Below are 52,789 nucleotides of genomic sequence, written 5' to 3' on the forward strand. Positions count from 1 at the left end.
TGTAGCCTTTTTTGGGGTGTATCACATTTTTAAGATTTTGCCTGATTCTTACAAAGACAGCTACTTAAAGAGTGTTATACTGAAAAGTAACTAAGGTAAATGGTAGTGTGAAAAAATTTTTATTATTTTTTTTTTTTCCTAAAAAGATTTTTTTTTCTAAAATTACGAAAAGACAGTCTTCTGAATTTTACCTTGATTACCAAAAATGAAGATGACTTCAGGTAAACATTTTTAAACAACAAAATATAAAACCAACTTTTCCATACATATTGTTGCGAAATTAGGTAAAAATACATTCAGTGCTTTTTACTAGTCTGAAATGCTGAGCTGAATCTTTGTTGTGCTAGCTAACAGAAGCAACAGCCCAGACAGCATGCCATCTCACTCGGACACATTATTCAGACTGAGTCAACCAGTTGTCAACAGTGACTACCGGTTTTAAATCTTTTGGTGTGACATGGTTGTAGATCAAACCGACAATAGTAAAAGTTATCACATAACGATAATGGCAAAGTCATGTGATTTCTTGGACTTGTGATCAAGGTACTAATTTAAATAATCTCTTATCATTATGACCCCCATTACCCCCTATTCTATTTTTGTTAGGACTGTGTGATGAAGGCATGTAAAATAAATGGCATTACTTTTTGTCATTATTTATTTATTGATATGCATTAAACTTCTTTAAAAGATAATATCTAATTTCAATGCCAATACAGTACAGAGGGTCATTTTGGTATGGTGCTAATTTTGGCATATTTCAGCAGTCTGCCTAAAAATGGCAAAATAAATTCCACATTATGTTTTTACCATGGCTCAAGAACTTCAAGTGCAACTATTAGAAACACAAAATTTTTTCATACATCTTTTTGCCTCAAAATCGCCAAATTTCACTTTCGCCAAAATAACCCACCATACAATAACAGATTTTTTTTCAATGATGCAGTGCTGACAAAAAACAACAAAGGTCATACATGGTAAATTTACAAATATGTATAAATATAAAAGTATATATGAATAAAATATTTACCTTTAAAAGTCTACTGAAATAAAAATTAAACAAGTCATATTACACAGGAAAAAGTTGTTCCATTTTAAGGATATAGAATAAGAAAATAAAAATACAAATTATTAAAATGCAAGGCACATTAACAAAACGAGCACTGAGGTTGAAGATAAATAGACAACATACAAATACAGAAAAAAAATGCGTTCTATAAAAATAAAATAAGCTCAAACATGTAATACCCTGATTTAAAGGGGCAAGTCCAGGAAAATATAAATGCAACGGTGCACCCAAAACGTCACGACTCTTTAGTTGGAATCCTTCCAAGAAAAGTAGAGTTAGAAAACACTATCAGGCGTTGGTCTGGGAGTAGGCCAAAGTATCAACACAATAGCTCAGCCACTAGTGACATACTTTGACCCAATTCTGCAGCCAGGTATTCCAAAGTCTAGAGGGGAGGGGCTCTACCACAAACAACAGTTGGTTTCCTAACAACTACAGCTAATAATAGATTTCAAGTGGTTTATAAACTCCATTGTATGTACATTTTCTTGCATGCCACAATTTAGAAGAAAAAATATGGTCATTAAAATTGCAAAAATTTGACTCAAATAGAATGACACAATGCCTTGCTTATTTAAAATCACTTAAATTGGAAGAAAGGAAATTGTATCAATCAGAACTAGAAAAAGAGCACCATATGACATGTTTTATAGTCAAGTTCATTTTGTTATTGCACTGGTTCCTATCTTTAATTTTTCAGTTTATCTACTTCTTGGATGGCTAGATATTTTGCAGTATCTCATCATTGGGCCATGTGATATGAACTAGTGATATGAAAAAATTTGACATTGTGATTGGTTATATTGTGTTTATAATGCAAGTAAGTCGAAAGCAACCTTGTGATGTTTTCTACATTGTTCTCCCGTAACAAATGGTAACATCATAGACATATGATTGCTAAAATTTTCACCATGGCAGACAAAAAATGTGTAATATCAAGCCACCAAATTTTCTAGAGGAATCATTGAGAACAAGGTTTAACAACTTATGAAACTAGATAATTTGCAAAATATCAACTCTCGTTATTTAATTTCAACATCATAACAAATTCGCCAAGGCTCATTTATTATGATGTTGAGATCAAATAACTTGAGTTGATTTTTTTTTATATTTAACTTCCACTCATTATGAAACCTGATACATGTAATATCAAATATAGAGCCATTCTTCCAAGATACATAAAACAATCCATATAAAATATGGTACTTTTAAAAAGTGAAACTGTTGTCAATTATAAGTTGCCTGCTTGACTCCTTTTATTGCAAAAAAAATCAACACTGGTATCATTTCCAAATATAAATATTAACATAACACTCAACAATAACACATAATAACGCATAATCAATAATGAAAATAAAACTTTGTTTTTGCCTACAAAAATGTAAGTCTCCTCCTGTTCAAAAGAGTCTGACTTCCACAAAATTCAATGGATCATAAATTCCTGGTAATATGCAAGTACATCATTAACACATCCTAACTACCTATAAAGTTTCATGAAATCTGGTGCAGTAGTTTCTTAGGAGTTACTCTTACAAAAGTGTGACAGACAGACAGACATGGCAAAAACAATACATCTCCCACCAAAGGGGATACAATAAAATACAATAAATCATTAAGAATGAAATATATAAATCTATAATCTAATATAAAGAGGTACAACATGAGTATACACCAAACTGCCAATAGTAAAATGACAAAATACACAAAACCAACAAATCTAATATGACACGCTTCAAAACTCTTTAGACCACTGCAATGATAAAAAAGTGATAAAGACATGGCCAACATTTTGTGCAACACATAGGCTGCGTCTAATAAAAAATATAAAGAAACTGTATTTATATCATTGAAATACCATAGGCTGGCCATTTATGTCGCTACTTCACCAATTTAAAACAATGTGACATAAATGGCCAACCTGTGGTAAAACAATGATGAAATGAAGTTTCTGTGATTTATTTCTTAAATAACTCAATAATATTAGATAACAATACTTTACAGAAACAGTGAAGGTACTTGTGTTTATATGTACCAATTTTTGAGGTTTAGGGAAAAACTTCAGTTAATACATTCTTGAATTCATGGATCTGTTTTTTTTTTGGTTTCCCAAATCTATAAAAACCCCACCAACAAACCAACAATAATACTTTCTCAGTAAACAAAAATTAACACATGTAAGGCAAGATTAATGGTGTAAAGGCAAGAACTTCTCATTTTTGAGATGAGAATATTTCTATTTATATAAACAATGGTTTGTGGTGTCACAAAAACAAAAAAACAAAAACAAAAACAAAAAAAAACTGTCATAATGGCAATCAAGTTGTACTGCGTAGGTTTATTTACTACAAAACTGATTTGTAAGGAAAAAAAAAGAAATACATGCCCATTTTAGTACATGTATAATGATACACTGAATCCTGCCTAAATCCAATCCTTTTTGACAATAGAATTTGTTTGGAATCAACACTGGTGATCAGTTTACCCAAGTTCAAAACACTGGTACATTTCAGTTGACATTAAAGGACTTAAAAATGGCTTGGTCAAGACAGGTTTTAATTTATTCAGGGTTTGGTTTAGACAGGTTTCACTGTATTGGTGAATTTTTTAGAAGATCTCTTCAGCAAAGTCTTATTAAACTCAGAATTTTCAAAATACAATTTAAACAGCATGGCTGTAGATGACCTTTCACCTTTACTTTTATTTCTATGCTGACATCTATCATAACGGAAATAAAAGATTAATCAAATAAAAAAAATCACATTTACCGGGACAGTTGACATGAAAAAAAATTGTCAACATAAACCAAGTTGCACCAGCAGTAAGTATAATTTTCTTTCTTGCATTTTCTCTTACTTTATATCATTTTTTACTTCAGCTTCTTCCATGATACTTGAAAAAGAATTTACAATTTATAATGTCAACACTTTTTCACATTAACTGTGATACAGAAGCGTAACATCCAACCTTCGATTGATACGGCAGTGGTGAGGAACTTGTTTTAATCACTTACTGAGTAATGTACCCCATTTTTAAATTTTTTTTTACAAGAATTTCAGGAAATGCATGACTTACCAACAAAAATTATTACTGCTGCTCCAGTGTGACATTGGTCATCTTTAAAATAATGTAAATTTTTAAAGTCTTGGAAAAAAATCACTTACTTCTCAATTAATGTGCGATACTTTTGGTCTCAACTAAAAACCAGTAATATTTAACAACAAATTTACTATTTTCTCATTGTTCTTATTTATATTTTCTTTCCAAGAAATAAATTTAGCGCACCATAAATATTATAGAATTCCAGTATATACTGGAATTGTATAATATTCACAGTACACTAAATTTAACTATTTTACAGTGGAAAGAAAGCCACACAAAATTTTTAACACAATATAACACTTAACTATATTTTGAAACCCACGAAACTGATACCGGTGAAAAAAATCACTTGATATTAAAATTAATACGATTACAGAATAGCCAAGATGCTAAAGAACAAAACCATTTTCAATGACATTATTGTGTCAAATTTACAGAAGTATCACCATTTAAAAGAATAACACCACTTTTGAACATTTCAAAAGAACATCAAACAAAGCCCAGTCATGTTTGCTGTGATACTTTCTTTCTTGACTTAAAAACTAAGAAAATTCTATATGCTTGTGCATATAATTGGTGGCTTTGAGATTGATCATGATAATGTTATAAAGAAGTTGTAAACCAATTGTTCTTAAGTTTGACTTGTGCTTGTGTTTTTTATACATTTTAAGATGCATTTAGCAATGTTTCAGTGCTAAATTTAATGTATTATTAAAACTATGAATGAAAAGATTTCATTAAGGAATGTCCTAGATATTGACTTTTGCTGAACCTTAAGACACAGGAACAATCAACACTTCAAATCTTGTCTTCCATTGTCCATTGACTTACTCCATAAAATAGATTACATTTTCCCCATTACTGAACTGTAGCTTGGAGGTGGGTCATAATTACCCTCCTGGTGTGAAGTATTGTATGGGGAACTTGCTCCTCCTGTACTTGGGTTCTGTATTTCAGGTACTTGATCTGAAAAGAAAGCAATAATTATTGATGCATGCACATTGAAAAGATTTATATATAGTCAAGCAACCATATAGGGAAACATCTATGAGACAATGACTCAATTACTAAATTAGAGAAATAAAAATAAGGATACTATCTAGCATTCAGCCCAGTTGACTTGGGCTGACCCTGTAATTTTTAAAAAAGATGATTTCAAGCTACTTTTTGGTATTTTTTCTCCCAATTATTACAAATTTCATCAAAACAAATTTTTCAACAAATAGGGGATTATACCCCTGAAACATCTCACTTTATTCCATCAATAGTTAGAACTAAATTTACTGGTAAATGACAAGCACTTCTTATCAGATGTTTAAAAAAAAAACACTCATAATACAATTGAGTAATTATAAAATTTCACCAGGAATACACCCTAGCTCTGTCATTATAAAATTTCACCAGGAATACACCCTAACTCTGTCATTATAAAATTTCGCCAGGAATACACCCTAGCTCTGTCATTATAAAATTTCGCCAGGAATACACCCTAACTCTGTCATTATAAAATTTCACCAGGAATACACCCTAACTCTGTCATTATAAAATTTCACCAGGAATACACCCTAGCTCTGTCATTATAAAATTTCACCAGGAATACACCCTAGCTCTGTCATTATAAAATTTCTCCAGGAATACACCCTAACTCTGTCATTATAAAATTTCGCCAGGAATACACCCTAACTCTGTTAAATTAGAAACAACAGTGATACTTGTATAAATTTTCATGTGGGCCCAAATTTGTTTTGAGGGGCAGTTTTTCCTTACTATGAATCCAAGGAAATGTAAATGAAAAACAATTCTTTAACTGTGGGTCAGAATATTTTTTTCCTCCAGAAGCTTGCCAAATTTTATTTTGGACAAAAAACCAAAAGTCCCCCTCCCCCCTCACCAAAAAGAACAATGATAAGTGACGAAGTTAGATACTGGATGAGACACCCAGAAGAAAGAAGCTTATACAGAAAAAACTATACAAATTTAAAGGACTCTAAAAAGAAAAAAAATAACTGAAAATGAACACAGGATTGAGACATTAATAATTTACAGGGCATATCCTATCATGTAGAAGCTTAAGTAATTCAAATAAAGGTACATGTAATTTTTTTGTTGAAAGAAAATTTTGGAACATTTTATAGGTATTGTGCAGTGTCCTAGAATTTTTTAAAACTTTTGATTTCTACAGGAAAGCTCAAAATGAAAATATGAAAATTAAACAATGTCTCCTTTCCAAACTTAATTAAACTTTTAGGAAATTCCACTAGCAAAATGGGAAGTGGAGCATCATAAATAAATTTTTCCCACCAAAATTTCACTTGCCCTGGGTGACGGTACTTGATAATGCTCTGCATAAAAAAAGATGAAAAACGGAACAAAACATGGACAAAACAATTTCTTAACAAGCATTCAATAAGACCAATACACAGCAATGACATAAATGTCCTCCCCCAAATATAAAAAAAAAACACAGCAGTATAGGAGTGACCATATATCCAAGCTTGACATTAAGTGTTGGATTTAGAAAGGGGAGTAACAAGAACAGAATTAAAGAAAATTTGGGGGGGGGGGGAGAGGGGAGTTGAAATTGTGAAAAATGAGGAATTTTTGCAAAACAACTGATTTTTTCCCAATTTAAGGATGTAAACTATATCTGCTCCAATGAATCAACACCTCATAGAGTATCCTCTAATAAGTTCATCTAATGATAGGCATATCACAGGGCATATGAAAATTTAATTATTTTATTGTAAGCAAAACAGTTATTTTTATGTTGTAAATTTTGTCATTCTAGGATTGAAATTGCTCAGGAACATGACAACATACTTCTCTCTGACTGTAGTACCAAGGAATGTGCAGAAATACACCGTAACGAGGATCTTATGAATATTGACTGTGAAACTCATAAGACAAAGAAATGTGTTTATTACTGCATTGACTGTAGGAAGCCCATTTGTGTAGACTGCATTAGAAAAACACATTATCAACATGGACTTGAAGATTTAGAAGAAATTTATAATAAGAAGCTCAGAATAGTGAAATAAAAAAGTAGTGCTGGCATTTCCTTATTAAAAAACAAGAAGAAAGAACTGCAAACTTACCTGAAGGAATGTAAAGACAATTTTGAAAATACAAAAGAAAATATTACAATATGTGAGAATGAATTGCATCATACTGTGACAGAATATGCACAGCAACTCAAAAAAACAGCTGAATACCATGTTAAAACCAACAATGGATAAAATACATGATGAATTCCAATACCTTCAGAAACATCAGACAGAAATGCAAGAAAGATCAATTAAAGCCCTTCAGAGTCATAGAGCAAAGGATATTTTTGAAGTTAGTAATCAATTGAATTCAGTCATCTCCAATAAGCAAATACCTAAAAATAGTGTCAAATTTATTGCAGTAACGTGATTTTGTTCCAGATAATGACAACCAAATTCTTTGAGAAAATCTATCATGTACCAAATATTGCAACAAATAAATTATATGAGACTGACCAGATCATACCACACAAGCTACTAACTCTGACGAATGATGATGAGAAACTCCTTGGAGGAGAAAGAGATGGAGTATGGAAAATACAGAAAATAAAATTCGACGAAGAAAAAATTATGACAATGCAAGAATGTGATGTCAAAGTACCAGTTTATAATATGGCCATGTCTAAAGACGAGTTTCAACGAATAATAGTGAACTAAAAGTGTATGCTAAAGATGGTAAAATTAGACGATATCTGTCGTTATCACCTCTTAAGATACTAGGAAAACACATTAACAATTACAATGAAATATTGGTAGGTCTAACAGGAAGTGAAACTTTCAGAGAACGTTGCACAAAAAGTAAACGAAAAGTAATCCTCCTGAAACAATATGAAAATGATATAGTGCTAAGAAATCTATGTTTTCAAAACTGTGGTGGAACTCGACTGAAACTCCTAATATTAAGCATACATATGAACATGACACAAACAAAAAACGATTATTTACCTTTCCACAGCGCATCACCACCTTTCAATACAAAATTTGTGTTATTGACTTAACAATGTGAAAGGATTTTTGTAAAAAAGGCAGAATATTAACACTTACAAAAGAAGGTAAAATTGAATGCATTTATGAAGGAAAAGTACAAAAACCATTTTACCCAAAGGATTTAGGAGTTACTTTGCAACAAATGATAGTTATTTTAGATAACATAAACTAAAATTTGCATATTCTCAATAATAATGGACAGGAAATAATGTGTCATCCACTTGGCTGTGGAGTACTACACTTTTTCTGTACGAACATAGAACAATTATTGATTGGATGTGAACAGAGACAGCCAAAATGGAACAAAGGGGTATGTTGAAGTAGGGTCTATAGAATACAAGCTATATTCATTAAATTCTAAATTTGTTGAGGAAAATAAAAAACATTCTGTGATCCATATGAAAAGTACCTAGAATTCAATAAACATGTGTTGATGGACTTTCTTTTTGTTATGTTCTTTTTTTGTTTTGTTTTTTTTTTTTTTGGTCTGTTTTTGTTTCTTTAGGGGGATTATTCCAGGCTATTATTTGCTTGTTTGTCCCCAAATTTTGCAGATACATTGAAATGGAAACCATCTCTAAGGACCTCACTGTAGCCTCATTAAAGTCAATTATAAACATTATAAACATTTTGGAGGATCAAAAAGATACAGAAAACTTAAGATCTAGTTTCATGCCAAATACCAAATGCGAAACAAAAAAAGACAACAAAGTTACAGGCACAAATCTGTACTGCAAAATTGTTAATTTGACTTTGATGTCAAAAATCAAGGTCAAATGTCATCAATCATGGTATGTGACACATCATCTAGAGCTGATCTACTTTCATGCCAAATATCAAAAGACAACAAAGTTACTGCTCCAACATGAATCTGTATTGCAAAATCATTAATTTGACCTTAAGGTCAAAGTTCATCTACCATGATACGCAACACATTGTCTTGAGCTGATCTAGCCTATGCCAAATATCAAAAGACAACAAAATTACAGCCCAGACACAATTTGTTATTAACAGACCGATAACTATAGGGCATCCTCCATATATCAAAAGCCTACACCAAAAGACAACAAAGTTACAGCCCAGACATAATTTGTTACAGTTTGACTGATTACTACATGGTGTCTGCCACTAATCATCAAACAAAGGGAGGGGTGTTCCAACCCCTTAACCCCCTGGACCTGATACTGATAAGAACTTGCTAATAAGTGACAAGTATGCTCGAGTTGAGGGCTAGATAGTGTTCTCTTGTTATGAATCATGTTTCATCACCTGAATTTTACAATGTAAAAACAAAAGGACTTATAGATTGTCCTTTTAAATATGAAGTCCCCCTTATTTACTTTACTGACTTTACATTTCACAAGCAGCACATGTCTTACAAGTACTTCTGGAGCAACTAAAAGAACTCCTGATTATGAGGGAGCAATCATTTCATTTCAGGGATGGGGCTAGGATCAAATTCTGTTCCCTTGATTTTCTTTTTCAGTATAATTCTGACTTGAACTTTTATTTTTTCTCTACGAGCCAGTCTGATTTTTTTATAAGATTCTTTTTTTTTCAACTGACTTGTATCCTGCCTATTCATTCCACCTGGATTTTTTTTAACCAAACCGCATCTTTCATCTTTTTGATTTTAAATTTGATCCTAGCCCCTCCCCCACCCAATAAAAATAAAATAGTTGCTCCCTTGATGGGGTTTATGCTATTCAATCATTCTGGGTGTACTTTTTTATAGTTCTTTTGTGTTTTTGGTATTCAAGTTGTCCTCTCCAAGGATTTCGCCTGGTATGCATTTTAAGTACATTTAGTATTACTACTTCTTCTTTCCTCGTGTCTTTCAGATGTACGAGGACCTTATATATCAGACCTAAAGAAGCAATAATAGACACTGCACACTGTGGAAGTACTTTTATTCGTGGATACCAATTTCGTTGACTAGGAAAAAATTATCAGTTTATAGATTCTTTAATTTGTGGATTTGACAACTCTACTATACAAATGAATGGGAAATTTCCTTTTCATTGGGAACCAAATTTCCACAAAAACCACCTGATGTATTTAACCATATGATGCCTGTTGCCATGGAAATTGACTTTCCCGCCAAATATTGAAAATTATCCGCTTTGGATGAATTTGGTTTTAAGAGTAAAAATGTGATGGCAAGTGAAAAGTTCTGTTTTGTTTGTTTGTTTGTTTGTTGGGGTTTAATGTCCGAGCAGCAATATTTCAGCTATATTCAGACGATGAACATGAAATTGATGATAAAATGAACATGAAATGATGAAAGGAAAGAGAGATGGGACACAAGGACAATGGGGCCAAAATATTTTGATTTCCACTGGAAACAGGGAGAGGTGGGTAGGGTCAGTCAATTTAGCCCTGTGGCGAAGCCCTATGGTTCCTACTCCGAGAGAATACCACAGTATGGTTCTTTAACGTGCGAGGAACGTGGCATCTTCCCCAACACAGTGCACCACTATGGTTTGCGGTCAGGTTTTCCGTATTATAGCCTGACAACCCCAGCATGTAACACACCAGAGGTACCCCATTCCACCACCTGTGGCACACATCCCAGTTGCTCTGTGGGCGGAGCGCCCTAGCCCCCGGCTAGGGTTCTGAGCACTATTTAGTCACCTTTTACGACAAGCTTAGCGCTGCTGCAGGCCTATTCTTTTAACACCCGGACCTTGACGTGACTCTATGTTTTGAGAATATTAAAAAGCTGCTGCTGCCATGACAACTGATCTTCCTGCCAAATTTTCAAAATCCTCTTATTTGGATGAAATTTTCTGTGGGGTAAAAATGATATTTATAGTGCAAATTTTATGTCTTAAGAAGATTCAAATGTTGCTGTCGCCATGGCAACTGATTTTCCCCCCAAAATTTCAAAATGCTTCAATTGAATGATATGCAGAATCCAAATATTTAGTTGTTGAGTCTCTTTGGAGTCACAGATGAGGCCAGTTTTTGGAGCCCTTTTCGATCATTCAGATCATAACCATTTCTTGTTAAAAGAAATATTACACCATAATTCTACAGACACGATTTTACAAAGCCAACAAAAAACTTGATTGGTTACAGTCCTTTAAATTTATTTTGATTATTGGTGGGTGTTCACTGTTACTGCCATGATTTGAGAAAGTAATGCCCACTTGCATGATGTCAGTGATAGTAGTGATCGATAGTCCATTTTCATATTTACAGTGCGCAAGCCATTTTAGCAAATTTTTTAAAGGGAAGTAACCCATCAACACCCAATAACCAGAAAGGGAAAACGGTAAACATTTTTCTTGGAAATTTAAACTATTTCACTTCGGTAAGTACCTGAATGGTTTGAAATAAGTTGTTTAAAATTATCCAAGTACTTACCGTGGCTCTAATAAATTGAATATTTGAATTTGAAGTCTACTGCTGTCCATTGCTCCAATTAGACAATAAACCAGTCTTTTGGATGACATATTTGTAAAGAGTTACTCCCCTTCGCTTAAAATCTTAAAAAATGCAGCTAAAGTCAGGAATATGAAAAAGGAACATTGAAAGTCACAATTCCAGCTCCTATAAATTCAGTTCTACTTCTTTCAATTTAAAGTGGAATGGAATGAACTGATTAAAGATAAAGCCTGTTTCTTTGAATCACTTTGAGAGGGTGTAATGGGCCATTGGCCCAAAAAATGCAATAATGACCAAAAAATATGGGGGAGGCATGAGTCAATGGCCCATTTTCCTGTGTGAAAATAATGTATCATTCATACAGTTGTCCCATTGTAATATTTGAAATCACCTATTTCATGTCACAAGAATGGGTCACTGGCCTAATATGAGAGAATTCAAGTTATCTCTGGGGTATTTTGGGCTACAAAAAAAAGATATTCATGAAAAAGAAAGTAAATATACAGTAAAAAAATTAATGAAATGGAAAAATCTAGATTTGTGAAAAAGTTGACTTCATTTTTAAAAGAGAAGAAAATAATGTCTGAGACTAGTACTAAACCTAATCAAAATAAACTTTACCTGAAGCATGATAAGTTGGCTGGCATAAAGACCATAAATCTACAGGGTAATGGCTTAAAAGGTTTGGGTATAAAATAAAATTACTACATGTACCTGATAATTGTTGCCCAACAGGATACTGCCCATACGACTGATATTGTTGCTCAAGAGGTGGAGCAGATGGAGCAGGTTGCCCACTCATAGGATATCCTTGTCCAGGTGGTTGAGCAGCTGGATATTGTTGACCAACTGGTGGACCTGCCAGAGACTGTTGCCCATAAGGTAGATATGATGAAAATTGTTGCCCAGGTGGTTGATTCTGTTGAGTAGGTACTGGAGAGTACCGGCCTTGTTGATTGGTGTTGTTAGGTGCTAATTGTTCACTGCCATCCTGTCTCCCAGCTGCTGATCCTAAATATCTTAAATCATTACATGCTTCTTTCTGAGCCATCTTCCTCTTATAACGCACAGCACAGCATATGATCATAAAAAGCAAAACACACACTACAATGCCTGCTATAATCCCACCTAAAAATCAAATGGAAACAACATAATTAAAACATGAATAAAATGATAAATGATGCAGCATGATATGACCAAAGAAGTTGTACATTTAACAGTTCAGGCAAGTATAGACACAACATTTAAGCTTCTAACAGACCAGAATTTGGAATTTAATTAAACTTTTGACAAATTTTAAAATTTGCAATTAGACATTTTCTTTATGACCCAATTCATGAGTCAATAATTTATAAATACGGTTGACAATCAAACATGTCAAAGACTAATTAGTCTAGAGTTTAATTTCTGTTGAAGTTTTTTGACTCAATGGACCAACAAGATAGCATGCAGCAGAAAACTTATATTCTAATCATTATCAAAACTAGACAAAGGGATGCCCCTGCACTCCATTTTAAAACAGCTACTGCATAGTGTTTGGTTGTCAAAATTCATTCATGAGAAGATTGTAGTGTCTTAGAGACACATTTGATGCCCCCGCATGTATTTTCTGACATATATAAAAGTCAATTTAAATTTACAAGCTTAAATTCTTTAGAATGGCAACAATTTTATTATCAGAGAAAGAAGTTGAAAATGTCCTGATTTGATAGCATTGGTCTACAGGAACAAACACTAAATCTAATGTAGATCCACTGTTGTGTGTAGGATCTTCCACTTAATGTTTATATTCTTCATGATTATTCAAAATTATTTACTTATCTGTGGGAGGAGTTATCCAGAATAGACATGCACCTATTTCCTCAAAATGGTGACAAAATGACTAAGTCTAACTATCCATGAAAATGTTGAATATTGATATAAATCAAAACCCTGATAATATACACATCTCCAATCTATATATAATCATTCTGCAAAGTATCAACTTCCTAACCTAAATACTGTAGGAGGAGTTATCCTGAATAGACATGCACCCCATTCACTCAAAATGGTGACAAAATGTTTAACTATCCATAAAAATGTCAAATATTGATAAAAATTAAAACCCTGATAATATGCACATCTTCAATCCATATATAATCTTTTTGCAAAGTACCAACTTCGTACCGTAAATACTGTAGGAAAAGTTAAGCGTAATAACTATAAACCCGGAACCAATTAAGGGAGATATCTCTGTAAATGACACTCAAATATAATAGAATCTATTGGATTTTCAATGTTGATTATCTCCTAAGAGCAGGCAGATTTGAACGAATAATTACACATTTCATAGTATAGACCCATAAAACAATTTCATTATAAAAATAAAAATATGTAGCCTTTTTTGGGGCGTATCACATTTTTCAGATTTTGCATGATTCTAATTAAGACAGCTACTTAATATGTTGCATTCATCAGTAATAATCTGACTTAATGCATATCTACATACATGTATGATGACTTAACTTCCTATACTGTTTCAACAAAAGCCACTGAATGGTTTTGGAGAAGTCACGGTGCTTACATAATGTAAAAGCAGACAAAGTAATAAGCAGTACTGCCCTTGTGATACATGTATATATACAAGAATTATTCTGGATTTTGAACAATGATAGTGTGAAAATGTTAGCTTCTATTTCTAATTTGATCCATCGCATGAATATAGCTGAAATATTGTTGCTCGGGTGTTAAACCCCAACAATAAATTAATCAATCTAATTTGATCCAGGAGAGTAAAATCTAATGTCTCTGACACTAATGGTGACAGCAATAAAATTTATCAACCTGATGAGCTAGACGAACTTGAATCATTCCCTATATAAACTGGAGAAACTTCAATTCGGAGAGATGAGGAAGTTGTTCGAATGTCTTTGTATTGAGGTTCTATGTGCATAAAAATCAGGCCATCATCATCACAGTACTGTATTGGAAGACTGTCACCACAAGAATACCTCTGAAATGTAAGCCAACAAAAAAGTTACTAAAAACAAAAACAAAAATCATTAAAAAACATGAGAGTTTATAAATTTTTGAACAATCGTAACAATGTATTTAAAATATATGTATTTCACTTGAATTCATTTTTTTAACTGCAGTTGCTTTTCAGTAGTGCATACAACTTTCTGACAAAATTGATCTTTTCATAGTTATATTTTCAGAAACTGAACATGTAACAAATAAACCCCTAACACTATACAAACTGGGGCATCAAAATAATAGATGATGATGTTCACATATGTTGTGTACGTCAATCATCTCTGTAACCTGTTTTCACATTTTGGCTCCGAATTTGATACCTCTGAAATGTTCTTCCGTTTTCATGATTTTGATGGTTTGTTATGTTTTTGCAGATAATAATAAATGTCCCTCCATTTGATGCTTGTTACTTTTTGTGGCTATTTATAAATGACCTTCTGCCTCCATGCGTTTTTATTCTTCTTGCCAATGTTGATAATGTCTGTCAATTTCGATCCTTCATTATAATAATGTCCATCTTTATCAATGCATTGTTATCTTATTCAGTGATATTTATAAATATCATTTTTTTTGGCTGATACTTATGTGTGTTAGGCTATCTTCAAAAGTATAACGCTAAATATTTTTAATGTAATTAATTTTTCATTTTTAACACATTAACATTGAAACAACATGTTGCACGCTAGGTTGTGCAACACATATCCCAGCTCAGCCATTTCTGTCAAATTAAGACCTACTCTAAATGGAAAGCAGAGACATGGTGCAAATCTGCATGCAAAAGCAGTATACCAAATATCTAAGCATTCTCTCCAACAGAAACAGAGAAATCAGTTACAGGAAAAATGTAACAGAAGGACCAACAGATGGACTGACAAGCTGATTGAAATATAGCCCGCACTTTAATCAGTGGGGGTATGATTAATACTAATTCTAATATGACGTCTTCATATCGTCAAACAGTATATGTCGGTACAACCCCGCCTTTAGCACCTGTGCACTGTCTCTTTTCTTTCCATGTCGCTTTGAGACAAAATACTCATTTAAAAATGTTTATGCGATGATTTAACGGCTGAGAGGTTATCTAATACTATACTGATACTGATATTTATTCAATAGATAGTTTACTTGGATAAGTGATTTATTTCTTAATAATCGAACTTCCATATGGGGGAGGTTAAACGGAACAGCCGTTATTTTGGCTACGCTTAGGGAATTTTTTTGTCAAAAAAATTACTGTATTTGTCATATTAGAAAAGAAATAAATCCTTTCGGGGGTAGATTTGTACTCATTTTAACATGGGTGTGGCACTTATACTCTTATTTAACACCTCGCCGTCACTCAGTGTTAAATAATCGAATATAAAAGCTGTACCAATCTTAAAATGAGTACAAATCTACCCCCTCCATGAATTATTTCTTAATCTTTCTTGATTAAATTCTTTTTTCTTTTTCAACACACTTGTACAAACAAACATACCTTCACATTCATAGAAACTCCCCAATAGAACTTCAAATCATTAAAACAGTCAAACTGGAACCTTTTAACATTTGCACATAATTTGTAGTCCTCTTTCATTACTTTGAATCTGAGGGTACAGTATTTTGGATAGGTATCTCCATTCCACTCAACTATGAATTTATCTGCTTCTGTATAAAGATAGTGTCTGTATACATCACAGTCTTTTTTATTGAATCCAACTGTTGAACAGAAAGTAAAAAATTGTTTTATAAATTGCTTTTTGCCTTTTTGACAAAGGTGTAGGGGCATTAAGCTATGAATATTGCCAGTAAGTATCAACTTCGTTGTAATAACATAAAAGTTGTTCATAACATAGTAAAATATATAAACATAAGGAAAAATAATATTTGGTGACATTAGTTCATTGCAACAATGTCATAATGGTGCCACAATTTTATGTCGTTTGGCAAGAACTGCTTAGAATTGTAAAACTTGTTGGGTGTTTTTTGACATATTTACATCCAGAATACTATGTCCACACCAAAATACAACTTTATATCTTTACATATGATAAACTATTTAATAATGAATGTATTCACTGAACGGGAAGATATATCTTCAGTGTGGACACCATTTCCTTACCAAATAATGATCAGAAAGTGACAAAATAGTACAAAATTTGACAGAATATCTGAATTCTGGTAAACTTCAAGCAATTTTTCTGTCCTTTCAATGGAAAAATTATCAGAAATCTTTATGTTTTCTCATTTGTGTTAGATACAAGTCTCCAAATCCACAATTAATTCATTCAAAATTGTATAATTAATTTTCAGCTGAATTTTAGGCCAATAAGACCCTTTATCGCCCCTTCTTCTATTTGTGCAAAAGTAAAAAAAAAATCCCTCATCTTTATCAAATTATTGTTTTTTTGGAAACTACTGGTGGACAAAAGGAGACATAAATACAAACAGACAAACACATATTTTTACATTAAAACAGACAGTATCAAATAATAAAGTGATGTTTGTCTAAACTGGACCTCTTTCAGACACTAAGTACTTATCCATTTAAGAATAGGGCAAAATGTATATGAGGTGTGGCACATGAAGGGAAAAAAACGCAGAGATTATATTGCATTAAAAAATTAATTATACCTGATAACCACCAGAAATAATCATCAAAGTATTTGTAAAATTTGCCTTTTTAAGATATTGATAGGTCAAAAACAGTGAAATGCACTACGGAAAAATGGCGGGAAAATTTTCCCACACTTAAATAGCTTTTTGGTTGTTTTCTAGATGTCCTGAATATATTTTCAGCAAAAATGACTATATTGAGGAAAATGATGTGCCACCCATTGCCTGATTCTTACTTAAAATTGGTTGATTGTGAATGATTTTATGCGATGATATCCAATTGTCAAACAACACACATGCTATGTATAACGCTCTATAATTTCAAAAGGCCTATCTGCAGCAGTTAGTAAGAGAGGAAACAAAATTCTGCTGCTGTGTGGAGCTTAAGGATTTCCATTTCACATCATCCCATGAGAATGACAGACCATTTTCTTCTATAGCAGAGGCAGGTTTTCATGTCGAGTTTAGAATTTCTTTTTTCACCCCATGCAAAAAAAATATTCTTTTTTTAGCAGAAGACAGAGTTATAAAATTTTTATTTGAAAATCCACATTGTACAGTAATCAAATATATTTATTCAATTACATGTACAATCATACATCAAATGATTGTGAAGTGAATTTCAATTGAATAAAAATGTGGCTTCATTCTGGTGGATTTAATTTGTACTTAGATTTATAAAAAGATGGTCTGCCATCGTCTGCCATGAGCTTCCTTTCAAGGTGAATAGATACAAGTTCATTTTCCATCCTGGCTTTGAATTGCGATGAAGACTACAATTAGAACTATTCAGTTTTTCTTGTTACACATTTTTTCAAAGTGGCAGAAATAGCCAAGCAGTTCTGATTCCAAAGGCTATAGCTTATTATGAAAATCAATTATGGGTTAATTGAAAATTTAAAGCATGTGCTACTGATATGGTGGACATCTTTAAGAGAAAGACTGTTTCTGTTATATTAGAACTGAAATATCAGTACATGTATCACAATAATCAATCTTAAATAATAGATTTAGGATAGATCAATTGGCAAATGCAATATACATGTACCTGCATGTCATTTGTTTACCCCTTCATATCATAGGGGATAAAATAATCACCATAAAGTGCTTATCTACATGTATAAAAAGCAAGTGATAACTTGAGATGGTGAATTTGAGTCACCACAAAGATTTCTATGAATGTTTGATAAATTTATTGAAAGTAATGCTACATTCCTTGATTGGGCCCCTCTGACCATATTTAAATGGTTACTGGATGCCTTTCAGCTTTATGCAAGTCGATTTTTGCCTTACACAATCTTCCCTCCCCCCCCCCCCCCCCCACACACACACATTTCCTCCACCAACCATTATCACTGAATCAATTTTTTTTTGTACACTACAAAGCATTTAGCACTTACTGAAAAAAACCTGCATTTTCAAGTTTCATAGTACTTTGTATGTACTTGTAGTATAAAAAAACTTGTCTCTACAATACTCATGAATACTGGTAACGTGATACTGTCTATTTTCTGAAGTCCTCTTATATCAATGGATTTTGAACAAGTTTTAACATCTGTCAAATAGTTCTTTATTGCAATAGATCAGGCCTAGGTTTCATAAAAAATCTCAAATTGGTATAATCCTCAAATCCCTGATTTTTACCTCAATTCTTTAATTTCATGTGATTTTGAGTTGAGTAAGGATTTGAGGTTAACCCAACACAGTTATGGTTAAGATAGATTTCACTCAATCACAATATATTACTTACTTGTAGGAATTGTTGCCAGAACCTCATTGTGCCATGTCAAAAACATTACAATAACTAATGGAAGGGCTATGTATTCCATGCTCACAGTGCCTACAAATTCAAAATCACAATATTACTGTTTAATCTGTATATTCAAACTGTGAAATTAATGACCAAATCACTGCTTTTACCCTTTGGAATTTCAGTGGATAATGTGCAATCTTGAAGATTTTCACCAACTGTTGATTTATGCTTTACTTTCTACATGTTCAAAATCTCTGGACAACCCTTGTTAAATCACAAACACTTATTATTTAGGCTAATCAAGGTTTGATGTTGAATAAAGCCTACTTTCACATACACTTCCATTCGGGAAAATTTCTTTATTTATATTAAGGTAAACTGGGGTCAACAGGCGTAAGATCGTAGACTTTGCAATGGGAGCCAATGGAACAAATTTTTTAATCGACCACTAAAACACATACTAAGAATTCATAAATAATACATAAATGATAGTTCATTTCAGATATTTTTTCTGTTTAGAGACATACAATGTATTTCCACATCGCTACATGTTAAACTGTTCTTATTTGCTTTCAAACCAATATCCTTTCTTTGTCCAATATAAAACCATATACGTTTCCACCAGATTTCACATAAATGGCAAACGTGAAAGTCATCTATTATTTTAAAAGTTTGACCCATTCACATCAAAATTACCCTTTCTCTTAAAGGTAAATGACTACATTTCCAATGTGTAGAAGCCTTGCATTCAGGACATTCAGTCTTTCTTATTGTTTGGCCAAAAAAAGTGTGTTTCCAGTCACCTGAACCAACCACCCTAGCTTTTACTGCTGATTCTAGACTTTTTTGCCAAATTGAAATAAAATAAATTAAAAATCAACCATTAATACTTTTCTATTTACTTCCACTTTTTCAAACACTCAGAGCTTTCTATACCATTATTTGGTGCAGTCATTATAGTAGCAGGAGTAAATACATGTAATAAGGTTTTGAGAATTTGAATTATAATCAGGTTAAGGGGGTATTAATATGAGGGAGGCATTGGCCTTAGGTGTGAGTGAAACATGAAGTACTAATTTCCTTTTATAAGAAGTAGACCATGTCATTCATCATTTTTGTAGAGTTTGATTAGGATATTTTCATCAGTTAGAGCCGGCAATGAACATTCCAGATATTTGTAAAATTATTGGTAAAATAGTTCCAGGTTTGGCATAGAAAGCAGGGTTTTGAAAAAGTCTGAGTAATTCCAATCAAATATCATGGACATCTTTGAGATGCCTACGCTGCATTTTTTTTAAACTATTTCTAAAGCTTCATTAAGTCATTATGTACTGTTTTGCTTGATGAAAGTTTCTCAAGTGTCAGTATGATGTTTTAAAGACGCATTGGGGATCAGAAACAAATGTGTTTGATGAGCATCCTTAAAACAGAACTTCTTACGAACTTGAACTGAATTTCAAATTTTGTGCACCAGTAATAATGTGCTCAAAATAGTTGTTGTGTCCATAACAAAATTTTAAGTCTATGTTGAAGCGTGTCAAAACATGGAGTTTATATAACTTATAGATATGCACAATAATATTGTGTGCACATCAAGGGTCCAGAAATTTTATTTCACCACAATACTCTGTCTTTTACAAAATATCTGAAGGAGTAAACAAGTTCGATTTTGACCACACTGGAATGTTCTAACATGTAAACAAAACATAGTATCTCTTAGACTTTTTCATCACATTGGCAAACAGCCGAAAACTTCTGCGTGATGAAAAAAAAATCATTGATTATATATAAAAAATCATGAATACATTCTGTATTTTGATTTAAATGGGTTGTTGACTTCTGTGGTAAAAAAGTTCAATTGATAAATTAATAATTACAAACTAAGACTGATTGGTAGTTTCAGCACCCTGTGCATTCGTGTACCATAGGCAGGAAAATGATGGATTTGTCAATCTTTTTCTTAATTAAGTCAAATAATTAATGTATGAAAAATCTCCAAGTCACTTCAATAAATTTGTATACACAATGATGCTGCATATGTACTGTCAATTTAATTATGCAATCTACTAATCAGTTAAAGGTAAATCACAGTCACAGGTGGCTGCACATTGGTTAATATTGAAGAACACCTATAAATTTAATGATCCCTCTAGGGATTCAGCGCTTGAGATATTTTGTGTTTTGACCACCATACGGTAAGTTAATTTCCAATTAACAATTAGGAGACAGGATGTTTATTAATTATACACCAATAAAACCACGCAGACTATAATTTATAAAATATAAGGGTTGACAATTTTGTTTTACCTATATTGGAAAATTGTGAGAATCGTCAGTCATTTGCAAAATTTGTCGGTTTTGCCTGACCCTTTGTAATGTGTTATCATAACAATTTGCACTCAGCGAAGCTTTTTATTTTCAAAACTTACCACACTATTTCTACACCGCCTACATTAACAGGTAAATGCGTTTCTTTTTCATTAATTCAGGGGTCAATTATATATTGGGGGTTTATATGTGCAAGGGAATGAAACAGGCAGTTTTCAGGATTCTACCTGTCTCAGTATTTAGCGACAAGAGATGTCAAGTAACAGATGAAAGCGATAAAAATAAATAAGACCCATCGAAAGTCATTCTGGGGTCACCGAACCGAATCCTTAATTTTGAAATTTTATCATCTTTTCTCCTATATCATATGTATATGGGTAACTACAGAAATCAAAATTTTCTACTGGACCGAATGAATTTTCAGTAGCTACATGTAGGTCAGCTTTCGATGGGTCTGGAATGTGTTCAAATAAATTTTCAAAATAAAAAAATTCCATATGATATCAGATATTTAAAAACTGTAATAAGATGCGAATGTGTGTCAGAATACTGAACATTTACGTGTCAGACAGATTGGCAATGCGCCTGAATCCCTGGGGGGAAATAGTAATGGTTCTAGTGGAAATCAAAAGAATGTAATCCACGGACAAAGACCAGACATGGAAAACAGACATACACAACAAAGAATATGAAATAACCAAAATAATACGTACAAAGCAACTAAAGTAAATGGGCAATTCGGACTCCACTAAAAACTGGGAGGATGGACTAGGTGCACCGATAGGGTAAAATGTAGTTATAATCCCTTTAAGGATTAGGGTAGCTAGTGCAGGTTAAAGACCACCAATTCAACCAATGAGCATTTGGAACGTACGCAAAAATAGTCCTACGCAGAAATTACCCCTATTCCTCATAGTGCTGTGAAAAAAGTTCTCATCTCATTTAAAAAATTTAAACAGTTTCTGAAAGGAAAAACATTTCTGTACATTTTATAGGTGCATTTTGCTTCTTGTGATGTGAAGCCTAATCTCCATAATGATTTCTAAATATACCCCTATCTTGTGAAAACACTGGGATTTCCAATGCTATTTATAGACACTTCACTTCCGGTGACCAGTACTGCACTGCAAGTCTGCTAACCCCACATGCCATTCTGAGGATTGTGAGCTGACATATGTAGAATCATGCTGATATATAGTCCTCTGCAGGTTAAAGTTAAGGAAAAGTCCAGAGAAGCCATTGAATATTGTGAAATTAGCATAGAAGCCTATGGGAAGTGGAATTAGTGGTTTTTAGCCTGCATGGCGGATCCGGGGGGGTGGTCAAGTCATTTTCCCAAAATACTGTGGGTTTAATCCTGGTTTGCCCACATTTAATTATACCAATTACCAATTAGTTAAATAAACAAAAAAGACAAAGGGTTTACTGACCATAAAATTTTATAGTCTGTTCTAAATAGAAAGGTGTTATATATGTTTGTTTCTTTGTATATGTATATAGAGGATTTTTTGTTTAACTGTATAGTTTATTATTAATGTATAAATATATATATATATATAAAAGATGAATAACATATCTTTATATACTTTAATATTTAATTCATTTGAAGTCAATTACAATTAATTTTAACAATTGATTTTGACTGCAACAACATTGAAAGTAATCTTTACTAATATATTGCATATCAGACATATAATAGCACATATAATGCATATTTATATTATGGAAACAAAATTAAAGATACATATGTTAAAAACAAAATATATGAAGCACTACAATATATATAGATCATAATAAAACAAGAACATATTCAAAAATATTTCATCAAAATCATACTTTAGGATTTTTAAGGTATTTCATCAAAATTGTATAAATTTTACAAATTAAAATCGAGCATATTTCTAAAGAGTCTGCAAAAGATTTATTATTAAAATGTTTATATTTCACTTCATTCAATAGTAAATTATAGGATTTTTTACAAGATTTTACAGGTAAAATACAGGTAAATATATAACTACAATTCAGAAACAGTGGGCAAACCAGGATGACACCATACTGTGATAATTATTTAATTATTTAATCAAACTTGATTGGATTGCAATATCCCGAGGTGTCAAAATCAATATAGTTTACCTGGTATTTAACTCTCAAAAATAAAATATGACATGATTTTTATGACAGTTACTTTAAGGTCATCAAGGTTCCAAAAGCAAGTAAGAACAGGATGTCGTGTTAGTATTTAAAATAGCCGAAAAAGTCACAATTTTAGAATTTAACAGATGTCAAGGACGCTTATCCATTCATAGCCACACTTTAAAAAAATATTAAATTATTTTAACAATCAATGCAGATTCCTGCTATATATATGGTGTTGGTACTATTTGCTTGCAAACAACAACTCAGTGATGAGCAGAAATACCGGGGATTTCTATAGTAGACTTTAAAAATGCTTGCCTCTAAAGAACTATTTCATTCCGAACGCGACCAGCTTGCAAAGAATCTCTCGAAAAATGACAAAGACCCCCCCCCCCCCCACCAAAAAAAGAAAGAAAGAAAGAAAGAAAAAGAAAACAAACAAACCGAAAACAAAACAAAACACAATTTTTTAAAGAAAGAATTTAAGGCACTCAATTGTTTTGGTGTTATGGAAACTATTTAAAATTATACTAGTTATTCCTTACGCAAACACGAACAATGCAAAAATCAAAGGAAAAGTAGTTAAAACCTGCCGTTTGTTGTTAAATGTGTAGTTTTATATTGAAATCATGATACTATATTATAGATGACTCATACAACACTCCGTTAGTGGGAACTCAAATTTTGCAATGACTCGGGGGTGAAAAAAAATCAAGCCAATTGACGTTCATTTGGGACCATCCAAATTTTTTTTCTAGATCCGCCACTGATATGCGTTCTCTGCTTTTCTAGAAACACCCGCCAAGCTGCTCATTAAAATTCAAGTCCAGGGTAGACGAAAGATGAATTAAAGGAAAACTACGACGCTTTCAACATATATGTTCTCACATGAGCAGATGGATGATGACGACCATACAACTTCTGTAGTGATGACTTGTAGTTTGGTCAATAGTTTTCCTTTACCATCGGTCTCTAAGTGTAGGTCAATATATGAGGCGGACTTAACATGAGTGTCTGTATTATCCTTTATCTTAAGTTCTTTTGGGATAGATGCGGTGCATAAAATTCCCGAAACTAGAATTGTTTAACGATAATACGTCATCTATATAGCGGAATCTGAGATCAAAGGATCTGGCTAAACGATGTTCCATTTTGGGGTTAGATCAGCTATAAAATCAGCCTCATAAGAGTGAAGTGAGTAGAGGAGTACAATTTGTTCCCATTGGAATGCCGACCGTTTGTCGAATAAAAAAACGCCCCACCACACTGCACAAATATGTTGTCGACACAAAATTCCAGCATTTTGACAACATCTTCTCCTGTATGTTTGGAAGATGATTTGGATTCGCTTTTTCCAAAATATGAAGAATCTCTACCAAGTACTACATATCTGTATCTAGCTGTACCGTATTTTCCGGAGTAACAGCGATGTATAATGTTTTGGAGACGGGATTTTAACCAAGTATTGGGAATAGAAGTATAAAGAGTTGAAATATTATTGGTTTCAATACTATTGTATTCTGAAAATAATCTTAAATTGAGGGTTTTCAGAAGATATTTCGAATTTTTCAGGGTTGAAGTTATAAGTTTTGAAAACGGTTTGATAGTACATTTTGCAGATCCAGCTATGTAGCGTTGATTGTTTGGATTCCTGTGTAGTTAAGGAATCCAGTACATAGATGGTAGATCACAATCATCGTCTTTGGCAGAGAGACTGAAAGAGGATAGTATAGATTTATGATTTTCCACTATCTCTTCTTTGGAGAGTGTGGTAGCAGTATAAGTCTTATTGCTGCTATTATTTTCTACGTCTACTTCTGATAATAATCGTTGGATATAATGTGTTTTGAAGACAAAACAATGTTGTTTTGAGCTTTGTCTGCTGATACAATAACACATCTGTCATGTATAGTAGAAAATGTTGTTGCTACATCAGGGTCTTTGAAAACTGATGTAGCTTTGACACTCATTGACTTTCTTAGAACTTTCATACGTTTCGGAATTGAAGACCTCACAGCCTTTACCCACTCTGACAGTGAATAAATGTCTTCAAGTTCTTATTTTATCCCTTTTTCTTACATAGTCCTTCACGGCACCCTTAAGAATTTTAAACTTATAATTCCAATTTATGGAGCGTGGTTCACGGAGGTTACCGAATAGCCGGGCCCTAAATCAGCAATACATGATCTTATATACTACTATCACGGGTGTAACACTCAACATACATAAGAAAATGTTCTTGACTAATGAAATTGCAGTATTTTAGTTGTGTTCGTGGAGCCTCTTACGCTCAAGTTGTGTACGCGGAGACACTGGCAATAAAAAAATAACTGAATATAAGGAAAGCAAGACATAAAAAAAAATGCGGTTAATTGTAATATTTGTGGACACTCACAAAAAAGTGAGTTATGATTATCACTACATGCTAAGATTGGATAGTTCCTAATAAAGATGAAATCCACAAAGCACCTAAGAAAAAGAATTTGATTTGAAAATATTTTGGTTGAATGATTATTGGTGTTTTACTCCCAAGCGACAATATTTTAGCTATTTCCGGGCGATGAACATGAAGTGGATGAAATAATGAACATGAAATGATGATGAAATGAACAATGTAATGGGACAAGGATAATGTGGTCCACAAATTTTTAGTTGACACTGGAAGGTTCCGAAACCTATATCAAATACTACAGCAGAGTTCTTTAACGTTGCACCACGGTGATTTCGATCAGATTTTCCGTATTATGGTCTGACGACCCAAGCAAGTAGCATGCCAGGAGTACGCCATTCCACCACATTGGACACATAACCCAGTTGCTCCTTGGGCAGAGCGCCCTAGCCCCCGGCGATAGTTTAGAGCACTATTTAGTCGCCTTTTATGACAAGCTTAGAGGTGCTTCGGGCATATTCTTTAAAACAACCGGACCCGTACGGGGCAAGATATTTTGGCTTTTTTCCTGTAAATATTTGGCGGATCTTTTTTTTTTTACTTTTATTTATACATATGTAATCATTTGTTATTGTGTTTGTCTGCTTGTTGTTGTTGTTGTTGTTGTTGGTGTTGGTGGTGATTATTATTGGTCTGTTTTGTTTTGTATATATATTTTATTGTTTGGTTTGTTCTGCTATACCGGTATTATTTTTTTTCACTTTTGGTACTCGATACCCGCGAAATATGAATGAGTGATGTCAGGGGTTTGAGTGAGCGAAGGTGGACTCAAAACACTGACTTGTTAGGATGTCGAAATAACGCCCCTAAATAAAATCTGTAATACCGGTTGTTGGCACCAGATTTTTTATTAAATAATTAAAGGATACAAACAAATATAAAAAAAAAAAAAAAAACAATAAATACATACAATAAACTCCCAAAATTACTTATAGGTAAAAAAAAATAAACACTTTTCAACGATTACAATAAAACCTCTTTAATTATGAAACAAAACAAAAAATAAAAAGTAACAACACAGAATAATATGATGGGTTAGCAGTTCAGATATCTTCTTCGGGATCGTCTGGCTTCTCGGAGATAAATTCTGTTTCTTTTGATCCTCCATTGGAAATTTCAGTACTTCTTGATGCCTCTCCACACTCACCTGCATATTCCTTTATCAGTTCTTTCATTCTTTCTTCATCTTTCTTTAGTTTTTCCTCGGTTTTTCTGATACGTTTTAGTATTTTCAGATTTCTCCTTGCAAGCACAGCTCTCCTTCTGTCTTCATATGTTCTGCCCATTCTTCCTGTATAAAAGGATTGAAAGAAGAGTCTAAAAAAATCCCTACTAAGTACATCCTCATTATGCATTTATTATTATTTCAAAGAAGTGGCATGTTGATTTTCAATCGAGTATTCCCTTTCAACCTGTCTGTTCGTCTGTCATGTTTACCAATGCATAGATGCTTTACTATTGGTTAATGAATTATACGTAATCATTATACATGTAAGTGTATGGTTAGTTTATAAAATATCAAGAATTGTATTACCTCTTTCCAACATAACCTCATCTCTCCTTATCTCGGCCATCATCATGTGTTCCTCTCGTGTGTAGATAGATTCTGTTGATTAAAAATTATATAGTGCGTCATACAAATTAATATATTTTTTTTTGGTAATTAGACAAGGGATGCTTAATAAACCTTGAAAAATACATATTCTGGGATCAACTTAAGTTGGAACCATGGTAATGCTAAAAAATTCTTTTGATATTATGACGTCACAGTAAGCATAAATCTAAGATTTCTTTTTCAAGTTATGTGGCTCCGGAATCGTAAAGTGTGTCGACTAAATTGACAGTTAATTAGTAATGAAAAAAGATTAATTCCCAGTTCAAAACGCTTTCAAATCTTTTTTTTGTGATCGAAGAACCAAGATTTTAGATGCAAATAGAAATTCTTGTTTCTTTATAAAAATAATAAGTACATACTATTCCTGGCTTGTCTTGATGGTCCAGCAATTGCTGGAAGTATTCTGGGAGGCCTAATGGGTCTGTCATCGTTATCAACCACATTAAACGTCGACCCACCAGGCTTGGTCTTTATCAGCCCCAGGGATTGAAGATTATTTATAATTCTTTCCTCGTCTGTTTCATGACTTTCTCTCTCATCGGCTCCATCCGGTGCTACTTTGTTCCTTGACTTAAAACATCCACAACAGTTTAACCCTTTAGTTAGGCGTCCGCCCATCTTTTCAGAAGATCTTGGACGGCTGACGTTACTATAGGCAACTGAACATTCCTCTGTGACGTTTGTCTGTCATTCTCAGTGTCATCTTTAGAGTCATTGAGAAATGTACTCGAAAAGCCGTCTTTATTGCCCTTTTAGACTCACGACAGATTCAGAAGTCAAAAACCGTCGTTAGACCTTTAGACTCATGAATGAAAGATTCAGAAATCAAATATTGAATGTGAAGCGGTAATATAAACCTAAATCTTTGGCTATCTAGCACAAGGAAAACATAAGGTGTGAAGGCTTAAAAAACTCTGTATATTGTAGGTATAGTATCACTTATTAGCTGCGTACCACCTGGAAACTGGGAAAGGGGATAGAATCGGGCAAATTAGCCTCCTGTGGAGGCGTGCAAATGTTCAGACTCCAATATCAAATACTACAGCAGAGTTCTTTAACGTGCTAGAAACGTGGCATCATTCCCAACAGGTTGCACCACTGTGGTTGGCGGTCAGGTTTTCCGTATTATGGCCTAATGACCTAAGCATGGAGCATGCTAGGAATACCCCATTCTACCACATAGGGCACATAGGGCACACAACCCATTTGCTCCTTGGACAGAGCACCCTCGCTACCGGCCATGGTTCTGGGCACTATAAAGTCGCCTTTTACGACAAGCTCAGCGCTGCTTCGGGCATACTCTTTTTGGCTTTTGTTTCATGTATATATTTGGCAGACTTTTTTTGTTTTTTTATTTATATTTGTTAGTTTTTTTGTCTGCTTGTTGTTGTTGGTGGTGTAGATGATTTTGTTTTGTTTTGCTTTGGTTTTATTTATTTATTTTTTTGTTTTGTTTTTTGTTTGTTTTTTGTTTGGTTTGTTCTGTTAAATTATATTCATTTTTTGGTACTCAAAATAACGCCCCATAAATAAAATCTATAATACCGGTAGTTGGTACTAGATTTTTTGTTAAATAATTAAATGATGCAAAAAAAAAAAAAACTATAAAAAAAACTCCTAAGACTACTTACAGGTAAAACAAATAAACACTTTTCAACAATTACAATGAAACCTCTTTAATTATGAAACAAAAAAATATTAAATAGTAACAACACAGAATAATATGATGGGTTAGCAGTTCAAATATCTTCTTCGGGATCGTCTGGCTTCTCGGAGATAAATTCTGTTTCTTTTGATCCTCCATTGGAAATTTCAGTACTTCTTGATGTCTCTCCACACTCCCCTGCACATTCCTTTATCAGTTCTTTCATTCTCTCTTCATCTTTCTTTAGTTTTTCTTCGGTTTTTCTGATACGTTTTAGTATTTTCTGATCTCTCCTTGCAAGCACAGCTCTCCTTCTGTCGTTATATGTTCTGCCCATTCTTCCTGTATAAAAAAATTGAAAGAATAATTAAGAGTCTAAAAAATCCCAACTAAGTACATCCTCATTATGCATTGGTTGTTATTTGACAGTAGTGGCGTGCTCATTTTCAATCTAGTATAATAATTCTCTTTTAAATTGTCTGTTCGTCAGTCATGTTTACAAATGAATAAACTTTGTACTATTGGTTAATGAATTTATACGTAATCATTATACATGTAAGTGTGTGGTTCGTTAATAAAATATCAAGAATTGTATTACCTCTTTCCAGCAGAACCTCATCTCTTCTTATCTCAGCCATCATCATGTGTTCCTCTCGTGTGTAGATAGATTCTGTAAATTAGAAATTATATAGTGCATCATCCAAATTAATAATTATTCTTTTTGGTAATAAGACAATGGGTGCTTAATAAACCTTAAAATAATCATATTCTGGTAATCAACTTAACTTGGAACCATGGTAATGCCAGAATCTTTGGATATTATGACGGCACAATGAGTGAAGATGTTAATTCTCAGACTACTTTTACATCTCAGGTTTTGTGACACCGGAATCGCAAAGTGTGTAGTCTAAATTGACAGCTAACTATTAATTAGGAGTGAAACTGATTAATTCCCAGTTCAAATGGCTTTCAAATCTTTTTTTTTGTGATCGAAGAACCAAGATTTTAGATGCAAATAGAAATTCTTGTTTCTTTATAAAAATAATAAAGTACATACTATTCCTGGCTTGTCTTGATGGTCCAGCAATTGCTGGAAGTATTCTGGGAGGCCTAATGGGTCTGTCAACGTTATCAACCACATTAAATGTCGACCCACCAGGTTTGGTCTTTATCAGCCCCAGGGATTGAAGATTATTTATAATTCTTTCTTCGTCTGTTTCATGACTTTCTCTCTCATCGGCTCCCTCCGGTGCTACTTTGTTCCTTGACTTAAAACATCCACAACAGTTTAACCCTTTAGTTAGGCGTCCGCCCATCTTTTCAGAAGATCTTGGACGACTGACGTTACTATAGGCAACTGAACATTCCTCTGTGACGTTTGTCTGTCATTCTAAGTGGCATCTTCAGAGTCATTGAGAAATGTACTCGAAAAGCCGTCTTTATTACCCTTTTCGACTCATGAAAGATTCAGAAGTCAAAAACCGTCGTTAGACCTTTAGACTCATGAATGAAAGATTCAGAAAATAAGTATTGTGTGTGAAGCGGTAATATAAACCTTAATATTTGGCTATCTCACCATCAGGAAAACACAAGGGGTGAGGGCTAAAAAAAACTCTTCAGAATGTAGGTAGTATTATTGGTTAGCTGAGTACCTGACATAGAACATGTCTTATGACGCAACAAAAAGAAGAGTTTCTTCATAATAACATGAAATGTAAAAAAATATGACATTTTTGAAACATATGTACAAAAAATAACACTGATTTAGCGACCTTCGGGTCGGGATGAAACCCATTGCACTACTAATGCTATCAGCTGTTCTTGTAATGCCAAGTGGTCTAAAACAAAAACTAGGTTCGGGATACTTTTTGTCAACACTGTGCAGATTAAAAAACATAATCGAGATAATTATCAAAACCATTATATTTTACGCGAGTGTTCTGGCTTTAGGGCGGTCGTAATCTGACAAAAGAAATCCGCTGAATCGGAATGAAATTCCCGTACAATTGTGACAGCACACAATGTACATAAAGTTCTAAGTACAAGTTGCAGTTTCTATATTGTTTACAAACTTACAAAACATGCAGAATTTCAACAAGGGGCACACTTTGTGCCCATTTGACTACCTAACTGTTTTGTATATCTTGTACGTGTGTGTGTGTTTTAGTTCCTTGTTATCTCCCTTAATTTTGAATTATATCATTTTTATCCCCTAAGAACAATGGTTACATGAAAAGCCTCATGTTAATTTCTATTTACTATAACATTTAAACAAAATATCAAAAATATGTAGAATCACGTTTTGCCCGATTCTTACAAAAACTAACACTTAAAAACTACTGAAATATGTTCTTGTCAGAATCATTCATATTTCTAATTCACTGAGATGTAAACATTTCAAACAATTATAAATAAAGAAAAATCATATTAATAATTTTTTAAACCATATAATGACAAAAATAGATAAAGAAATAAAATAAATAGCTACACATGTTTTGTGAACACAAATGATTTTTATGAAGCCGAAGCGCCACTCATTACAAAATTCATTTAAAATACAAGCATGAATGTATATACCGTTTTTAAATCTCAGAAACCTACTGTTTTGGTACTTATAAAAATGTTTTGCAACTATGTTAGTCAAATGATATGTTCATAAGCAAGGCCATCCCATAGAAAATCGCATGCCCAAAAAAGCTTGTCATCAAAACGAAATAGCTGTGATTTAATTAAAAATATCGGAGATAAAAATAAAAAGACCTTGAAAAATAATACATTCTTTTTTGACAAGTCAACTTTTGAACGCTTAACCTTTGATCATGGACTATTAATTAATCATGCAAAAGTTCATTGACCCTACATCACGAATTTTTTGCAGTTTAGACTTATCCATTTAATCATAAAAATAATCCTAATTTTTTAGGATTTTTTCCTAATATCTTAAAACGGCAGGTTTTCAATTAAAATATTGATTTCGGTTGTTGCTATATAAATAAAATTTGCGCTTGAGCGAAAACAAATCTTATTTGACATCAACCCCCCCCCCCGGTGCATAACTTGCAATGGAGAATATATGTTTGCACCGTGAGGAGCCACAATATCTACGTGTAGCTCTAATGCTCCGCCTACTGTGTTTCCACAAAAGGTTGCAATGGCAGCTTTGAGCAGCCGTAGCCTCCTGCTAAATCACTTTACTCTTGAGCCATATAAATGGATAGCTTGTAGAGGACCCCGGCCTCTCACCCCTCCCGGTGATCTCCCAATCTTGGTCAGAAGCTTAAATAAAAATTAGGCTGGACTTCATGTTGTTTTGTCAAATGGAACCCCAAGTGGACCGTTTGTCTAGTTGAACTAGTTGTAAAAAAAACATTGGGACGACGGACGAAGGACGCAGATCGAATGATAGATCGCTTGAATATTTGATCCAGTACAAATTAGCATAGAATCTTATAAAGCATGCTTTGCAGAAGATGCGCGCCTCCCATTCTAGTGACTTTCAAGTGCGTTGCATGAAACTTTCCTTCCTATCGTGTTTGTACAATTTTAACAAATATTGCCTCTTTAATGAGGAATTATCTGCGCTTGCTCCATGTATTGTTACTTTTTTGTTTTTTGTTGTTTTTTTCTGGGAGAATGATATATACACGTATAGTGTTAACATCCGTTGTCAAAATAGTCTCCTTAGCTCTAATTATAAATGGCAAAAATCTACAAGTGAATAAAAACCGCGAGACTACACATGCAAATGAATTCTCGCATAATATATTTCAAAATATATTCTGAAAAAGCATGATCGATGACAGCATATAATTTACTACTGAAAATTAAATCTCATTATTTTAACCTGTTATCACATTTATATTTGAATCTAAAAAATCGTTCTGAACTTCTAAATATAAAAGCTACAAAAATGATAGGCTGATATAAAACTCCTTGTATATAGTAAGTGTTTTCAGCCGTGGGTTTCCGTGCGTGTTTATTTTGGTTATTTCATATTATTTTCCTTGTTTAGTCTTTAAGTCTTTCTCTTGGGATTATGTTCTTGTTGATTACCGTTCTAATCCTGATTTCCTTGATTTCGCTTTTAAAAGACTTGGCTGACAAAATTTAGTAGGATATGGACAACAGTGAAATTATTCAAAAAGGCTACGAGTTTGGGTGTTAATGTAACATCACCCCTTGATTAAAGCAGAATTGTGCTCGGTTTCTGAATTCCATTGTACAGCAGCTGTTTTTTCCAGGTGTATGTATTTAATTAATTTTTTCCAAGAAACTCTCAACAGCCAAAACTTGGATATCTTCATTTGATATACATGTATTTTTTAATTTGGTATGAAGTTTTAGCATAATAGGTGGTAACACACCTGTTGATTTGTGCAGCATCTTTCCTCTTGCTAACATCAACATCCTGTCGCCAATGACTGGTTATTTTTATTGAACTTTAGGATAGCATCTGTGCTCTATGCGTATATTTTTATTTGTATATGTATATGTTGTTTATTAGTCCATGTTTTTTTTCTTACTATGTTTTATTTTGCTTTTAAACATAGTAAATATGTAATAGAGAGTAGTTACACAGTTCTTTGCTCAAATATATTAAATGAGTTTACTTTTTAAATTAAGTAAATTCGGAAATTGAAATGATTTCAATGTACATGTATTAAGGAACTGGTTTGTTTTCTCAATAAATCCAATTCTAATATTGGGTAAGCAGGCAAATATCCAGAGATTTTGAAACAGGGCTTAGAAAAAAAAGAGGGCAAAACCTATTATTTGTTCATTTGTACCCATAATTTTCACAAAATTAACACAATTTATAACAATAATGGATAGGGTTTGAAACCCCTAGAACCAGCACTTCCCTAGATTTATAATATTCTTGAACAAATTTTAAAGGCTGTATATTTTATGTTTAAACATTTAGGTACCAGTCCATCCAAAAATCAGACACAGCCTATGGTAGAGGTGATTCATGGTGTAGAAAAAACCCATCAAACAAAAAACAATGATTGTCTAGTTAACATATGCTACATTTTCACATAACAATAGTCCTTTGTGTATTCAGATCTGCACTTTTGAGAAAATCATACATTCATCTCCCACTATAATCAACCAAATCAAACCAAATCAAGAAAGATAACTCCCGCAATGAGCAAATTTCACACACTATATATTTTTTTTTATTCAAAAGTGCTATAACCAAATGTGAATCTAAGACTGATTAAGTGTTCCATAACTGTTTCTTAACAAGATATAGAAGTGAACTTGGTGGTTTTTTTACATGCATGAAACACCTCCTGTCTGATTTTTACAAAGACTGCTACTTAAAAATAGTCAGAAAGCCATAACACTGAATGTGAGGGAAAATTTGGGGCTTGGAATGCCCCCATTCATTTGATCCCTTGATCAGCCACTGATGTGATTGGCAATTCTCACTAAACCAGCTTTGAGTGAACACTGTAATAGTACAGTTAATGTAAAAAAGGCAATTTTTTTTAAAAAGACAGTCTAGAAATAGAAAAACAAATAGTAAAGGATACAATGTTTTTTTTATAAGAAAATATCATCTAAATATGTGATAGACTTAAAAACCTTTACTCTACGAAAAATGGGGATTGGTAACAATGGAACAGTTTATTGACAATTTTGTTTACACAAATCTTATATTAGAAATAGTAAAACTTTACTAATACATTAAATAAATTAGAAGCATTCTAAATATTCTACATACAGAAGTTGACAACAAATGCATATGAATGATAGTCAATATCAGACTAAAAACACATATTAACAATCTACACCAAAATATCATTAATATCATAACTAACAACAAGAGGCTCCTAGGAGCCTCTTCACATCATAGTGCTTGTTTGAATATTAGTGGAAAAATTACAACATGTACATTGCCAGAAAATACCAAATTAATTTGTTAGAGCTTTAGAAACAGGTCAGATCACCATGGTTTCAAGAAAGGTTCTGACTGTTTCACAGGAAGTAAAAAATAATTTTATATTTTCCAGAAATGTATAAGTATTGTATTCATTCTGCAAATATATATAGACAAAATGACATATATCTATTTTAAGCTACATACTATTCTAAACAAACCTGGTGTAATGGCTTTTATACAAGAAGAATTAATGTAAAAACATTTAAAAGGCATACAGTTTTATAATAAAAAAAATCTACAAAAAGGTAGGTACTGACATGAAAATTGAGAAAAAAATATGTCAAAATATAATACAAATCATTATTAAAATTCTAGACTTTCTTTTTTACAAATATATAATAAAAAGACATAAAGACAAAGCAAGAATATTACTAACAAAATTCTTAAAAGTATAAAATAAATAAACAGTATACAACCATGAAAAAAGAAACCGTACAGAAACAAGACTTGAATAATGTATAGAAATATCAATCAAGTCAGTAATGCAATATACTTTTGAAAATAAAAAATGATTTCTTGCCCTACATATTAAATACAAGACACCTTACCTATGAAAGACACAAAGACCAATATTAATAACATACTTCACTGAGCACAGCTAGCTATGTCCATACATCAGCTAGAGGTCTACCCTGAAGAGTTTGAGCAAGTATGGACATACCATTTAAGCTCAATACAGCTCTGAATTTTGATTCCAATTAAATATTTGACATAGGAAAAGAATTTGACCAGAATCAAGCGGCCCTTTTTTACCCATGTATTCTTAAAAGATTCCTGTCACAACCCAAAAAATCAATCCAGGTATGGCACTTCATGATACAATTTCAAAGAAATCAATTTGCTTAGAATATGGATAATTTTGCTTCAGATCAATAAACATGTAGTGCATCATGATTCATTTCTTTGCATAGGGTCCCACAGCACATTTATGGTTGGCAGGGAAGTAAACTTAACAACTTTCTATTTTAAAAAAACATTGCACATTTGTTTGTTCTCTTTTAAAATAAAGTACAGGATACACATTTTACATATTTGTAGTTTTAGAGATTTAATTCTAGAAAGTATGAAGTTAAAAATTTTGAGAATTATTCATTGAAGTATAGCTGATGTACAAGGGAACAACCATTTGATTTCTAGGGAGGGCAGGCTAGGGAGAAAAGTCAATAGAAAAAGGGCTTTTTTATAAGTAGGGGTGATTGGAATTAGAAAGGACCATGTGCCATTCATCATATACCATTTGAAAATGTCCCATTAAAATCATTTTCTAGAAAGAGTATTAAAGATTCTTAATAATTAAGATTAAGCCTTAAAATTAAAAAATTAAAAAAAGTTGCCATTCTCAAACTCCTTAGTAGGTAAGGACACAGTAAATAAATATATTTTTTTAATTTAGGCCCTTTAGTAAAAAGTTTTTGTAAAAGCAGGAAAGAAAAAACTAAAAATCTGAAACATGCATATCAAAATGGTACTTTTACCTGCATAATTGTCCCATGTACTATGCTCCTGAATGGACCTAAAAGTAAAGAAGTCCAAAAATGGTAAAATGTTAGTGATGGAATATTAGGTAAAGGGGCCTGGCACATGATCTATACTTTTGAATCAGGACTGGAGACCAGAATTTTTTATTTATTTTTTACAGCAAATGTTTTGTGGCTGGAATATTTACTTTCAATTTTACCCATGCCAAGATATTTATTTTCAAATCAGCAAGTGCCCTAACCCTTCTGATAGTCTAATGATTGTCTAAAAAAAACATACTACCTATGATAAAAAAGCAATATAATGCACATGCCCATTAAAAGAAATACTGTATTTTAATGTCTTGCTTGAACATGCAGAGACAAATATTTTCAGAACTCAACTCAAGCATCAAAACTTTTCACTAGCTCATATTGTCCTTTAACAATGTTGATGCAAAGAAAATCATGTGTCACTGAATCACTCACTACAATAGCATTCATTTCAATCAAATAAAAACTCCACCAATCTGAGTCAATTTTTTAAGTGTAAGTTTTTGTAAGAATCAGGAAAAATGAGAAAAATCAGAAACATGCATGTCAAAAACACACCGATCAGAAACATGCATGTCAAAAACCCACCAATCTGACAATATAATTTCATTTTATTTTAAAAGACCATTATTTGATCTCTCTATCCCTGGATTTGCTCAGAAAAATGTGATTTTTGACAGAGTTATCTGCCCTTGAAATGTTCATTTTCAGTGCATTTCAAAGAAGTTATATAACTCAATTTACTAAAATGATATGGAAAATCGTTTCCATTTTCCTTTATTTTGATTGTGCAAGTAATCAAATTAAACATTCAAAATGGTGTTTTTTATACCATATCTCACCCACTATCTGATTCTTACAGAGACTGACATTTATTTTAAGGCTTGGGCAAAGGACTAGTGGTATTGGACTGTTGTAAGTATAGTCAACTAGGTAGTCCACCTGGCCTTCCAATGTCCTTTGATTTTCAGCAAATATGAGGAAGATCACATTTTCCCCATAATTGTGCTGTAACTTGGAGGAGGAGCAGAGCTGTCCTGATGTCCAGGAGTATTGTAAGGAGAACATGCTCCTCCTGTACTTGGATTCTGCATATAAGGTGCTTGATCTAACAAAAACAAAAGCATTAATTAGAAACACATTGATAAAAGCAAGCTGAAGTTAAGTTACAGTTCCACATGTACATTGTAATAGCATATATAGGTATAAAATTGTAATTTATGATTTTTCAAATCCTAATCAAGTCAATATATTTGATGTAATGTACAAGTTCAATATGCTTTTAAAATAAATTAAGCAAAGCATAGCATTTTCTAGCTGTGTTAAAATTGACCCTGTGACGTTACTGGTGATACATTTCATAAGACTTTCTGTGAAAATACTTTAATTTGTGGATACCAATTTTTGTGGGGAAGAAACACAAGTTTGTGGATTCTTGAATATGTGGTTTTGAGTTTTTCAGTATACACATCAATCAGATTCTCCTTGGGAACGAAATTTTGTGGTTTGGCCTACCCATGAAAACCACAAAAATTGGTACCCCACAAATAATGGTACTTTCACAGTAAATACGATAAAAATAAATAATGAAATGATTCTGCCTTCAGTAAAAAAAGTCTCAATATAAACCTACAGCTGGTAGGTAGTAGTGTGTGTGTGCAATGTCCTGAAGACCACAAACTGTTGTTTCAAAATGTGTACCTTACAAATACTTACTACCTGAAAATTGTTCTCCAGTAGGATATGGTCCACTAGTTTGAAATTGTTGCCCAGGTGGGGGAGCAGATGGATAAGGTTGCCCAGTTGTTGGATACTGTTGACCTGTAACAGGAAATTGTTGTCCACATGATGGATATGATGGATACTGTTGCTCAGCTGGTGGATAGTACAGATTTTGTTGTCCAGCTTGAGGGAATGGTTTATATTGCTGCCCAGGTGGTAGATTCTGTTGGGTAGGAACAGGATGGTATTGCCCTTGTGGGTTAGAGTTAGGAAGAGCTACTTGAACATTAGCACCCTGGGTTGCTGTGTGAGAGTATCTGGCATTGTTATATGTAGATCCCTGGTAATCCTGGTTCCTTTTGTATCGTATAGCACAAACAATTATCAGAAAAAACATCAGAACCAACCCAATGACTATGCCTGCTATAACACCAACTACGAAAAAAACAAAAAATAACTGCCAATATATTTTTTTCTTTTATCAAACAATATTCTAATATTTTCCTAGAATTTTGTCATTTGTCTGTAAGAACATTTAAGAATTGCCTTGCTTGGATTATAACTTTACGAAAACAAGACTTGGGATTCAGAAAAAATATTGCATTAATAATGGGAAGGATGTAAAATGTTTTGCAAGGTGCAGCATAATAAAACTGCAAAATATCAAACCCTGAATAGTGAGGCATGTCAACACATTAATCCAAGCTAGATATTGTAAAGGTACTTTAACTCATGGATAATAATTTTCGTGGATTAGGGAAGAAACAAAAGTTCGTGGATTCTTGAATTCATGGCTTTTGAAGTTTTCAATATAGACTTCAATGGGAATCTCCTATTCATTGGGAACCAGATTTCATGGTTTGGACTACCCACAAAAATCACGAAAATTTGTTCCCCACGAACAATAATACTTTCACAGTACTTCATTTAACATATGTTCCTGTCCAACACAATATGAAAATGCACTTTGATAATTCAATTCTTTGTTACACTTTCATAGTCACAAAAAAGTTAGTAAATTGCTCCTTTACAGTAAAATATAATCAGTCAGAGAAAAATGTCTAAAATTAGTATGGAGACACAGGTTACTCTTCAGAACAAAATTACTCACAAAAGTTTATATTTTTTAAATATGAAAAATCCCGGTGGAATAACGGGGTATAGGAGGAACCCTGCCAAATTTTTTTTCCAGAGGTTCTTAAAACACTTTGAAGGCATGTCCAACATTTTACAGTGCCTTAGGTACTCTTTTGAACTTACAGCATTAAAATAGCATTTAGCTTTTTCAGTTTAAAGGGGGCCAAAAAGGGGTCACATCCTTAAAATTATTTTTAAATTATTTTTTTTCCAATTGTGAAAAATATTTTTCCTTACATCAATTAAATTGCAGATATTTCTTGTGGTTTTTGACTTAAAAGTGGCCAAAGGGGCTACATTCCAAAATTTAACTTTTTAATTTCTGGTCCATTTTAGAAAATTTCTTTTTCATTAGATTCCTTATGGAAGTCCATATTAGCATTTTTCAATCAATTTTTTAATATTTCTCCCCAAGCGATCAAAGGGGCCAAAAATTTTTCGATATTTTTTGTTTCATTTTAATGACTGAAAACAGAACTTTTCACCTACAATGAATTCCATAATATTGTGCTATATTGTACCAAAACCAGCTGATGAACTGTAAGTCCCTATGTTCAACTGGCTGCGGTCATATCATGCTGCATTCGGCAGAGCTTTTTATTTAAATTAAGTACCATTCCATATAAAATTCAGACATTGCCGTGGTAAAGTGATTCATGATGTAGAAAAACCCATAGATCAGACGATTCTGTTTTGGTCAACATATGCTATACTGTGAAAGTACTATTGTTCGTGGGGTACCAACTTTCGTGGTTTTAGTGGGTAGGTCAAACCATGAAATTTGGTTCCCAATGAATAGTAGATTCCCATTGATGTGTATACTGAAAACTTCAAAACCAAGAATTCAAGAATCCAAGAATTTGTGTTTCTTCCATGATGCAGTCATTTCTGTATTAAGATCAGTACTTTTGAGAAAACTATACTTTAACTTTACACTAAAATCAACCAAATCAAACCAAATCAAGAACGATAACTCTTGCAAAGTGCTAATTTCATGTACAATCTATGTAAATTTTATCTCAAAAGTGCAACCCCCAAATGAAAAACTAAGACTGGTTATGTGATCTACAACGGTTTCTGAAGAAGAAATAAAACTATATTCGGTTGGTTTTTGACATGCATGAATCACCTCCTGCCTGATTTTTATAAAGAGTGCTACTTAAGTAAAAAATCAACTTAGTTTGAAAAAAACCAACAATTGTAAAAATTGAATGTGAAATTTTGGTTCACTAAAACTTAAGATATAACAAGGAAACCAAAAAATTAACTTTGGCAGCATCATAATATTATACGACCACAAAAAGTGTAGTTGTATAAACTTAAATACAATCTATTGGTATAATTTTAGAAACAATAGTTTTTATTAACAACAAAAACAAATAAGCCAAAATATGTGAAATGCCAGTGCCTGCTCTTTATCTGGTGTTAAAGTTACATGTATCACAACCAGGAAATAGGGCATAAATAAAATATCGTGATACATGTACCAAACCACATAATGGTGAACAAAGGGGGATGGCAAAATGTTCAAAATGGACTAATTCGAAAAGCACATTTCAGGATTTGCTGAAAACTGGTCTTACACTTTATTTTCTGGTGCTATACAATTGCGCTAATTTTAAGACAAAATAGTTGATCTGTTCTCAAGTTATCATGGAAACCCTTGGGGGATTGACGGACATGCGACTTTTCAGAGTGTACAATATAATACCTCACCATTTTGTGTGTTGGGGTATAAAAAAGCTCTGATGTTAAAAAAATTAATTAAAAGCTAAAAGTATTGTTGAATGATCTTCAATATGTGGATGAAGGACACTTAACTAGACTGATAGCAGTAATTAAAGTATGTAACTTCTGTCGTAAACCATGTAAATAAAATATACTCGTTAGCAGAATGCTTTACTAAGTACGACTATTTTTTATCTCCCTATTGGAGAAGTTAGCAAGTCAAGGATCTCCTACATGATCAAAAGCTTCAAAAACTTCCAAAGATTCTCTTAAAGAATAAAAAGGTTAGCTTAGATCATGGTGTTGTCATGCATCAAGCTCCACTTGTCATACTGCATTTCAATTAAGAAAATATTAAAAATCTTATACCACTGAGAGTGCAAGACACAGCAAGACACCCAAGGGTAAGATTTCAAGTTCTTTAAAGAAGCTTGCTAATTTAGAGATGTTGAAATCTTACCTGAGGATGTCTGAGATTTTCCAGTCTGACACTTCCTTACTGTGTTTGATCCTTTACCTGTGACATCATGAATGTTGCACAGCTAATAGAAATATACTTGTCTTTAAGTTGAGAACTGCATGACCTTTACAAACCTGATGAGCTTGAACTACTTGAATCACTTGATTTCCAGTTACTGCCCATGTAAGTTGGAGAAACTTCAATATGTAGAAATGATGAAGTTGCTCGAATGTTGTAATATTCAGGTTCTATGCTCATATAGACCAGACCATTATCATTACAATATGTTATAGGTAGGCTGTCATGACATGAGTATCTCTAAAAAAAAAGTCATTTAAATGAAATGAAGCTATGGAAATGTATCCTTATATTACACTCCCCAGTAACAAAACACTGTGTATGCTTTTTTGGAAACCTGTCTTTTTTTTTGCCTCACACTGCATAGGAATGCTTGCACATGATAATGGTAGCCGTGCATTTATTTGTCCATAACAGCTTGTGGACTTCACTCCTCTGAAAGTACCCTTGAACAGATATGCTTTATATTTAGTATAACCTATTGTTATGAAGTGTAGATGTGCATTGTACACAGCCAAACTGATTCAGTGAATATTTTGATTAAATTATGGGTTATGGGTCTTAAGAGTTTTTTCAGCATGTTTTGGAATTCCACAATAGAAGACCCTGTGTTTCTGTTAATTTTGTCAACATGCAGAGGGCAAAATCAGAATTTTATGAAAAAAGGGGGGTTTTGATCAAGCTTATCTTTGCCCAACAAATTTTGCTCAATATAAACAAAATTTACAACATAAATGGGGCTTACAACTGCCAGAACACCCCTCCCTGGGATCAGCCACTGAAAACTGATCATGTTTCCCCAACAATTGTAGGATCTTCAGGACTTTTTCTATACATTTCTATTTAGGTTCATTCATTAAAACTATACCTTTATATTCTGTGAAACTCCCCAATAGAACTTCAAATTATTATTACAATCAAGCTGGAATCTTGTAACATGGGCACATAATCTGTAATCATCATTCATTACATTGAATCTGAGGGTACACAATTTTGGATAGGGGTCTCCATTCCAATGAACTATGAATTTATCTGCTTCTGTATAAAGATAGTGTCTGTATACATCACAGTCTTTTTCATTGAACCCAACTGTAAACAGAAAGAAAGTACTGTAAATTCAGGAGCTATTACAAATGGACTGTAAATTTTACAACATGAAGTTAAAAGCTGGCACCAATCCAGTGATGTTGGAAAGGGTAGTTCAAGAGAAAAGTGGGGTTAAAGCTAGTATTTGCTAATTTTTTCCATAAATTTTGCATGAAATTAACCAAATTTTCAAACAAAAAAGGGAAGCCTTCAAACTCCCAGAAAACCTCCCTGGAATAACCACAGAGATGAGTTGTTGAGCAATTTATACCCAAATACAATATACATGTAAAGAAAGTTTATATCACCCAATAGCAACCATTGAAATTGCTTACATAGAATAACATACTAGGGGTATTCATTGAAGTCAAGCTGAAAAATAAAATTTGAAATCATTCTCAGCAAGGGAAGCTGAGATATTTGCCATAGAAATTTCACCATCATTTACAAGGGAAATCCAAAGTTCTGCTTAACAGGTAGTTGTAATCAGTCATCAACCATAAGTGCATACAATGTATGCTGTTTCACTTTTAAGCCATTTAATAATTAAGCGAATCCAGAGATTTAATTTTGAAAGGGAGGAAGTTAAAAGGTTCCATAATGAATTATGAAACTTGTGAAAACTCAAAACCCTGTGGTTTCAACATAGGTTTTACTAACCACTTCTGAAGTTTCAATTACTTCATGTTAAAAAAGTAAATTTCAAAGTTTCTCTGTGAATTCTGAGGACAAATGACATCTTTAAGTTGTATATCACTGCAAAGCTCAGAAAATCATAATGCTAATGGTACAATGATTGTAAATTTTTTTAACAAAATTTACTTGATTAAATAATTCTTAAAATCCACATTTTTACCTCTTCTGCAAACTGACAGCATGGAGGCAAATTACTAACACATTTTATGTAAAATTGTAATTGTATTGTCTTTCCCCTTGAGGGCCCTAAAAAAATACACTTTTCTGTTCTATTCTGTAAACAATACTCAAACATTTTTATAATAAAGTACAGGTATGATTTTAAAGTACACATATTCAGCTTTATTTTGACTATTTTTGATCAGCATTCACGTAAATCAAGCACTTAAAATGCATAGAACTAAATCCAGTGTGTTTTTGGTACTACAAAGAGGGTGTCCATTTGACCCGTATGTGGTATGTGAGACCACAGAAAACCTTTTACCAAGATGTTAAATTATCTCCCTTTACAGGCATTGACCTATAATTATCTTCCTTCATGCATTTCATTTATGGATACAACTGTATGAAATTAACAAACAGATAACACTCATATAATTTTAGTATGATTTCTATATGTATAAAAAAAATACTTACCATGAGTAGTTGTTGCAAGAACCTCTTTATGCCATGTCAGAAATACCACAGTAATTAATTTTAAGCATCCCATTTTCAGAATATCTACAAATTTACAGGATTTAAATATTACTGAATGTGTAAATTGATGTGCTATGTTTATCTGATATGAAACCAATGTTACAATATATATATATTTTGTTATTTTATATAGGGTATGTAAGTCTCCTCATGATTCCATGTTTTCATAACAATGGGTTTTAATCTACCATTTAAATGCATGGTGATTTATCATCTACTGTGTTAAGTTCAGTATTAAAAACAAAACATCTTTTGGTGTCAAAATACCGATACAAAATGACAATTACCACCTATTTCTACATGATAAAAGTATTGAAAAAAGAATAGATTAGAATATTTTGCTTTGCAATGCAGGGTTTCGAGATCCCGGAAGCAGACAATAAAATACCGATTGGTCTTCAGATTTCAAAATGTTCTTCATCAGGAATTCCAGAAGGGTAAATGAAACCAGAACTAGACTTACACATTCTATTGAAAGCTGAATTTTGTTTTGTATGATATTTATCATAGAGAACAGGTAGATTTAGGAGATGTCAAACTGCCAAATGTTGAAGGGTCCATGCAAAAATGTTCAAGTTATCCGAGGTTTGAGTAATCTGAGGGTGAGGATAAACCAGAAATACTAGTAGTTTGGTCCATGGTTATTTCTGTATTTACATCATTTATTTTGCTTGTGCTTGTACATGCACATGTACTTCACTATACACAGTACTTTGTAATGTTATGCGTTTTACATCGGAAGATATTTTTTTGTATGTTGTATATCGTTTGAAATACTGAACGGCACGGAGCATTAGTGAAATTTCCTTTTTATTTTTTCTATATCAAAACGTCAGAGTTCATAACATTCTGCTTTGTTTCATTCACAATCCAATCAGGAGTATCGACAAACCATGTGCTCTACAATATTACGATAAAATTTCAAATTCACTAGGGAAACGAAAGTATTTGCTGAAATACCCTTACTATCGTCTGTTTGATGTTTCATTGTATAGTCACATACCATTACAATTCATCTGTATTTTTTAAAAAAAATTCAAAATATCAAAATATCCGATATCACTGTTACTGTAAATTCCAATGTGTTATTAATAAAATTCGTTTCTTTTAACAACATGCGCAATTTTAGACTAATTAAATAAATCAAAACATAAAGTGTCAACAAATTAATTTTAAAAGCCATGCTAATTGTTGTTAAAACACACTTCCATCATGGTTTGTAATAAAGTAATCAGTTTTCCGACTAATTAGTTGACTTCAAGACATCAGGGTTAATTAACCTAGAAGTCCTATTGAGGGGACTGATGAATTACCTTGATATCACTGTTAGTGTAAATTCCAATGTGTTATTTATAAAATTCGTTTCTTTAAACAACACGCGCAATTTTAGATTAATTAAATAAATAAATCAAAACATAAAGTGTCAACAAATTAATTTTAAAAGCTACGCTAATTGTTGTAAAACACACTTCCATCATGGTTTGTAATAAAGTAATCAGTTTTCCGACTAATTAGTTAACTTCAAGACATCAGGGTTAATTAACCTAGAAGTCCTATCGAGGGGACTGATTAATTACCTTGAGTTATCCGAGGTTTTGATTCATCCGAGTTCGAGTCATCCGAAGTAAAATTGTATTGGAGTAAGGGGAGTTTTGCTGGGACTTTGTAATTAGTTCGAGTTATCCGAGATTTCGACTCATCCGAGTTCGACACATTGAGGTTCGACTGTATTGGCAAAAAATCTAGGATTTGCTAGTTTGAGTGTCCAATATTCTAATATTCTTCTTTATTTTTATATATATATATTTATAGATTAAAACATGGCCTTTTAAGATTAAATATTGCCTTTGTCATCAGTCCATAATCTTGATATTGGCCTTGTGGGCTTAAGCTCAAAGGACGATATCAATCAAGGGCTTATAACAAAGTCATGCAATATTAAAAAGGCCATGTTTGAATCTGTTTATCACAGATTTTTAATGAATAATTACACATTTCATAATATAGGCCCATAAAACAACTTAATTACAAAAATAAAAATATGTAGCCTTTTCTTAGGTGTATTTCATTTTTCAGATTTTGCATGATTCTTAAAATAGGGCTACTTAAGGGACGTCAGTAAAGCACACAAGAGGGCAGATATTGCCCTGGGGGCAGATTCCTCACAGAAAACAATGCCTTTTATTGCAAGTACAAAAATTACGTTATTTCAATGAAATATGTGATAAATGATTATAAAACTATTGAATTGTCCATCATCCTCAGGATGCAGTTTTACTTTTCTCAAATCATACACTATACTCTGTTCCCACTATATTGCAGGTCCCACTGTATCGCAGCATGGCTAGATCAAGAAGACGGAGAGAAGCACATTTTCAGTAATTTGTTGTGCTTGACCTAGGAACTAAGTGTAAACTTTGAAACCACAAATTTGTCAAGTTTTCTCTAGGAGAGGAAAATAAGGGACCAACTCGAAATTTTTATGTGATTTTCAGCCATTTTAAAAATTTTCATGGTCATGGTCAGAAAATTGTTGTCAAACTGAATGACGATGAATTAAGAATTTCAAAGTTATTATGATCCATTGAAAAGTTGCTGAAGTGCATCAGTACAAATTACCATCGTAAGGTTTATGATAAAAATAATTTTAGAGAACTTTGTTTTCAATACAGTGATACAAATGGGAACATTTTTTTAGGCATGGAAATTTACCATACCTTTTTGCAAGTAATAACTGAAATTTTAAAGCTGCATTAGTTAAATAGATTTAATGCAATGAAAAGTTCAATTTTGTTCTAACTTCAGACAAAATAAAAAATGTAAAAGGCCTGTTTTTTTTCCAGTCTGGAAAATAGTTAACTTCTTAATGATACACTGAGACCCAAGAATAAATAATCAGCAGTGGCCTTTCTAATAGCTAGTTCCAAGTATCTTCCACTTCGAAAATATTATTTTTATTACCATTGAAACCAGTGTTATTTCTTTCATATATGCAGATTACATTCGTAGCGGTCGTCAGCCTGAATCAAAATGAAAGTAGAGTTGTCGTTGATGCTGATCTGATAAGAACGACAACTCTACTTTCGCTTTTCTCTTTAGGCCAAGAAAAAAATCTTGAATTTTAGGATCAACTAAAAATGATTGTTAAGTGGAAAACACAGTTAAATTTGCCAGGGTACGCAGAAAACAAAGGACAGGCAGGGTACCATTCATCAGACATATTTTTGCCGTATAAATTATAATCCTCTGGAGTTTGAAATGCGATATAAATATTTTTAGTAAAAGATTTGGTGGAGGGTATGGAATTTATGGAAAATAAAAAAAAAAGCTGCCCCACAATTTTATGCGGTGTGGGCCCGATCGGAAGTCCTCAGCCTTTCTTGTTATACAAAAGAAAAACTTTTTTTAGTGTAGCGGAAACGGCCGATATATAGTTCTGATTAATTGCAGCACACAGTGGTGGATCCGAGGGGAGGGGGTGAGGGGCCCATGCCCCCCTTAGAAAATTGAAAATTGCAATTTTAACAATTGTTGAAAAATTGTGTGTGTTAAATCCTGGAAAAAAAACACTCAGAAAGAAGTATGATTCAATTGTAATCCATCAAATTATTTATTTAATATGATTTCTTGATCCCCACCGATGATCCTGTCAAGAAATTTTTTTGGGGCCCCCCTTACGTAAAACTCTTGATCCGCCGCTGGCATACCCGTCCTTGCATCCGCCTGCTAAAAGAAATCATGTTTATGTCAGCGTTGCGTTCCGCGGAAGCTTATATTAAGGGAGATACATGTAGTACAATGTACAGATTTTTTAAATTTGGTCTAGACATTATTTTATTTACCAATCATGGGCCCATGTCAGACAAGATACAATATGTACATATACATCATAATACAATAATTATTACTAAGGTGCATTTTTTATTGAACACTACACAATGAATAAATAAGAATGTGAGTAATATAGGATATTATGACAGTCGTACTTTATGATGTGTATGTGTGTGTAATGATTGTATATGTCATTACAAGTTAGTTACATGTAATTGTTATTATAATTCAATTAAACTGTTAATGCAAATTAATTAATTGTTACAGATTCCTCATACTTTGTAAAATATAATTCCAAGTCATCCTCCAAATATACAGAAGATATTTTCAAAATGCTGGAATTTTTTATCGACAACATATTTATCCAGTGTGGTGGACGCATTTTTCAACAAACGAGCGGCATTCAAATGGAAACAAATTGTGCTCCTCTACTTGCTGACCTACTCCTTCACTCTTATGAGGCTGACATTATAGTTGATCTGATCCGAAAGAAAGAATATCGTTTAGCTAGATCCTTTAATCTCAGTTTCCGCTGTATAGATGACGTATTATCGTTATGCAATCCTAGTATCGGGGATTTGATACATCGCATCTACCCAAAAGAACTTGAGATAAAGGATACTACAGACACTGTGAAGTCAGCCTCATATCTTGACCTACACGTAGAAATAGATTGTTAAGGAAAGCTATTGACCAACCTTTGCGACAAAGGTGACGACTTTTCGTTCAGAATTGTCAACTTTCCTTTCATCTGTGGCAACGTCCCTTCGGCACCTGAAGTTTTCATATCACAACTCATACGTTATGCCAGAGCTTGCCGTAACTACGTATTAGACTTTTTTGTATCGCGCTAGACTTGTTACAATTAGACTAAGTCTTCTGGAACATGATTATGTTGCTACAAGATTGAAGTCATCACTACAGAAGTTTTCTGAACTCGTGGATCGTTACGGTGTATCCATCTGCACCATGAAAACTGATTTGTTCAACGTGTCATAGTTTTCCTTTCCTCTACCCCGGACTTCATGAGCAACTTGGCAATTGTTTCTAGAAAAGAAGACGCCTACCCTACAGGTGCACCTGGTCCATGCTCCCAGTTTTTAGTGAAGTCCGAGTTGCTCGTTTATTTTAGTTACTTAGAATATATTATTTAGTTACTTTATGTTTATTGTTTATATGTTTGTCTGTTTTCCATGTCTGGTCTTTTCCCCTGGATTACATTCTTTTGATTTCCGATAGAATCTTGGTTCCCTTGATTACTCTTTGTTAATACAATGTGATAAAAATGTTAAACATTTCATTTGTAAGAAACTCATTCGACGGGGGTGTTGATGTAGGGAACATTAGAAAAGAAAGTAGCTAACATTTGCATGGCGGTGATTTTTCATAGCGAAACACAAGAACTGAATTAAAACCCGAATAAATAACAAGGTATTCAATCGCATAGACAAGATCAAAATATTTATTTCACCTTTTAGAACACAGAACTATCATACCTGAAGGGGAAAACGAAGGAGAAGCAAAAGAGAATTATAAACTTGGTACAAGTTACCTAGTTTGCTTGTACTTAACCGTTAACAAACATAATACCACATAGGAAAAAATGAATAAGGAAACCTTAAAAAAAGGACGAATAAGAAGCAAAATGTCAATCAAGATTGATTTGAATTTTCTTCTTGGTTCAATTCTCAATTTTTAAGAAAGATATAAGCACTTGTAGGGATAGCTAATTAAAACAAAGACATTGCCAAGCCTTTTACATCTTCTCTTTCGTTCCAAAGACAGAGGAAACAAAATTATTCAAAATTGTTCTCCATTTTGCAATTTCTTACAAAATGAAAAGTGAAAAACAACTAAAAGAGCCAACAATACAACTAATTAATTTCCATTAATATAGGGCATTTTAATATTTGTTTTTAATTCCTTCAGATAATAGTATTCTATTAATTTACTGTGTTGATAGAAACCAACTGACCATGAATCTGGAGCCATACAATGGAATTGTTGATCCTGCTGATTCCTAGTTACATGTACAAATTGAATTTTACCAAACATATGATGAATTCATTAAATTAACCAAGTTTTGAAAGTTTGTAGATTAAGAAAGTCGATAATTTTCTAGGGAATACACGTTCCTTCTATTTTAACTATCATGGACTTGAACTATTCAGGATTCTGTAATACTCAGGTCGTCAATAAGACATGTTAAGGGGGTATCCATGGAAGGTCCAGGCAGTGGGTGGCACAAGCCCAATTTTGTTTTCAATATTTTTTTTAATTAAAGAACGCAAACTCACGTTTTCGAAGACATGAATGTTAATTGGTTTGTAGGTAGGTTCCTGAAAAGGTAAACAAAAATAAATTACATAGAATGCACTAGAAACTAAAATGGATAGAGATACATATACTTGAACTCTTTGGTCTGTTTAGAATTTTAAATTAGGTGATTTGTCATAAGGAACTTTGACTCTGACTCTTCTACATAAAAAATTGCGTTGGTTCTGACATCAAAATGAGTTTAACATACCATAGGAAGAAAAATGGAAGGATAATTTACCCAGTGCCACATATCGAACAATCTAGGTTGCCCAGAAAGCCACATGTAACAATGTAAGATACTCTCTTGCAGTAGCAGCAACCCAGATACAAGACAGTTATGACCTAGAACACTACAACCACAAAGATCAATGCAATACCTACTCAACAGGACTATTCACCTGATTGACTACAATATCGGTCATATCAACCACGTCGGCAACAATTTCCTGGAGGCCCACCAGACTGGCAATAATGTCCATCAAATGCAGAAGCTGGGCACCATTATCCACCAGGTCCACCACCTGGGTAATAATACTTATCAGGTATCGTTTTATACTCCCAAAATGTTTGAAAAGCTGCATCATGTCATTGTCGTGTCAGATAGGTCGTTGTCATGTCAGACCAGTTAATTTTAAGTTAGAAAAGATAATAACATTGTTATATAAGTCATTAGACTAGTCTGTCAGACGGGTCAGTATCATGTTCGTCAAGTCAATAATACGTCAGGCAGGTCAATTTTATGTTAGATAGATCTTGATTATGTCAGAAAAGTCAGTATTATATCACTACTACGTCAATCAGGCCAACGTCAATAACATGTCAGACAAGCCAGTGTCTTATCCGAGCAACCAGTGTCATATCCGACCATGGAGTCAGTATAATGTCAGACCAATAAATATTACATCTGATCAGTTAACATCATGTCAGATCAGCCAGTGTCATATCCGACCAGTCGGAATTATATAAGACCTAATACATATTACATCAGATCAGCCAAAGTCATATCCGACCAGTCGGTATCATATCAGACCAAATAAATATTACATCAGATCAGTTAACATCATGTCAGATCAGTCAGTGTCATATCCGACAAGTCGGTATTATATCAGACCTAATAAATATTACATCAGATCAGCCAGTTTCATATTCGACCGGTCGGTATTATATCAGACCAATAAATATTACATCAGATCAGTAAATATCATATCAGATCAGCAAGTGTCATATTCGACCGGTCGGTATTATATCAGACCAATAAATATTACATCAGATCAGCCAGTTTCATATTCGACCGGTCGGTATTATATCAGACCAATAAATATTACATCAGATCAGTAAACATCATATCAGATCAGCAAGTGTCATATTCGACCGGTCGGTATTATATCAGACCAATAAATACTACATCAGATCAGCCAGTTTCATATTCGACCGGTCGGTATTATATCAGACCAATAAATATTACATCAATTTAGTAAACATCATATCAGATCAGCAAGTGTCATATTCGACCGGTCGGTATTATATCAGACCAATAAATATTACATCAGTTCAGTAAACATCATATCAGATCAGCTAGTTTCATATTCGACCAGTCGGTATTATATCAGACCAATAAATATTACATCAGACCAATTAACATCATATCAAAATTGTTAAAGTTATATCAGACCAGCCAAATGAATATTATGATATTGATTGGCAACTGCTAGCCTTATATAATCTGATCTGTATAAAAAAACACTTCAAGACTATGCTACAGTGCTTTCATCTAATATTATTTGCTGGTATCAAATATTGCAGAAATATTGAGGGACAATACAAATACACATATATATCTTTGTGATTTTTTATGCTTTCCGATATAAACTCCCATTTCAAGTGGCTTTGATATTTCACGACTGTCTGGAAATTTTCCTCACAAAAATCTTGGATTCCAATAGATTGATTTCATAACTGCTGTATGGCTTTGTATATATGGGTCGATTTCTCAGACTAGTTTAGTGTAGTGCAGGTATACCCAGCAGAACAACGCGTGCAACGTTATTCCAATATTGTTAACTATAGTCATATATATATTAAGGAATGTAAGAAACAACTTAACACATTTTCTTGTATTACATAAAGGACTTGGGTTACATTTACGCAGAATAAACCGCGAAGCTGTATATATGTTATGCGTAAATCGAACCAAAGTCCTTTATACAATATATTTTCAGATATTAGTTATATTCCTTATCATTTAATATTTTGCCAAAAACTATGATAAATTCATGTAAATTTATTCCTATACACACGCCTTTTTTTCACACAGAATTATTTAATTGGTAAAAGTAGTTTGGTTAAAAGGGTTGTGGTTTAAAGCTCATGACCTTGTTTATTGATCAAGTGATAGGAAATTCTGTGTCCAAGATAAGATAAAAACGACGGCATCTTTTCCAACAATAGGT

At 33.0% G+C, this 52,789-nt stretch overlaps 4 protein-coding genes across 5 annotated transcripts; all 4 read right to left on the reverse strand.

Moving 5' to 3' along the window:
- Window positions 1-640: 640 nt before the first annotated feature.
- LOC148619889 (uncharacterized) lies at window positions 641-21,478 on the reverse strand. The gene is made up of 6 exons (XM_088580283.1): window positions 21,382-21,478; window positions 18,950-19,039; window positions 16,082-16,302; window positions 14,413-14,581; window positions 12,304-12,717; window positions 641-5,134 (listed from the first exon to the last, which is right to left on the reverse strand). The coding sequence occupies exons 2-6, from the start codon at window positions 19,026-19,028 to the stop codon at window positions 5,013-5,015; spliced, it is 1,005 nt and encodes a 334-aa protein (XP_088436409.1). The 5' UTR covers window positions 19,029-19,039; window positions 21,382-21,478; the 3' UTR covers window positions 641-5,012.
- Window positions 21,479-26,469: 4,991 nt separating this feature from the next.
- LOC148619890 (uncharacterized) lies at window positions 26,470-28,213 on the reverse strand. Of its 2 annotated transcripts, none has more exons than XM_088576968.1 (3): window positions 27,939-28,213; window positions 27,400-27,471; window positions 26,470-27,156 (listed from the first exon to the last, which is right to left on the reverse strand). In XM_088576968.1, the coding sequence occupies exons 1-3, from the start codon at window positions 28,096-28,098 to the stop codon at window positions 26,909-26,911; spliced, it is 480 nt and encodes a 159-aa protein (XP_088433094.1). In that variant the 5' UTR covers window positions 28,099-28,213; the 3' UTR covers window positions 26,470-26,908. The 2 variants fall into 2 exon arrangements, with proteins under 2 accessions (XP_088433094.1, XP_088433093.1); XM_088576967.1 differs by having other exon boundaries at window positions 27,840-28,204.
- Window positions 28,214-28,581: 368 nt separating this feature from the next.
- Window positions 28,582-30,560, reverse strand: LOC148619891 (uncharacterized). The gene is made up of 3 exons (XM_088580284.1): window positions 30,183-30,560; window positions 29,724-29,795; window positions 28,582-29,467 (listed from the first exon to the last, which is right to left on the reverse strand). Exons 1-3 carry the CDS (start codon window positions 30,439-30,441, stop codon window positions 29,220-29,222), a joined length of 579 nt encoding a protein of 192 aa, XP_088436410.1. The 5' UTR covers window positions 30,442-30,560; the 3' UTR covers window positions 28,582-29,219.
- A 4,184-nt stretch (window positions 30,561-34,744) lies between these two features.
- Window positions 34,745-47,257, reverse strand: LOC148619892 (uncharacterized). The gene is made up of 6 exons (XM_088580282.1): window positions 47,151-47,257; window positions 44,130-44,213; window positions 42,580-42,800; window positions 41,768-41,951; window positions 38,303-38,743; window positions 34,745-37,694 (listed from the first exon to the last, which is right to left on the reverse strand). The coding sequence occupies exons 2-6, from the start codon at window positions 44,200-44,202 to the stop codon at window positions 37,573-37,575; spliced, it is 1,041 nt and encodes a 346-aa protein (XP_088436408.1). The 5' UTR covers window positions 44,203-44,213; window positions 47,151-47,257; the 3' UTR covers window positions 34,745-37,572.
- Window positions 47,258-52,789: the final 5,532 nt, after the last annotated feature.

Source organism: Perna viridis, chromosome 4, assembly GCF_037379345.1.
Source record: "Perna viridis isolate PV_CMFRI_1.1 ecotype Kerala chromosome 4, ASM3737934v1, whole genome shotgun sequence".
In the NCBI taxonomy this organism is placed as follows: Eukaryota; Metazoa; Mollusca; class Bivalvia; order Mytilida; family Mytilidae; genus Perna; species Perna viridis.

Coding starts and splice junctions, on each gene's coding strand:
- LOC148619892 (XM_088580282.1), bottom strand. CDS start 44,202: ATGGGATGCTTAAAATTAATTACTGTGGTATTTCTGACATGGCATAAA. Junction 42,801..44,129: donor TCTTGCAACAACTACTCATG/GTAAGTATTTTT, acceptor TTCTGTTTACAG/TTGGGTTCAATGAAAAAGAC. Junction 38,744..41,767: donor AAGTAGTTCAAGCTCATCAG/GTTTGTAAAGGT, acceptor TTTTTTTCGTAG/TTGGTGTTATAGCAGGCATA.
- LOC148619889 (XM_088580283.1), bottom strand. CDS start 19,028: ATGGAATACATAGCCCTTCCATTAGTTATTGTAATGTTTTTGACATGG. Junction 12,718..14,412: donor AAGTTCGTCTAGCTCATCAG/GTTGATAAATTT, acceptor TTTGATTTTTAG/GTGGGATTATAGCAGGCATT. Junction 5,135..12,303: donor TGTTGGGCAACAATTATCAG/GTACATGTAGTA, acceptor CTTTCTTTTCAG/ATCAAGTACCTGAAATACAG.
- LOC148619890 (XM_088576967.1), bottom strand. CDS start 28,098: ATGGGCGGACGCCTAACTAAAGGGTTAAACTGTTGTGGATGTTTTAAG. Junction 27,472..27,839: donor ATCAAGACAAGCCAGGAATA/GTATGTACTTAT, acceptor TTTAATCAACAG/AATCTATCTACACACGAGAG. Junction 27,157..27,399: donor TGAGGTTATGTTGGAAAGAG/GTAATACAATTC, acceptor CCTTTTATACAG/GAAGAATGGGCAGAACATAT.
- LOC148619891 (XM_088580284.1), bottom strand. CDS start 30,441: ATGGGCGGACGCCTAACTAAAGGGTTAAACTGTTGTGGATGTTTTAAG. Junction 29,796..30,182: donor ATCAAGACAAGCCAGGAATA/GTATGTACTTTA, acceptor TCTAATTTACAG/AATCTATCTACACACGAGAG. Junction 29,468..29,723: donor TGAGGTTCTGCTGGAAAGAG/GTAATACAATTC, acceptor TTTTTTATACAG/GAAGAATGGGCAGAACATAT.